This window comes from Populus alba, chromosome 16, assembly GCF_005239225.2.
Source record: "Populus alba chromosome 16, ASM523922v2, whole genome shotgun sequence".
NCBI classification, from domain to species: Eukaryota; Viridiplantae; Streptophyta; class Magnoliopsida; order Malpighiales; family Salicaceae; genus Populus; species Populus alba.
This window is the reverse complement of record NC_133299.1, coordinates 9,807,379-9,876,641: the sequence shown is the minus strand read 5'-3', so window position 1 is coordinate 9,876,641 and position 69,263 is coordinate 9,807,379. Positions and strand designations below refer to the sequence as shown.

General features: G+C 32.2%; 2 protein-coding genes across 2 annotated transcripts; one reads left to right on the top strand and one right to left on the bottom strand.

Moving 5' to 3' along the window:
* The first annotated feature begins 46,762 nt into the window (after positions 1-46,762).
* Positions 46,763-53,786, top strand: LOC118035949 (ABC transporter B family member 1). Its single transcript, XM_035041623.2, has 10 exons — positions 46,763-47,443; positions 47,559-47,613; positions 47,721-47,896; positions 48,004-48,204; positions 48,335-48,594; positions 48,692-49,008; positions 49,206-49,429; positions 50,661-51,034; positions 51,169-51,883; positions 52,260-53,786. The coding sequence occupies exons 1-10, from the start codon at positions 46,964-46,966 to the stop codon at positions 53,544-53,546; spliced, it is 4,089 nt and encodes a 1,362-aa protein (XP_034897514.1). The 5' UTR covers positions 46,763-46,963; the 3' UTR covers positions 53,547-53,786.
* A 9,081-nt stretch (positions 53,787-62,867) lies between these two features.
* LOC118035956 (uncharacterized) lies at positions 62,868-63,950 on the bottom strand. Its single transcript, XM_073405223.1, has 3 exons — positions 63,615-63,950; positions 63,465-63,527; positions 62,868-63,333 (listed from the first exon to the last, which is right to left on the bottom strand). Exons 1-3 carry the CDS (start codon positions 63,683-63,685, stop codon positions 63,231-63,233), a joined length of 237 nt encoding a protein of 78 aa, XP_073261324.1. The 5' UTR covers positions 63,686-63,950; the 3' UTR covers positions 62,868-63,230.
* Positions 63,951-69,263: the final 5,313 nt, after the last annotated feature.

Below are 69,263 nucleotides of genomic sequence, written 5' to 3'. Positions count from 1 at the left end.
ATCAATCCTTTTATTTATGTGATAGTTCCCCTGCATTTAAAATGACGCATTTACCATAAATTAAGGTATCTTATAATATCACCTTGTTTTATAAAACATGCTTGGAATATAAGATACCTTAGTTAAGGAGTATATTGAACTTAGTTCAAGTGCAAAATGATGAGATAACCGTTGATAACATGGCAGCACTTTTCCAAGTACTAATCAATAAGGTCAATGCCCAGGAATTGGGCGGATAAATAAGAGATCTGGTGATGGGATCGTGCACGGTAATTAGACGGATGATTTAATGATTCGGGGTTAATGTTAGATGTTGGATGGTTGGATTTTTGGATAGTCAAAAGTAATGGACTGGACATGGGGTCAGTGTCGAGTTTGGGTAAATGTGATGAGATGTCTAGTAAATGATATGTAATGGGAGAACTAGTCCAGATGTTTGGGACCCTAGTGTCCTGGTTCAGAAAGGTTGCTAATTGAAGCAATTATCGATAATTGAATAATTGGTATACCGGTATATGACGGGTAACGTGAAATCTAAACAAAATTTGGAAAAGATTTTATCATACAAAAGAAAATGTGTGTATTGTGATTGAATACATGAAAATGATTGGGATGTCATGATAAGTTTTTTATTTTCTAGAGTCAGGATTCTATAGATCAAACCTGATTTTTAATTTTTTAAAGCTTATGAACTTTGTTAGGAGTTTATTGACTACATAATTAAATGTCTTCATCGCTGTTTAAGATACCTTTTTAAGTTCTAAAATACGATTTATAAGCGTTACAACTATCATTGTTAATTTATCAGTTAACAGAGAATGAGCTACATCCAATAACTGTGAATAGCAGTGGAATTAGTCATTCGATGAGGAAATACAACCAAAAAATACTATAGCAAGGATGCTGTTTTTTTCTGTCTCAATACGTAATAAATAATGACTGATTGCATATTGCTCTAAAGATCATCAGTAAAGCAAGGTACATTGGTAACTGGAAATTCTCATTTTAAAAGAGAGATAAGCATAAATCTGAGGAGCAATTGGTAATGCTGTATTTATGCTTTCAAGCACTTCATAAAATATACAACATTCTAATAAGAGGCCCATAAACTTTTACCCAACAGAGAGGGCATTTTCCCACAGTACATGCAGAAGTACAGATACAAGTTTAAAGACAAGGAAACTTGAAATTTTTACATTTGTTGTAAATATCTATCAAATTTAAGACGAACTTTAAAGTGGAGGGAGTTTATTCCTCTATTGAAAAAATGCTCATAGTGCTCAATTCCTCTACTCTTTTCAGTAGATAAATACAGAAGTAAAAAATAACAGTTGCAGAAGGAGGTTATACCAGGAAGAGATAAGTTTGCCGGTCCGGTGGTCCCCAACTAGTGCTTATATTCAAATTTCAGTTTAGTCTCTTAGTTGTCTTTGTGGTTATAGTATAAGCTCTAAGAGCTTTATGATTGTTGTATTACACACTGATGGTATATCAACTTAAATCATCCATCCATAAAGAAAGAAACAGGAGCTCATATCAAGAAGTTGTAGTAAGTTGCATACTGACAAATAATTGTCCTTCTTCATCCAAACATCCAAGATCGAGTGTCCACCCACCCTTATTCATCTATAGTTAGTTTTGTAGCTTGTGGGTTGTTATGATAGCCTGGAAAGTTGAATAGTATCAGAAGATTCTAACTGAAGCAACAAGATGAAGTCGCACACTCTGATTTAACAAACAACTCTGAATGGATTCCACACCATCGTTCCTGCCTTTTCTCCAGCTTATAGTAGTTAGGTAAAAAGTGGTTACCTAAGCAGTAACAAGTGTTTAGTATTTTAAACACGGTGCAAAGTGTTAGGACAAAAATTGAACCTCTGTTTTTTCATATCACTTTGAGTAGAACTTAAACACTAGAACCTATTTCACTTAGCTGAATAAACAGCAAAAATATTTTGAAAGTCAGAGTTACATCCAAAGGTGATTTACAATCTCTCCCAGCTTTCGTTCATATTCTAGCAATATCTTTCTTTCTCTAATGTCTGCAATATAAAAATTTTTATGGATACCTTTCTCCAACAATAACTGATTAAATTTCATAATGCATATAGATCTCCAGCCTAAGACCATTGGCAAAATACACCATAACCAAACACTACAATAAACAGATTATAGTGAGAGTTTTTTCAATATATATATATATATTAAAATAGTTTTTTTATTTTTAATATTAGCATATTAAAATTATCATAAATCATAAAGATATCAAATATTTAATATCTTTTTAAGTTGAAAAATACTTAAAAATAAAAATAAAAGTTGTCTCAAACTATCTTTAAATTTATTAAAAGAAAGTTGAATAAGTTTTGAAATTGTTTTTACCTTAGCTCTTTGATTGTTATTTTATTTTTTATTAACTTTTTTATGTTTGAATTCAGAATATTCTCATATTCCTATTCTTATTGTTTCACACTAGTTAAGGCCAATATCGATATTTAGTTTTTGGGTATTTTCTTTTTTATAAAATTCATTCCTTTTAAAAAAAAAAAAAAGCAATCATATAAAGTTTATGTTTTCCAATAAAAATAATAAATAAACTGTTAATTTTATCAAAAGTTCGTAAACTATTGGAAAAATAAGGATATGTTCATATATTTGAGAGGAAATTATGATGAATAAATTTTATGATTTTTGTTAGACCAATAAGTCAAGTTTTCAAATGTTTCACTGTATTTGTTTAGAAAATCCTAACAATGACGTTTTCAAGATTTTCTATTATTTTTTATCTAGGAAAACAAATTCACATCAATTTATCTTATATAATTACTTTTTTTAATTTATATTCATTATCATACAATTTTGTTTTTATTACTTGCTATTATTCTTAATGATAATTATGCTAATGATCAATAAAAAAAATATATTTTTAAAAAAAAGATTTACAAGTATAAGAAATTAAATTTTTAATTTATCAAAATATAATTTAATTTGAATATGATCAATGATAACGTAAAAAAAAATAAGATTATAAACTATTAACTATTAACATATTAAAATTTGACATTCAAAAAATCATTATGAAATTTTTTTTCTCAGAAAAAGTAAAAGTTTTTAGCAACCCATTTGTCTTGTAATTGTTAGAGAAGAAGTACAGAAAATGCTTAGCAAACTTTCGTTTTTTTAATGAAAAAGTGACGGCTGGCAGGTTGTATATTACAATGAGCATTGACGAGTTGTGAATGTACCAATTTATCAATGGAAATTTCATCTACTGAATTGATTCCTTGAGAAATAGAAAGATGCCATATTTGATTAACTAAGAATATGCTTAATTAAAGCATGTGGAAGGTTGTACGTATTTTTATTTTCTCTTAGTTAAGATGTTGAAACGAAGTGGAAATCCACTAAAAAAGGATGAAGGGGAATAATTAATATTGATTTCTTTTCTCTTAATTAATTAAAGAAATTAATATTGATTTCTTTTCTCTTAATTAATTAAAGAATTAGTTCGATATGGTGTTTGTTACCGTTAAGGAGACCTGTTTCGGAAAACAAAGACTTTTCTCTTGATTCTCCATTTGGATTTCCACTAAACCAACTAATTAGGAATTGATAAAGGCTAAATGTGCTTAGAATAATATATATTATATATATATATAGACACAGACACCCACTACTGTTTAGATCAAAAGCCTAACAAGAAGAAAGTGGGCATTTTTGCAACAAAACAAATTAATTATAACATTATAAAAGTTTAGATCGACTTTAGTAGCGTGTTCTTGCAATATATACGCATCAACTCAGGTGATGAGCTAGCTCAAAAAGATTCAAACTTTAACTCCAGAAGAATCGATCTGCAAATCCTGACTAATCGGATCCGAAATGAGCTGGCAATAATTATGTGGAGCTTTTTTGCTGGGGCTTTTTTTTTTGTTTTTTTTTGCATTATTGAATGTGTGGGTGATGGAAGCATACTTAAGAATATCCGACTAGAAACAAAGATCTTCCTGTATCAATGGTGGGGCTTTTGCTGCAACCTGGACTTGGGCTTATTCCCTTTCCTTGATTGCTTTCTTGCACACCAAAGAATCGGATCTATTGGAAGCAACTGTCAATGTTGCCCAATTTTTTATCCCATATTTTTTTATAAATTTTTTTTAAAAAAGCAAAAAAATAATGAAAACCCAAAAAAAATGCATTTTTAATATTATATTTGCATTGTTTTTAGCATTTTCAATGTTATCTCAAAAAAATTTAAATTTTTCAAAAGTATTTTGAACACGTTTAACTTTTTAACAGCGTTAATTTTAACAATCAATGATTTTCCTTGGTGAGTCGATATTGATATTGCTTGGTTTTTAAAACACAAAAAAAAATAAGAAAAAATCAAAAATTGACAAAAAATAAAGAAGTTAAGGGACCGATGTGTTTTTTGGGGACCAAACCACTTTGGCCTATAAATAGAGGTCACAACCCACGCAAAAAGAGAGGAGAAAAATTTACTAAGGGGGACAAAATTTACAAGGGGAGGCAATTTTTCAAAAAAAGGGAGGAAACAAAGAAAAAAACCTAAACCTCACCCTCTCACACAAGCCGCCGCCCCCTCTCTTAGAAAAAACAAACACTTTCTGCATTGGATCTCTTCTTCATCTCCTTCACTCGGCCACAACTTCCGAGAGGGGCACAAAAAAAAAAAAGAGCCCTTGCACTCTCTTTCCCCCTCAACCAATTATTCCTCATCTTCATTTTCCCTTTGCCATTTTAACGTCTGGAAACCAAGCCACACAAACCTCTACAGCCCTCTCATCCCTCTCTCGGTTGCAGCCCCTCACCAAACTCTCCCTCTCAGAACCACAAAGAGCCACCACATACTCTCTTCCCTTTCTTCAGCTTCCGTGCACACCGGCCTCCCAAAGACCCGACAGACTCGGCAACCTTCCCTTCTGAACCAACCGGCCAACTCGCAAAAACCCAAGTCAGGCCCTCCAACTCCTCCCCTTAGACATCATCCCTTCCTCATCAATCGACTCTCCTTCTCTGGTGCAACCTCATGTAGAAGATTTGGACTGAGACACAACTGCCAGATCTAACATCTGAGGAAGAGAGAAAGGCAGAAAAATCAAAACCTAGAAGAAAGAATAGGAGGGAGAAGCAAATCTAAAAATAAGAAGAACCGAAAACTTTGCTTGTGTTTTTCTTGTTTTGCAGGTCACCGCCGACGAGGAAGGGAAGAAAGGAGGAAGTCGTGCCAGATCCCCTAGCGTTCTTCGATCGATTTCTTGCGGCGGTGCGTGAACCACGCCCGCTAATGGTGGATGTGCGTGGAGGAGACGCGCCACCACTGTTCCGCAATCACAGACGTTGCCTAGAATTCTCCAGCATTATTCCTGAAGCTTTTTTGTAATTTTCAAATGTTACTATGTATATTTAGATTATTGTTGTTTGATTTATTTTTAACTTTTAATATTTTATAACATGTAAATGTGGGTACATGAAAGGGATGTGTGTGTTTGTATATTTTTTTTTTATGTATGTTATTGAAAATATAAAAATCAAAAAGGCAAAGAAAGAAGTTAATGTTTTAATTTGCATATGGTTAAGTATCTTAAGTACAAATAAAAATCATGTTGTATTTCCTGTGAAAATGTAAGAAACATGTTTCTGCAATATATTTTGGGATTTAATAACTGATTTTATTAAAGCCTTAAGAATTTGGCTAATATGTTAAATTTTTAAATCACATCAAAACCATGAAGCAGCTGACCTCAGGTAGGGGTGCGCTAGGGGTGTTAATACTTTCCCTAACCACAACCAATCCCTTACCTTTAAATCTCTAATAAAGACCAGTACACTCGGATTTCCTAGTAGTCCTGAATCAAATACTAGGTGACAACTCCAAGAACTCCCAATCATGAGAAACGAAAGAAATCACAACAGACACCGCGCGGGATACGTGCGATAGAATGACAACTCCATTAGGAAGCTATTGTTTCTGACAATATTGGACTAAGCTTTGTGTATTTTATGTTGTTTTAAGTTTTGTGTTTTGTTCTGTTTTGTTTTTTTTTTATTCATGATGCATTGTATAGAATTGTCTCATGTATCACATGTTTTTATTTTTTGAAAGCACACATAAGCTTCTAGTTAGGTGGAGGACTAGTAGCTTACCTTACGACTTTTTAGTCAAGGTTTTAAGTTTGTGTAAAACCTCAACTCTTCGTTAAGTGCTTAACTGGTCATGGTTGGTTACATGTGCCATCTCATTAGCTATTAAGCCCCCCATATTGCTTCAAGAGGGTGATCATTGGGACAATGAGAGATCCCTTTTTAGAGACCAAGTAGTAAACGCTACCCTCTGTCTCATATAAAAAGATTAGGACCTGCTTTTAGGATGTATGTTCCATACACATTGTTTTTACATCTGAGTGAAAGCCCTTCTTAAAACATATTGAATTTCAGGACTTATGAGGGATATAATGGTCATCACTCATGAAATTTCTATTGTAGAGTTTGAGGCAAGAATAAAAATTTCTTTTTTTTCATCATACAAGAGTTCACGACCATATGTCACCCCCTCACACAGGCGAGTTCATCATATAGATTACGGAAATGTTCATACTTATCATGCTTGCACCGGGTTGAAAAGTTAGGTTTCCCCATATATGCTTGCTACACCTGATTGAAAAAAGATAATAGAAATGAAGAAAAATGTCAGATAGAGGCTCATTGTCAAAGCAAATTAGAGCATCAAAGGTGAAGTAACTAGACCTACATGTGCTTAAACAAGTACTGAGCTTCAAGGAAAAAGAAAGGGAATGCATGCATAGCCTTAATGTGGGAACACCGTCAGTCTGTGACACACCACAAGAAAAAATGATTGGGTTTTCTTGCTAGCCATTCCACCTATAATAATAGCCACAGCATCGATTGCTCAGCCTTTTCTTTCATTTCAGTCCTAAATAGCAGTAACAACATCTTCCAGCTCATCAATTAAGATGATCTTCTTTTTGGTTCAGTTGCACTGTTAATTGTTTATTGCCTCCACATCTTCCAATAGCACCAAATATCGCTAGCTTTCTGTTGCATAGTGCATTAGTCTTCTTTGAAGTTTAGCCCCCACTATGAACTCAATTCCAGTTCAACAACATAGAAATTTAAGAGTGGATGTAGTAGTTTCATATGCTATAAAAACTTTCTCTCTCATCAATTTCAGCACAAAACACTGTAGTAGGCAGAAAAGTCAAACCTGGTTTGAAAACATTAGCAGTCGGACACTTCTAATTGGCAGAGCTTTACGCCCCATGTAGAATCTGTTTGCGGCTCTGCTAATGGGGAATCCAAAAGGGGATGCAGTAGTTTTAGGATCATTTATAATTTTCGCCTACCCATGTCAGAATTAAAAGGAAAAGGTAAGGAGAACAGACAAACCTAGACTAAAAAACACCAAGAAGACTGAAACTTTAACATAGTAGAACTCCCTTTATAAGTGTCTGTTTGCTGCACTGTTAGTGAGGAATCGAAAAGGAGACAAAGGAGTTTTAGATTCATCAGGTTCTGTTTCATTTGAGACAGTGCATGATTCCACACAGCGGTAATGGTGTTACTGCATGTCTCTAGGAGCTGCCAAGATTACCTAGCTGTTAGAAAGTTTGCAACAATCCTCAAACAACCACAACATTGGAAAACTGACATGATGTTGATAAGATTGCCGAAAGCATTGAACAAGTAATGGATAGGGGAAAGATCGATGGTTCTGCCATGAATTCCAAATCAAAGAAGACTGATGAATTAGGAGATGACTCTGAAGGTAGGAAACCTTTGTTATATGGTCTAGCTAGGTCTTGCTATGCTTATGCTACTCAAATGTCTTTGCCAAGATGACATCCCTTGGCTACTCGAGTTTGTCTACTGACACGACCAAAAGCTTGATGTCTTTTCCCAAGTGCAGGAGTGTCGAAGTAATAAATAACCCGGCAAGACCGGGGTCGAACCACAGAGAGGTTAATTGTATAAATTATAAATAACAAAACAACAACAACAACAATAATAATAACAATAATAATTACAATACTCAGTACGTGCCGTTGTTACACCTGAGAATGATCCAAAAGACCGGGTCACAGGTTTCCAGCCTATATACTGAGTTTATGAAGAGATCAAAGGGATATATTACAGAATGTAAATAACAACAATAACAATAATAATAATAACAATAGTAGTAGTAGTAGTAATAGAAGAAGATGAAGAAATTAATGAGAACTTTGAGTTGGAAGATTAATGTAAGGATTAACCAATGATAAAAACGAATGTCAAGGTTAGAGGATCCACTAACGGTACTTCAAACAAGTATAATATAAACTCTTATTACTCAATTGGAAACCACACATAAAGGAGGTTCCAATCAGATTATAAATTGTTAACATGATTACATTAGTTATCTTATTCGAATAAAGCTAATACTTGTAAATGTTGGCAGGCATTCATGATTATAACTTATGTTAACAACAAATCAAGTCCCTTTCATAGCTCAGGTGTCGGTTATACCATACAGTATGGGCTATGAAAGTACCAAGTATTTGTTGTACCAAGTGTTATACAACATAAATCTAGATTAACCATTTAACAAGCAAAGTATTAAAAGTGAACAAGATAACAAATATTAAAACATGTTAGTATCCAACGTTAAGGTCCATGTTAAGTTTATATTATACTTATTCTTACACCATTAGTGTACCCTTTTCACCTTGACATAATTAACTTAGCTAAACATAATGAAAGAAAGAAACATAAATGAACAAGGTAAGAACATAAATGAGAAAGAAGTTAACTAAGTAAGGAAAGGAAATTAAGTGCATAAACTTGATATTAATGAAAGCAAGACATAAGCAATACAAAGAGAGAAAGCAAGAGCATGATCTTGATCTGAACACCAAGATGCCTCAATACATGGTAAGTGCCTCCTTTTATAGGCCAAAATTTGAAACTATTGATTTGTTGACTAATTGATGAGTGGGTGGCCACATCTTGACTAGATAACAATCCTTATCTTTTTGTCTGATCAAGACGTCATTGCTAACATCATAATTTGCCCAGAATCCTCAGAATATTCTAGGAAATTGTCTCAGCTTTCCAACAAAAAAAGATGAGGTCATTTGGACTTCTAGAACTCAAATATGGGCTGAACACTAAATAGTGTTTGGGCTGCAGGACAGCTTCGGACTTCTTCGTTGTTCCTTCAATTTGGACTTCAAAACGACCTTTTCAAATCTTGGGCTCCTCATGAAAGTTGTAGGCTTTTGTCTTACCTTTCCATCCATATAAAGTGGACCTAAATCCGAAATCTATAGCTCCAGATTGATCCAATTACCGAGCAATGTTCCGGTTTGGACTGCACCGACATCTCTTTTCTAAGTTTGGCCATCTCTTTGTCCTTTAACTTTCAATGCTAAACTCATCAAATCAATCCTTTTATTTATGTGATAGTCCTGCATTTAAAATGAGCATTTACCATAAAATTAAGGTATCTTATAATATCAAACATTGTTATTATAAAACATGCTTTAGTTAAGGAGTTATTGATACTTCAAGTGCAAAATGATGATATAAAACTTGATAAACATGCACTTTTAAGTACTAATCACACCCCCCAACCAGCTTATTACTAGTCTAGTAATCTAAAGCATTAAATAGAGAAACAATTTGCAAGTTCCACAAAGCAAGGCATTCATCATTCAACTTCCATTAATCTATCCAGATAACAAACTCTCATTAAATTTATATTCCTGCTTCATACTTCGTAAACAAGATATTAATAAACCTTCTTTTTGTGTGCTCAATGAAAACAATAGATGATGGGGCTTTTGTTGGAAGAAAACAATATTATGTTCAATGTTTAAGGTGAACTTCCTTGGGTTGGGGATTTTTTTCTTCTTTTTTTTTTATTTTTTTATTTTCTTTTTATTTATATACACATACAGACTTAAAACACAATGTATCTTTAACCCATGTAACGAGTTTTAGGCTAATGACTCCCAGACCAGTTGGTCTTAGGGCATTAGGTGTTGAGAACACCCTACGAGCTTAACAACTCGGGTTGCAGATACTAATACGTAGATAGTGCAATGTTTTGATTCCTTAAGCTTTTCTCCTTAACCCATGTAACAAGCTTTGGGCCAATAGCTCCCAAGTCAGTTGACTTTAGGGTATTAGGTGTTAAAACACCCTTCGGGCTTAATTGCTTAGGTTAGGGAGGCTACGAAACCAAACTTATCCACGTTTTATTATCATCAATACTATCTTTTTTTTTTTTTTTTTTTTTTTGCAAATTATATACTATCCTTTTCCCTTAGTTGTTAACTTCAACAAAGAACATAATTAATGTAATAATCCAATGTGCAATCCACAATCATATGTTAAAGTGTGTGTGTGTGAAAATGAAGGTTTAATAATACTTGTTTAAATGAGTATAGGAGCAGAATCAAGTGATAACAATGTGAGAGTTTTGTAAACCTGAATATTTCAAGAAGTATTATGATAGACCTTGCTAATTGAAACTTACTAAGATGTGTCTCTAGAGTCAATAAAATTGATTCCATACTCTGTCATCCTAATAACAATTTTGTCAAATGGTTTTAATAATAGCAAGAACAGTTAGCAAGTTAGTATTTTTTTTTTTTTTTTTAAAAACTACTACCCTCTCCCCCCAACCAAAACGAGACATTGTCCTCAATGTTCGAGGTAGAAAGATAGATTATAGAAGACATCACCTGAAACAGCGAACAATGAAAACCTGAAACACACTTAAACAAACAAACAAAATAATATGCTATTAATAAAACCAAAGACACAAGGTTTCACAGATGAAGGCTCAAATCTAATCTAAGCTTTTTTACGGCTTTCCTTAGTTGACCAATCTAGACGACTCATGCAGGGATCAATGACAGGGATGAAAGATTGTAGGTTGGTCAATCAATTGTTCAGCAGTAGCAGCAGAGATTATGATTCGTCGTGCCGAAGATGTTAGAAATTCCTGTTCCATCAGCTTGATCAAGGAAAAGACAGCAACTTATCATAAAAACCATTAACATTTAACAAACCTATAGGTTTTATGGTGAATGTGCAGTTGGGCCCAAGATGAAATATGAAAGATCTCTTCCAATGTGCCCAGACCACCTGGTAAGGCAATGAAGGCATCAGCATGGTTAAACATGGTATTTCAGTCGGTCAGACATTGTTGGGAACTGTAGTTCCTCTCCAATTGTTTTTCCAATGATGTCCCCAGTTGCTAAAGCTTTGGGGACAACCCCCAAAACTTGACTGCCTCCTAAAAATGCAAGCCATTGACACACCTCCCATTAACCCAAGGCTGCCTCCCCCATACACTAAATGAATCTTTCTCTCAGCTAGTACCCGACCAAGATGATTTGCTGATTCTAAAAACTCTTTTTCTTTCCCAGAACTGGATCCACGAAAACACAAATATTTCTTATAATGATGACTTGAGGAACCTGCCATTTCTACACACTTCTATATTTGTTTGAATATATGGGATGAGTAGAAATGAAGGGAAGGAAGAGAAGAATTTATAGATGAAAAAGTGAAAATGCAATCATACCACCTATATGTAGGCCAGCTGTAGTCTCACAAACTCTCTCTCTCTCTTTATTAATTATTTATTTTGAAAAAGCATGTATGTACAGGTAGTTGTGATTGTGGCTCACATCTTCCCTTGGTTTTACGTCCAAGAACGGCTTAAACGCCCTCTATGGTCGGGGATAGGCTTCCCATCCAGTTTTCTTAAAAACTGGCAAACAGGGTCTTTTTTAGTCAGATTCCAGACTAAGTCGATCATGTTCTTTATGGAATTGTGGCCATAAATCATGAATTACACGATGCACATCTCCACTAGGATGTGTCTCAAGGGTCAACAAAAGATTATCTAAAGACCCCTTACTCAGGCCATCCTTAATGAATTGTATCTTATCTTCACGGTTTACAGATACCATTCCTAAAGAACGACATGTCATATTACAAGTCCATCTGGCACATCGATGACAGACTTTCAGTCGTTTTGCACGACGTTTCTTTGCAAAGTGCTTTTACCTGTTCCAGGCATGTGTGAAATGAAAGAATTGGAGGACTCACCTGATAATCGGACCTTTGCTTCAATTAGCCAGCGAATATCTTCAGGATTCCATGATTCATTAACAACCTCAATCATGCACACTTAGCACGGTAAATTTTTGTAATCGCATTCTGAGGCAGAGCGGGAAAATACCTTTTCAACTTTTCAAGAGTGGTGTCCATTTTAAAATTAGAATTGGGGAAAATATTCAAAGAAGGGAGAAAGAGCAGAGAATTGTACAAATATATACAAATATCAGTTATTTGGGAAACTGAAAGAACCGACTTAAGAGTCACGGAGTACCGTTATCCGCCATTTGACCGGGGTGAGAGACTAGCAAACAAAAGTCACACTAAAAGAGCAACAAAAACAAATGTGAGAAAACAAAATAATCACCATTATCAATAAGATTATTCAACCAATGGATTTCATTTTCACTAGGAAACTCATCAAAGTAAGCTTTTAAACGATGTTCATTTTACCTTCAAAACATTTTGTCATTCTTTGGATTCTCAATATCAAAGGCCCTATAAGGATACACATGTTTCAAAATAAATGAACCGCTCCATCTTGATCTTAGTTTTTCAGGAAATAAATGGAGTTGAGAATTATAAAGCAAAACTTTTTGACCAGTAATCAACTTTTTGACAATTTTCACAAGTTTTGCAGAATGCATGTGTGTCCTTGAACATGGTGGGCCAATAAAATCCATTTTGTAAGATTTTTGCAGTCGTCTCTCTTGATGAGAATTGACTCCCACATGCTTCAGAATGACAAAGTTTAATGACATTACTTACCTCATTGTCGGGAATGCATTTTTGAAATATTTGATCAGGACAATTTTTTTGAATAAGTAAGGGTCATCTAAGTAAAAGTTCTTCACTTTCGTTCAAAAACTTTCCTTTGTCTTCGGTACTCCAGTGAGCTGGCAAATCTCCTGTTGCAAAGAAAATTGATATTTTTTAGCAAACCAAGGCATTGAACTGAGAGAAAGTAAGGATTCTTCAGGAAAGTAATCATCGATTGGTGTGATGTCAGATATCAAATCTGTTGTCACTCTTGACAAAAGATCGACATCAATATTTTCGGTGCCCTTTTTCATCCGTGATTTCTTCCTGAGAATAAATCATTTGCAAATCTTCATATTCAGTCCAACTCAATTTTACTCAAAGTAGATTCAGGTTGATCATGAACTAATTCTTCAATATGATCTACTTCTTGTAAATCATTATCATCTCCAGGCTGCTTGCAAACGTTGAAAATATTCATCTCTAATGTCATGTTTCCAAAAGATAACTTCATGAGTCCATTCCTACAATTAATCAATGCATTAGAAGTTGCAAGAAACGGACGTCCTAAAAATAATAGGAAATGAATTACATGCTTCAACAGGTTGCGTGTCCAAGACAATAAAATCCACAGGATAAATGAATTTATCGACTTGTACTAACACATCTTCAATTATTCCTCTAGGCACTTTTACAGATCTATCGGCGAGTAAAAGAATTACAGAAGTTGGTTTTAACTCACCTAGATTTGAGACTTTGAAAAACTGAATATGGAAGTAAATTCACACTAGCTCCAAGATCAAGTAAGGCTCTTTCAATTTTATGTTCTCCAATAAAGCAAGAAATTGTAGGACAACCAGGGTCTTTATATTTCAAAGCATTATTGTTTTGAAGAATGGCACTTACTTGTTCGGCTAAAAAGGCTTTCTTTTTCACATTCAGTTTTTCTCTTCACAGTGCACAAATCTTTCAAAAATTTAGCATAGGAAGGAAACCTGTTTAATAGCATCCAACAAAGGTATATTGATCCTTACCTGTTTGAAAATTTCAAAGATTTCAGAGTTGTGATTGACTTTCCTTTGTTTTGTCATGGATGAGGAATGGAAGTGCTGGCGGGGAATCAGCCTTTTCTTTGCAATGTTCAGGTTCAACCCCTTCCTTACCCTCAGAGATAGACTCATCATCTTTCTCACAAGGTTCGAGAATGGGTTTTTCAATAACCTTACCACTACGAAGAGTGATGACTGATTTGACTTGATCCATGTGTTGGCTTCCAGAACCACTTGCATTTGCATTGTATTGCCCCTTTGGATTTTGCTGTGGTTGAGAAGGAAACTTACCTTTCTCTTGGAAACTGAGAGCAGATGTTAATTTTGCAAGAGCATCTTTAAAATCGGTCATGCTTTGAGCAAGTTGAGTGTTGATTGTCTCCTGCTTTTCAATAAATGCATGCAATGTTTCCTCAAAAATTTTTCTAGGAGGTGGAGCATAAGGAGGTGCATATCCATGAGAATTTTGAAAATTATGAGGTGCTTGAAACGGTGGCTGTGAAGTTTGTGCATTGTTGTTATCACTCTTCCAACTAAAATTTGGGTGATTTCTCCAACCAGGGTTATATGTTTGTGAGTATGGGTTATGGTTGGGTCTTTGGAAACTGTTTAAAGCATGGGCTTGTTCATGGAGGCATTCCTTGAAAGAAGGCAAAGTTGGACAATCATTGGTTGCATGCTCATTTGTTTCACAGATTTGACACACAATGTCTTGAACAGATTTTAATTGACCACTCTTTTTCAATACTAGTGCCTCGACTTTTCTAGCTAAAGATGCAAACTTGGCTTGGAGGTCATGATCTTCCCTAAGGTTGTGCATACCTCCACTAGATGTATGAGGTTGAGTTTTACTTGGTGCCTCATAAGTGCCTGTGGTGTCCCAATTTTGAGCATTTTCAGCTAGCAAGTCTAGGTACTCCATTGCTTCATTAGGGTCTTTATCTTCGAAAGTTCCATTGCACATCAATTCAACCATTTGCCTATCTCTAGGTGTTAAACCTTCATAAAAATGTGAAACCAATCTCCATGTTTCAAAACCATGATGTGGGCAAGTATTAAGCAAATCTCGATACCTATCCCAACATTGGTAAAATGTTTCTCCTGGTTTTTGAGTGAAAGTGATGATTTGTCTTTTGAAAGAGTTTGTTCTGTGAGATGGAAAAAACTTCTTTAAAAATTGTTGTTGCATTTCATCCCAAGCACGAATGGATCCCGGTCTCAAATTTTGTAGCCATGTTTTAGCTTTATCTTTTAATGAAAAAAGGAAAAAGCTTTAATCGAATGGTGTTCATGCTACAATTTGAGTTATTATAGGTATTACAGACCTCCTCAAATTCCCTTAAATGCAAGTATGGATTTTTCTAAGTCTAAGCCATGAAAAGATGGTAAAAAGTTGAATAATGCCTGGCTTTAAATTAAAATGAGATGCATCAGGAGGGAAAACTATGCATGAGGGTGCACTTGTTCTTGTAGGATTCATGTGATCTCTAAGTGTTCTCATACGGTTATTCTCATTATGAAGCGATTGATTATCTTCTTCGGCCATATTTTCTGAAAATGATGAGGATAGCCTACAAAGTCTACCACTTAATGTACGTGACCAAACTCTCATGCACGTGTAAGAAGAGAATAAAAGCGAGAAAAGAAAATAGAAGAAAAGAAACAAAACAAAACAAAGGAAACAAAAATAGATAAAATGAAAAGTGAAAAGAGAAAATAAATTAAATATTATAATTTATACAAGAATTTACCTCCCCGGCAACGGCGCCAAAAACTTGACACGACCAAAAGCTTGATGTCTTTTCCCAAGTGCAGGAGTGTCGAAGTAATAAATAACCCGGCAAGACCGGGGTCGAACCACAGAGAGGTTAATTGTATAAATTATAAATAACAAAACAACAACAACAACAATAATAATAACAATAATAATTACAATACTCAGTACGTGCCGTTGTTACACCTGAGAATGATCCAAAAGACCGGGTCACAGGTTTCCAGCCTATATATACTGAGTTTATGAAAGAGATCAAAGGGATATATTACAGAATGTAAATAACAACAATAACAATAATAATAATAACAATAGTAGTAGTAGTAGTAATAGAAGAAGATGAAGAAATTAATGAGAACTTTGAGTTGGAAGATTAATGTAAGGATTAACCAATGATAAAAACGAATGTCAAGGTTAGAGGATCCACTAACGGTACTTCAAACAAGTATAATATAAACTCTTATTACTCAATTGGAAACCACACATAAAGGAGGTTCCAATCAGATTATAAATTGTTAACATGATTACATTAGTTATCTTATTTGAATAAAGCTAATACTTGTAAATGTTGGCAGGCATTCATGATTATAACTTATGTTAACAACAAATCAAGTCCCTTTCATAGCTCAGGTGTCGGTTATACCATACAGTATGGGCTATGAAAGTACCAAGTATTTGTTGTACCAAGTGTTATACAACATAAATCTAGATTAACCATTTAACAAGCAAAGTATTAAAAGTGAACAAGATAACAAATATAAAACATGTTAGTATCCAACGTTAAGGTCCATGTTAAGTTTATATTATACTTATTCTTACACCATTAGTGTACCCTTTTCACCTTGACATAATTAACTTAGCTAAATATAATGAAAGAAAGAAACATAAATGAACAAGGTAAGAACATAAATGAGAAAGAAGTTAACTAAGTAAAGGAAAGGAAATTAAGTGCATAAACTTGATATTAATGAAAGCAAGACATAAGCAATACAAAGAGAGAAAGCAAGAGCATGATCTTGATCTGAACACCAAGATGCCTCAATACATGGTAAGTGCCTCCTTTTATAGGCCAAAATTTGAAACTATTGATTTGTTGACTAATTGATGAGTGGGTGGCCACATCTTGACTAGATAACAATCCTTATCTTTTTGTCTGATCAAGACGTCATTGCTAACATCATAATTTGCCCAGAATCCTCAAGAATATTCTAGGAAATTGTCTCAGCTTTCCAACAAAAAAAAGATGAGGTCATTTGGACTTCTAGAACTCAAGATATGGGCTGAACACTAAATAGTGTTTGGGCTGCAGGACAGCTTCGGACTTCTTCGTTGTTCCTTCAATTTGGACTTCAAAACGACCTTTTCAAATCTTGGGCTCCTCATGAAAGTTGTAGGCTTTTGTCTTACCTTTCCATCCATATAAAGTGGACCTAAATCCGAAATCTATAGCTCCAGATATGATCCAATTACCGAGCAATGTTCCGGTTTGGACTGCACCGACATCTCTTTTCTAAGTTTGGCCATCTCTTTGTCCTTTAACTTTCAATGCTTAAACTCATCAATCAATCCTTTTATTTATGTGATAGTCCTGCATTTAAAATGATCATTTACCATAAATTAAGGTATCTTATAATATCAAACTTGTTATTATAAAACATGCTTTAGTTAAGGAGTTATTGATACTTCAAGTGCAAAATGATGATATAAAACCTTGATAAACATGCACTTTTAAGTATTAATCATCTACCAATATCTGTCAAGCCCAGACATAGTGCCTTGACTCCGTCAAATACCATGCAACCACTATTTCCTTGGTGATATAATCCAGAAAAGAGATATGAAAATCATGGTGGGATTTTATGCCATTCAATTAAACAGTTACAAGAATTTCAAGAATCGAGTTGAGTTTGTGAATGATGATGTCATCGGCCATATTTTCACCAGAACATCCTCACAATGACAAGTGATTGAAATTGCCTGGCAAAACACAGATATTGCCAGAAAAGCTAATCCAAGAAAGGTGCTAAATTGTCAATCATTTTGTTATAGAATTTTTCATTCTACATTTTGTTTTGGGACCACTTTTTATCCTTTAACAAAACATGTCTCTTCTTTGTTTTTTTGTTGTTCTGAAAACAAGAGATGTTTTTTTCAAAGGGTATTTTGACAAAATATTTTTTTTATCAAACTCTAACATGCAAAATTAAGGTTGATCAATCCTCAAATATTTAAAAGTGTTTTGATTACAGAAATGACTCGATGTTTGTTAAAATGGCATGAGGTGACTAAACAATTTTAAGCTCACATATGAAATTAAACCACACGTCATATAGCTAAGTTTTAGCAGTATGCATAATGACATCTAGTGGATTCAGTAGTTATGGACTCACAGATCAGGATTCTTATAAGTCCAAATCATTACACTAGACGAGGTCAAAATTTATCGGTTCTAACTAACCTTGATTAAAATGAGAAAATGCCATTTGTGTTCATCCCTTCACTTTCTAAAGATATATATCCCTTGCAATCCCATTTTGAACCTGATAGAATATTCTTTTCCAAAGAAACCCTAACCAAGATCACACCCCATACTAGGGGAAAATGAGAGATTTTTGTTAAAAAAAGATGAAGACAATGATAAAATCAATGGTAATGGAAATGTTAAGCATGAAAGTCCAACGATTAAGAAAGGGCTAAAAGAAAAAAAGACAGACCGAGGGGCATCCAAGAAATCTTTGAGAAAGGCTATAAAAAAAAAGAGAAAAAAAAATGGAAAGGAAGGAGAATGCCTATCAAGTCTAAGAGAGGCAAAAGAGGTTTCAATTGAAGAAAGACACAACAAATGCCAAAGTCAAGCACCAAGAAAAAATCGAGCCACATGTCTTTTGATGTCTATGATAAAGCCTTTATTGTCCTCAAAAAGATTAGATTGGTTATTCATCAAAGAAAAGTTGGATTTGCTTTATGACCTATGTTAAGAGAATTCTGATATTTGAGATCAATAAGGTTATATGTCACTTTCTCTATAAAGACAAAGAGAAAAAAAGATTAATGAATAATTGATGTTGATCCTAGGTTTTTGAAACCCTAAACATCTTTTGAGCTTGTGAAATTCCTTTCTTTCATAGCCATGAATCATAACCTGCATTACGTGCTTTAAAAAGCCCTTTTTAATCAAGTAAGCAATCTGAACCGATAAATGACGATCTCAAAACTTGAACAGTTGTTCCATCAGGGTCATGACTTCATGAATCAAGCTACTAATTATTATACATGCTAATAAAATTGGTGCTAAGAAAAAGAAAGAATCTTTCTTGATAAGGCCTCAAGTTTGACTTGAACATCTTGTTTTTTTTTTTTTTTAAATCCACAAACGTCACCTCATCACAGATCATCAAATGATATACCAAAGATCAAAGATTAAAACCGATACAAAGAACCATGGAAAAAACCATTTTAATCTTACAACGAGTCAATTTCTATTTTCAAAATACAAGATAATCAAAGGACTATATTAAATAGCATGTGTTGGATCTTTGACCGAACAAGCTTGATTTTCAAAAATGCTTTTCAAAATTAACATCTTTCATTTCATTTCAATAATTAGACTTGAATAGACATGACCTTTGAAATATGAGATTTGATTCCAAAACAAGAAAGATTGTCAAACAAAAAGAACATTGATCGAGTTTCAAAATCCTGGACAGAAATGACATCAACACTTCTCGACACTCCTTGAAAAGTTGACTGCCTGGGGCAATACAATGGACCCTGAGAAGAAAAAAAGGCAGAATTCAGATCAGCTGGAGGCAAAGATGATCAAATGATAAATCAATAAATTAAGGACAATAGTGTTTAAAGAAAGATAATTAGCAGAGCAAGCACACTCAGATCAATCAAGGGCAATATTGTTCAAAGACAATCATGATCTAAATGAACTCCAACAACAATTGAGAGTAAAGATGTGCTTGAAGGACATCTTCATACTTTCACCTGAGTTTATCATCTCCAACATGGCTATGACTTTTGATTTATGTTATCACATAGTTGCATTTGAATGAATGTTGGAAGGATGCACCCACCAAGATCGATTGGGGATCATCTGTTTTGAAGCCTAAATATGCACCTACCATGAATATGGGTGCTAAAAAAAACACCATTGATAAGGCCAAGGTCGATGCATTTCTTTTCACAATCTGATTAGACAAGCTGAAAAGGATCTATTGAGAAAAACATGGAGCCTACAACTAAGAGCCTTTTATTGCAAGCTATAATATGTATGTCTGGATGACTTGGCAGTTCCATTTAGGCTGATGATAAAATACTTGAAGAGTATTTGGTTGGTCAATTCCAGCCCTTGTTCTCTATTTGTGTCCATCTCCTGTATTTAGCTCTGCCTCTTCGTCCCTTTCTCTCTAATGGTTTTAGCTTCGGTTTTCTCTTTTTTCCATCTCCTCTGTTCTTCTTTCCTCGTCTCACAGTAATGTAGGGATGAAGGAAAGAAAATCCTTATATTCCCTGCGCGTTTCCTCTCCTCTCCCTTTCTCTTCTTTCGTTTTTCTACTCTCTCCCTTTCCTCTATTTTATTTTCCTTTTTCTTTTCTTTCACAATGACAAAATTATGAAAGAAAGAAACCCCTCTGATCCCCTGTTATTTGCCTTGTTCTTTCCTCTTGTTGTCTCTTCTTTTTTCTTTCTACCTAGAGTTGCTTGCCTCTCTCTTGCTTCTCTTCTGTCTTTTCTCCGTTTCATTTTTTCTCCCCCCCTTTAGGTCAATAGAGGAGGCTTATATATAGCTTATATGCAGCTCCATTTAGGAAACAAACTACACTAATCTAGGATACCATTTCGGGTTACAATTAGCTCAAACAAATTAGGAAAATAGATTATTCTTATTGATATTATGATGATTCTAGTGGTTATTTTCCATGATTAAAGGGTGGTGCAACTCCTTTTTGCCCTCCCACAACTGACAATGTGAGGCCAACTGTTTCCTTCGGTATGAGGCAAAAAAAAAAAAAAACATGGTCTGCAGCTCTAAAAATCAGGCATGATGATAAAGGAAACTAGCAGGAATTTACAGAGAAAAAGGAAAGAAATCAGCCAGGAAGGTTTATGCAGAGAAAAAGGAAAGAAATCAGATAGGGGAAGGGTTGTTCTCATAATGATAATGAACAATACCCTGTTAGTTAATCTTGTGGGGTTGTTCCATACGTAGTATGGTTTTAAAAATGAAAGATTGCAACGGAATCGTTTGAAGTAGCAAAAATATTCCCCTAGCGTGGCAGCAAAACAATTGAAATTATTACAAAGTTTTCTGATCCAGTCCTTGTTTTTTTTTTTTTTCAAATCCTTCAACGAAACTAAATAACATCCCAAAATTGGTCTTTAATTAACCCAATAGATCCTTGAACATTAAATCGGGTTCCTCGAATCAGACCTGCAAACTCGGGTTGAAATCCTTCTCACGGCAGGATTCTCTGCTTTCACTCTAGATATTCAAATAAGAATATCTTGAGCTTATGATATCAAAATCAAGATATTCAAAAGCCCAAATTCATCTACATGTACATAACTACAACTTTAATAAAGGATCCAAAGTGAAATAAAATTGTTTTGAATAACAGAATTGCAAAAACTCAGGTTGGAATCCTTCTCGCGACAGGATTTTCTACTCTCACACTAGATATTCAAAGGAATATCTTGAGCTTCTGATATCAAAATCAGGGGATTCAATTAATCAATAAATCCCTTATTATTTTTCTTTTCGGATAGATGTTAAGCGTATTTCCTAAGTCATTATTGTCACTAGTTTTTCTCAACTGTCAACACACCAATCATGAAATTAGGGTTAACATCTTCCCATACGTTCTTTGAGAGAGCCCGCTACACATGGCAACAAGAGCAAGTTTGATAGTTTCTACATTATTAATCAAAGGTTCCTTTATTCAAAATAGCTAAAGATAAACGAAAATGTGCTAACGGATCCTTTATTCAAAACGAACTATTACAATTATACTCCTAATGGAGGATATAAATGCTAGCAATTAAAATTAGGATAAATTTCAATTTTCCACTTCTAGCCTTATAGCTTAAAATTTCCTAGTTGATTTTCTAAAAATTTCAATGTTTCTCCAAACCGTTAAATAGTTTGCTGATTTTCGTTTCATGTCTAGCAAGCAAGAGACCTACCTTATCTCACATCATCCATCTCTTGCTTATGCTCGTTGCTCAAGAGATATGGAAACTTTATGAAAAAGATTGCTTTGTGATTATTACTTCATTTTATTGTTTTATTATAGTTTCGTTGATTTACAAGGAACGTGCATCATTTAAGATGATAATATACATAAACTAATATTATTGGTTCCTAAAACGATGCATATATCATCATATTGATACCAAATTCCTTTTTAATCCTTTTTAATCGACCATCCACACTCACATTATTATATTCAAGAAAACAATTCACAATTCTTTTCTTAAAAGAATTGAAATCAAGATGATGGCATGAAATCACAAATTATAAATATTTAAATGAGAGTTTACATGAAAAAGATTTAGGTAAACTTATAAAATAATATAATAAAGAAAAACTCGTAGAATCAATATACAATCTTTGGGTTGCAAAACGTGTGTTCTTATGAAGTAAGTTTTTAAGTTGAAGGGTATACATAATAGATTGGAAACTATAGGACTAAAATACAAAGGTTCTAAATTCTGAGCATGTCATGTCTCCCATGTGCTGGAGCCTATTTCCACAATGACCAAAAGGCAATCTCACTTGCCACAGTACCATTTAAGCGAAGGCTTTAAGAGTGTAACTGATCTTTCTGTTTTATCTATATCTCAAGATATAAAATATTTATGAAAAGGTATTTTTAAATGTAATTGTTGAACATGACAAACTCAATCAATCAACTATTTTTTTTTTCTATATAAGATGGTAAAAGAAGTCTTTTTTGGATAGTATATTTAATTAAGGTTTTTTTTTCTAATTAAATAGATCAACAACACTCAAAAAATCCAAACTTTCAAATTATATATATGAAATCCCTCTAAAATATGCTGCATGATTAAGTATATCTAATAATTATGAATGTCATAAATGTGAATGCATAATATTTGTATAGAATTTCTGACATTAATTTGAATATTTGTTAGGAATTGCTGATTTTTTTTAGAATTGAACGACTGGTATTTATGCATAAGAAATTTAATAATCTTTCTCCGGAAGGATTGTATTGAAAAAAACTTATCTTTTTATTTATTTCAGAAATAAACTAAAATGCAGCAAGTTCAAGCGTCCTTTTTTTTTTCCACTTGTATAGTTGTTAAGATGCCAGGTTGCCAACTTATCTGAGAATCATGTGGATGCACTAGTTTTGGGTCCACGGACCACAGAATCATTATTCAAATTTCAAAGGATCATAGCTTATAAATTAAGACTACAAAACCCTTGTTAACAATTAAGATTAAAAGAAAATTAATGCACACTTAACCACAAGAAAGACAATGGAATGGCATAATGAGTGACACATGCACCCCTTTTAATGAGTGTTTGTCATTTGATTACTATTTTTTAGACCCTCCTACTACTTCCCTTTGTCTAATTTATTTATTTTTTACTCTCCCCTCAATGGAACAAGATTGACGGTGGGGTGAAATGGACCTCCCCTTTATAATAATAATAATTACAACCTCTCCCTAGGAAAGAGAGAGTGGGAGGGGATTATTAGTTCTTTCTTTCTTTCTTTTGACTTCTTCAAAGTCACCAAATTACACTTTTATTCAATTTTTGTTTGATGGAAGATGAACCACCTCCCCCTAACTGTACACCTAATCCCCAACGACCTTGTTATTACATGTTCATAATTGGTTTGTTTTTATTGTCAATATTCCTAGCAATTTGATTGGATGCAGCAAATTGTTTTTTCTTCTTTTTGTTCTTGCTAGTTTAAGACCAAGATTGTGGAAGAGAGTGACCATAACTATATATCTTTGCCTTGCTTCTCTTGTACGTGTCCTATTCTGGTCTTAGTTCTATGGAATCTTCACTTTATAATATACTAATGGTCAAACAGTACTGTATAATCTTCACGGATAAGCACTCGGCCTCCCTTTCTTTCTTTCTTTCTTTTTTTGGAATATGATTTTCGCATTGGGTGGTTAAGCCTACTTTGGATATTGAGACTTCTAGTCTTCTGCCCTTATTTTGGGAGATGGAATTATATAAAACCCCCAACCCTAAATTATTAGAGGATTGAAATTCATGAGGGAAAATCAAAACTAAAGATCCAATCTATCTTGGGTAGGATTCAATTGGAAGTATTGGATTTGAATTTGGGTTTGGATATCAAAGAATAGTGATGAACTAGCAAGATGAGGATGTGTTTTTTTATTAGAAAAAACCTAATTTATTTTTTTTTATTTGAGGTTGTTTATTTAGTATTTCTTAATTATATATCTTTTTTTCTTTTTTCATATTTGTTAATGATTTTTCTATAAATTACATGCTGTTTTATTTAATAAAATAGCGTTGTTTTGAGAAAAATAACATGCAAATAACTAAATAATAGTGGCTATTGACAAAAGGGCTAATTAAAAATTATTCCTAACATTAGAGACTAATTGTTAGAATTTTAATTGGGAAAAATTAGAGTTAAATTCAAGGTTTCCCTAAAATTATTAGAAATTTTATGGTGCTTAATGAATAATTACATACTTACTCACAAAAGATAAAAAATTTCAAAAATAAGTTTCGTATATATACTTACTCACAAAAGATATAAACATAAGAAAAAGAGAGAAACAAATGGAAGAAGACAAGAGAATATTTTTCAGACTTACGCTCCTGGTAACATAAAAAGTTTCAAGAATAAGTTTTGTATACATACTTACTCACAAAAGATATATATATATATATATATATATATATATATATATAATATATATATATATATATAAAAGGAATGGGAGAAGATAAGAAAATATTTTTTAGTCTAAAAATATTCTTATTACTTTTAGTGGAGCCTAAATTTGATTTTATCTTTTATCATTTAAATATATCTTCAAAGAAAACCTAGAAAGTAACTACTGATACTTGCGCTCTGGGCAACATAAAAAGTTTTAAAAATAAGTTTCGTATACATGCATCGAATCAATCAAATTAGTGTTTATATTAAAAAAAAATCAAATATACCTGAGCTAATTTATAATTTGATAAATCTATTGATTTGAGTGGTGACACATAAAAAAATCAAATAAAACTAAGTTAATTTAAAATATGATAAATTTGATTGATTTGATTGGTGATAACTCACTAAAAGTTCAATAAATATGAATTCTTCATAGATATAATTCAAAAATATGATGATAATAAAAATAAAAAAAATCTTCTAACATTATTGAGAGATTGATGAAGGTACATTATATACAATACCAATCAAGGTAACAAAAAATTAGAAATTAATAATTAGAAAATTAGCTTTAAATTCAGAAATTATGAAGTCTATCCTACAGGTACAGTCTGTGTAAAACTAAATAATAAGAAATCCCAACACCTCTTTTGTTAATGCATGGATGTCACACATGTCCAACTTTAAAAAAAAAAACGTTACACTTGATTTGAAACTATTTTGGTGAGAATGTCGATAAATTAATCCTCATATATAATCTTAAACAACTTTGTTATTTTATTATCCAACTTTTCCATAATGAAGAATTTATCTATCTTTACATATTTCATACATAAATATTAAAATGGATTATGGATAATATCATATATCACTTTAGTTTCAAAATATAGTCAAATTGGTTGCCTCGGTGGATAACCTAAATCATGCAATAAGAGTCTTAATCACAATATTTCATAAAGTTCAATAATCATGTCACATGTTGGCGTGGAGGGTTAAAGAATTGTCACCTAGTTATTTGGTTCAGGGTCACTAGGAGACCTGAGTATATTGGTCTTATCATAAATTTTAGAGTAAGGAACTGATTATGGCTATGGAAAGTATTAGCACCCACAACGCACTTTACATGAGGTAAGCTACATTGTGTGGTATTTAAGTGGTTTAAAGCTTTTGATGGCTTCCTAACTAATGATCAGTCTATGGCTAAAAAATAATTACTCTTATAAATAAATCTAACATTTTGAATTTATTATGGACTCTTACACCCAAATAAAATCTTATAGGAAAGGTCCATGTAGGGGCACTAACAGGATTCAACTATTATAAAAGACAAAAGAGTTTTCCACAACTTATATAATGTGATAAAAAAAAAACTACTCTCAATTGAAATTGGTAAATATTCAGATTAATTTGGGGAATTTTCAAACTAATTTTTGACATGTAAATACTAGCCTACTTGTAGGTCTAATATTTACACCAAAATGTTGATCATTAAAATTTTCATGAATTAAAATTTTTGAGGGGGTTATTGAAATATTGATTAAATTCTCATGGAATTAATAAATTGGTTATTAAATCTAAAAATACATGCAAAAACATTTTTGCATATATAAATAAATGCTAAGACTCACTATATAAAAAAAAAAAAAAAAAAAAACACACACACACACACATATATATATATATATACACACACTTTTTTAGAGACTTGGCCATATACACACCAAATAAAACACATTTTTATATTTTTGAAATGAGAAGATTTTTTTGAATGTTTTTTATTTTTTCCAAAATTTTGGTGGAAAACAGGTATTTTTAATACCAGATCCACATCTTACAGTGTAAGTATACGGTCATAATATTAAATGAAAATGTTGGAAAAAGGTGTGAGGGACCCTCAAATAATTTTATATTGGTCTTAAAAAAATTTAAAATTTATTTAGGGTCTATTTGGCAAAACCCATCTTTATTCAAAAACCAAGAAGTCAAAACAAGTCTAAGGATGTGGTTGCCAAACAACAACCCCTTGGGCTAAAAACCCTTTCACAAAAATATTAGCAAACCAAACAGGCCTTTACCGAATGACTTAATTTTGACCTGACCATGTCGACTCAAAAACACCAATTAAATCATAGGTCGAACCAAAAACCAAGGTTCAACCCAAAACTAAACTAAAACAGAGTTTTAAACCAAACTAAAACTAAAACTAAAAAAATATAAAAATCATAAAAATATTCTCCCAAAAACATATCAAAGATCAAGAAAATAAACACGAATAACAATGAAAAACATTGAAATTCAAACCTAACAACATGACCATTAAACCAAACCGATTTCAAGCAATAAAAAGCAATGTTTTGTTCACAATTAAGCATAGATCAAGAATCAAGGGTCCATTTACTTCCATTATCATTAAATCAACATGATTTTGTTGAAAAAAGATTTCAGAACGAAACCAAACCCTAAGATTAAAATACTTAAAAATGTGTTATTGATGGATGAAGACCCTAAATTATTGTCTAATGATATCATATGATTGTGAAGATGCAAAGAAATGAAATAAATCAGGTCAAAAACTCGTAACTAAGACACTGTTCTTGGGGAGAACATGAAGAACACCAACTCAAATTTTGCCTAGAAATGCATTAGTCCACTGCCAAACCCAAAAATGCTTACCAAGCCTCAAAACTAAATCTTTTTTATTCACACAAACAACATTGTCATAATCATTTACATTTGAATCAAAACAAACAACAAATCATGGAAAATATCCATAAAATTCTATTTTTCAAAACTGACAAATAAAAACAGCCAGTTTATCCATACAATTTGGATTCAAAACATATTCTGGTCATGACCAAAGCCTTATAAACTCAATATTAATAACATGGCTTATCAATGCATTAACAAAACTAGAAAAACAAAAACACTATTTTATCAAAAACTAACTTAATTAGAAAGCTTTTATTACATAAAAAAAGAATCAAACACATCATAAAATGCTTTAGAGAACAACATCAAACCATATAATAAAACACTACAAAAAAAAAAATAAAACAAACACCTTCCTACTTTTCCAAACATTCCAAACATATTTCCATATATTTAGGTTAAGAAATGTACCTTCAAACCCTAAGAACAGTTATTGCCCTTCTTTGCATTACATTGTAAGGTTTTTGTTTCCACAAACTTGCTGCCCTTTCAAAGATGAAGTAAACTTTATGCTAGGCTCATAAACCTTCACAACTAGTGTATTTTCTCAGTATTTCTCTCTCTTTATTATCTTCTTCCTCCTGTTTTTTTTCTCAAATTTCCAAGGGTATTTATAGGTTTTTTCTATGGTTTTTTTTATGAATTTCATCAAAGATTGATGAAACGTTGTTACTATATGGATCGTGATTAACAATTCTACCGTTCTCATCCATTAAAACGTTGAGCCCTTTAATTAAAATGAGAGAGTTCTAGATAAAATTTTATAGATGGAACTTATATCCTTCAAATGTTTTTACAATAGTGGTTTTGGCCTAGGTGGTTTTCCTTTGCTTAAAGATAAAGATGTGCATTATTCACATTTTGATCTTAAGGGAACAATTTATAACCCTTAATAAGAACCCTCTCAAAGTTATGAAGTGTGAACACATGAAAGTGTTAGGTGGTTTTGCACCAATAGGTATCTTAGTCAAGGTTGATTGAGTTGGCCACTTGCGAGGCTTTGTTAAAGCAATTCTAACATCATTGTAGTTAAAGACCATATGAAGTTGGTAAAGGGTATACATCTTTTTTTTTTATCCAACCTTATTCAATTTAAAGGTTTGAGGCTCCATATTCACTCACTTGAAAGTGTCAACTCGATCAACCCAGAATCTAAAAATTGAGTAAAGGTTCATTAGGGATAAAATGTTAGGGACTTCTATGAAAGAATTGGGATATAAACATCCAATATCCTGGAAATAAGGTTGTAGAAGGAATGTTCATCTTCCATTTGCAAGAAACCATATGTCATTTGGTAGTCTAGAACTCCACAACGAGCTCTTGGAATATGTCATCCTGATCATCACGAAGTATTAAGGAAGAATTAGGTTGCTAATTTTACCAATCTTGTACATTCTGGTCCTTCAATTGTTCCAATTATCATTTTGGTCCTTTATAACCAACTTTAGCAATCTTTTAGGCTTTCTTCATATGTATGCTCTTGTATTTTTTGATTTTTTTTCTTTCATTTTTTTTCTTTTTTCTTTTTCTAATTTCTTTTATGGGGTCAAACATAGGTAACAAGTCATACCTATGGATTCATCTTCTATACTTAAACAAGTTATAACACCTTATTTCTTGCTTTTTCACATAACAAAATAGCCATCTATGAAGGTAAAAGTTATTAGAAGTGGATCGCTTATTATCTATTGCTCCAATCTAATACACATCAATACTTGTATATATACTTTAACAACCCATGTTTTAATAAACAAGATTTCCTTTACAAGTCTAAAACTTTGATATCTTAAAATACATATAATTGAATTCATATGTTTCTCTCCTGGACATGCATAAACTAGCTAACAATACTTACTGCACAGTTCAAGTCATTGTCTCGTGTGTGCTACGTACATCAATCTCCAATAGAACCTTGGCATCTTTCTTTATCATATGATATCTGATTTGACTCAACATATAACTTTAGACTTTCTTTAATGAATATATCAATTAGTCAATATGTTGGAATACATGTCTCTTGTAAAATATATAAGACATTTTATTTTAGGTAAAAAGATTCTTTTATGAGATTGAGACACTTCAATTCCAAAAAAAATATTTCAAAAAACCTCAATCTTTCATTTTAAATCCTTTAGACAAATAATTTTATAGGGCCATCCTTCCTTTCTTCATGATCATATCATGTGACCACCACTATATCATCTATCTATACAATAAAGGTTATAACATTACCTAACTATTTTTTCAGGGATAATATATCATATGAATTGCTCTGATGGCAGACAAAAGTTATCATAGATTTTACAAACCTTCCAAACCACGCTCTGGGAGATTGTTTTAATCTATATGATGATTTTTCAACTTACACACCTTTTATTATATCTTTCAGGTATCATTCAGTGAAATATCCATAGACATTTCTTCAAATAATTCACCATGGACAAAAGTGTTTTTCACATAAATTATTATAATGTTCAATCTAAGTTCGCAACAAAAGATAGCAAGGCTCAAACTATTTTATTTTGGCCATAGGTTCAAATGTCTTTATGTAAACAATCTTATAGGTTTAGGTGTAACCTTTCACCACTAGTCTTGCTTTAAAGTGTTTAATTATGCCATCATTCTTGTACTTTACGATGTAAATTCCTGATAGAGGATCAACAAGTTCTTGTGTTTTATTTCTTCTAAAGGAATTTCATCATTTTATTCATAGTTGTTTTCCATATTAGGTTAGCTAAGGTTTTTTACACACTATCAGGAATAGATACAGTATATAATTGATTTATAGATTACATATTTGATTCTAACAAATAATGATTATACATATAATGACTCATGTGATATTTAATTGTACTAGAAAGTTTAGAAATACTTTTAGCATGATGATGTCATAATATTCTGACTGACTTTAACACTAAGTTAGGAGTATCCTCGATAATTGATTGGTTTGATATATAAATTGTAATGGACCCTAACTCGAACAAAGAATTTTTTGGATTCATATTTTTAGATTCTAGGCATCCATCATCACTTGATCTAAAAGTATACCAATAAAATCCAATTCACCCTTTTATAGATTGTGAATGGTCACTACTAGAATCCAAACTTATGCCATTTATATCCAAGTTTCTCACATTTTAGTTACTAGATTTAGGAGATTTATCATTCTCAGACGTTTGATGGTCATTTACTAGAAAAATCATAATCTAGAGCTTAAGTTTCTTTTTTATACCCCCTGTGAGGTTTAGGCTCAAAGGAAAAATACATAGCATCTTCATGGAAAAAAATACCCATTATGATAAACATTTGTAGAGTGTAAGGATAAAAATACCCATGTATCCAATTGATTCATTACACGTGGCATTATTATATTCATGAAAATATATATTTATTATTAATAAAGACTTAATTTATCTTTAATATTCATATAATTTTTTATTTATGAATCTAGAATAAAGATAAAGTTCATGAGACAAAAATGTTTTACAAAGAAAATTAAAAAAGTTTTTATAATTATGAGATTCTTATTGCATCAAAGTATTGTTCATAAAATGTTCCTAGTCGATGTTTTTTTAAATACTGGATATTTATTAGAGTCGTTGAGATTGGTATATTTTTTGTTCTTTCCCTTATGAAAAGAAGCAGTTGTTCTCATAAGCTGAAGTATATGGAATATCTATAACTATTATGTAGGTACTTGTCATAAGACATATACACTAAACTGACCCACGTGAGAATTTCATATAAAGATATCACTTATATCTATGAAAAGGCTTATGTGATGGTTGTGTAAGTGATCCTTAAACTTGAGATCACTGAGTTATCTTATGCAAAAAATGTTATGCTTTGATCATGTTACATGTTATCTTAATCGAGGTAATGAAGGGGCAGACATTGGGTATAATATGAACTATATAAAGGTATGCAAGTGATCAAAAGAAGATTCATCATCTTAGATGAATTAGGAAAAATATTCCGTTTGTTCTCAAATAGTATTGATTGAGAAATCCTTGGTCAATATGGAATGAGATTTGAAAAGAGTTTCAAATCTTATTCAAATTATCAATGACTATTATGTAAAGAACAAACATGATTTAATATGAACAGACATACTTCATGCTTTACTGTTAAATCGAAACATTATTGATGAATGATATTAAGTATACTGAGAAACCAATCACTAAAAAGGTTAAGTCAAATCACTAATTACTTTTCTAATATTTAGAGAATCATGACACATTGCTAAATAGTGCACCTTATCTTCAAAATATAAAGTAATTAATTATTGAATTAATAATAAATTAAAATTTTGAATTTATTTAATTCTATTTAATTAGAATTAGAATTTATATTTATGCCAACAATCACACATATTAAAAATCATTAGTCAGAAATTAATTTGGGGATGATTTAATTAAATATGACTTGATTAAAATATATTTTAGAAATTAAAAACTAAAATATAATCAATACAAGGAATATATTTACTAAACTAGAAAAATCAAGGACTTGATTGAGTGAATTTATAAAATTATCTTACATTAATAAATGGATACTATTTAAGTAGCAAATTGATATTTTACCAATTTATAAGGGTTTTAAGATTTCCCTATAAATAGAAAGTTATGTCTCTTATTTTTTTGGTGATTGTCTGTTAGACAAAAAAAAATTATGTAAGTCACATAATAGAGAGCTAACACTCTATGCATATCATCCCTCTTTTCTAAATAGGGATTTAGAATATTTTTTACTGGTGGTTCGTGTGGATTATCGTTAGAGGTTTGATAATTGGACAGCTTATAGTTTGCAATAACTCAACTTTTAAAAATTATTCAAATCCAAAGAAAATCAAATCTTCAGGTAATAAATTCTTAAACAACTTTAGATTCGTTTAATGGCATCCTAGAGACTCTCAAATAATTTTGTTTATTTTTTATGTTGCATGTACAACATTCAAGAACCTAACAATAACATGGGTTTCTCTTTTAATGATCAGCATACCTAAGAAAAATATATTGCAATGCTAAGGAGTCAACAATATTACGCTAATGTTTATGGAGGTGTATAAATATGACATAGCCAAAAATATAGGATGGTAAATTTGAGATTAATCGAGAAAAAATTATGTGTAATTTACTTACTATCATTTTAGGGATTGTAAATAATTTTATAAGATAATTATTTGTGAATTAATAATATACTTGACATGTTAATATAATTAATAAAATAATTCTTCATTAGCTATTGAACCATGACATATGGAAGGTATGGTTCCTTACAATAGACTTTGTTGTAATATCTTGGAAGGTAAGATCAAGTAGAGGAAGAAGAGTTTATTTGAGAGTGTAGTTGCGATTGTGTTTTTTAAAGTGTTTTTCACTCAAAATATATCAAAATATTATTATTATTATTATTATTTAAAAATTATTGTTGATATCAACGTATCAAAATGATCTAAAAACACAAAAAATATATTAATTTAAAGTAAATAAAAAATAAAAAACATTAATTTTTTTAAAAATATTTTTAAAATACAAAAATAAAAACGAAAGTTAAATTCCATTAATTAATTCGGCAGAGTATTCTTACAAGTACACTTCTTATACACCATCAACACTGTTGAAGTCCATTCATTAATTTGGCAGAGTAGCCTTCCAAGTACACTTCTTATACATCATCAACACTCCTATTATACAGTCAGACAACTTGGCCGCTCATGAAACAACTTTAAACCTAAAAGGAATCACATCCCTCGTTATGAATTGGTCAATGAAATCTCAGTCATTAATAAAAAGGTGCATGCCTAGGGACTTTCACTTCATAACACACGTGGTTAAGAGCTTTGAAGAGAATTATAAAGAGAGACTCCTCGATATCTTCTTACTTCCCTACACCAATATATATGCTTGATAACTAAATCACAAAGGGAGGTAGCCAAGATATGTTTCAACTTTACTTGAGCTAAATTAGAGTCCCCAGAGACTTCAATATTTCTACTCCTAGCACTCTAAAAGTGGATGACACCCTTAAAACATTTTAAGGTAGAGGTGAAAGAATCCCTTGAACATATTAGATTATTGATATCATAGACTAGGATAAAATATTAGATTGCTTTGAAAGTAAAAGGCAATAAATAAATTAAAAACATGTAAAGATAAACATATAAATAAAAATAAATAAATGTAGTAATTTGGTGGGGGAAATGAAATAATATGCATTGATTACAATAATTTCAAATTTATCTTAAATCAATCTCGGCAAAATAGTAAATAGCTTTTTAAAAAATAAAATAAAAGATAAGTGATAGTCAACAATCTCACAATTTAGTGTAGGCTATTCAAGATTTACATCATTATTTTCATATGATTCTATGAGTTTTTCATTATTTAGTGGTTAACGTGGTTTTTTATTTTGGTTCCATTCTGGTTTAATTTTTTTAGATTAAGAGAGTGTTTGGAAATGCGGGCCAACCAGTACTTTTTTAAAATTCAAAAAAAAAATTTGCTAAAAATTAATTTATTTTTTTATGTTTTGGATCATTTTGATACGTTGATCTCAAAAATAATTTTTAAAAAATAAAAAAATAGCATTTTAATGCATTTTGGAATGAAAATCACTTTAAAAAGCAACCGCAACCATACTCCTAAACAGACTTTACTATTCTAGTTCAGTTAAAAGCAAGTTGATCCATACAGTAAAAATAAAATCAATACAAATTGTTTTATTGTACTTGAATGGTGTTTCTAGATAGTGATTAAACAACACAAATTAATTTTCGGATCCTATTGAAGATAGGTTAAAACTTTAGATGATTTTTTATTCTTGTTACTATGGGTGTTCAGGCCAGTTTGAGCGCACCTCGACTGGTATTATAGGCCCTGAAGTTAACAATCATGTGAGTTTTCAGTGATTCTGAAATTTATAGAACTCAAACTGGTAATTTTTAAAAATAAATTTAAAATCTGATTAGTAGAAATATATCCTTTAAAATTTATGTAATTAGATGAGTTGAATCTTGATCATTAAGGAGTGAGGTTCTTGGCTCTTGCTTGACGAGCACTCTCTCAAATATATGACATATTTATACAAAAAAGAGGGGGAAATAAACGTTTTAAAGAAGCAAGTACTTCGCATGCTGCAGCAGAAGTAGACAATTGCCCGTGGGCTGAGCGCAAAGGAGAGAGACCCTTTGGTCACCAAAGATGTCTTTGCCAAAGTACAGTATGCGTGAAAAGAGAGAAAGATATCAAACCACTTTCTCTTTTCTCTTGTCATTTCCCTCTCATAACTCATAATAGACTCTAATTTCACATTTTTTACACAATCCCCACTAAAAAGGAATACGAAAACGTAAGAATATGTCTTGCCACTTAAAGGAACTCATAGCGTTAGATATGTCAGTTTCCTTTTTTATACTTCCAAAACTGAAAGAAAAAAGAAGAAGAAGAGCTCAGTCACTGAGTTATAAAACTAGATGGGCATGATTAGAGCAACATCTCTCCCTGTTCTCTGAAAAACAGTCTTATTTTAGTTGGCCTTTGACAGTGTGAAACAGTACGGAGAAAATTCGAAGCATCTCAGTTTTTAGAGAAGAAAATGGTTGCATATGGGTTAATTTGCTGTCATCTTCATGATAAAAATAAATAAATAAATCTATAGAATCCCAAGATTTGAAGATTTGTCCACGAATTCCTGACAAGCTCTTATCTTTTGAAGTGTTCTCCGTTCTACATGTATTTAATACTAAATATAAGATGTACTGTGTTAAGTTGGTAGCTCTCCAGGACAAGGGTGGTTGAAAATTGTTGAATATGACTGACACGATTGGTGATTTTATTTTAAGCACAGTTTATTTTTATATTTTGAAAAAAATTAAAAATTTTATATATTTTTTTTAAATTAATATTTTATTGATGTTTTTAGATTATTTTGATGTATTGATGTCAAAAATAATTTTTAAAAAAAAAAAAAATATATTATTTTAAAACATTTCTGAATAAAAAACACTTTAAAAAGCAATCATAACTACACTCTCAAACACTCTATAATATTTTACTAGAATGCTGGAGGATTTATTACTGCTCACGGACAAAAAACAAAATCATAAACATAACATCTTATATTTACTCTTACACAATTAATTTAATTTAATTTAAAATAAATTTAAAAAAAAAAAACTAGATTCAACAAATGTCAAAAAAAAAAATCTAAATTAACACTTGTTTCTTTCAAAACTACATAAAAATCTCATAGAAAATGAATTAAAAAATAACAAAATTTTAGTGGATAAAACTATAAAAAAAAAAAAAAAACCAAGCAATTTCAAGTAAAGCTTGTAAATCCGGGTTAATCTCTCAAACTTGTAACACGTGAAATTATAGACTTGAAATAAACTAATATGCTCAACACCCATCAAATTGAATATTTAAGGATGAAATTAAGTTTAATTTAATTTAAAAAACAAAATTCCTTTTAAAAAAACTAAATTTAATAGAGACCGGAAAAAAAAAAAACTTGAGACAACCCTTGTTATTTTAAAAATAAAGATAAATCTCATAACAAGAATAAAAAAAAAATGTTAGAGGATGAAATTGCAAAAAAAATCTTAAAAAAGGAAAAAAAAAAGAGTAAATATTATTAACCTAGGTTAAACTTTTAAATCTGCAATCCGTTAAATTTTTGACACAAGATCAACCTAGAAACTCAACACATGAAGAATTAAATATTAAAGGATGAAATCAATTAAGTTAATTTAATATAAAAATAAAAATCCATTTAAAAAAACTAAATTTAATAAGCAACCCGTGTTATTTTCAAAACAACTAAAAAATATCATAGAAAGTTAATAACAAAATGCTGGAGGATAAAAAACAAGCTTTTAGAAAAGGAAAAAACCAATAAAGTTCATGTCAACTTTGTAAACTAGGGTTAATCTCTTAAACCATAACCTTTTAAATTCTAAACTCGGACTCAACTAAGAAGCTAAACACCCAAACAATTAAATGTTAAAGGATAAAATAATAAAAAATAATAATCTAAAAAAATCTTGCAAATAAAAAAAATTACAAAAAAAAATGATATTTGATAAGAAAAAACTCGAGAATGATGAAATTGTAAAAAAAATAATTTCAAAAACCATCTATAATAAAATAAATAAATAATAATTAAAAGAATAGGAACCAAATTTGATAAATGAAAAAAAATCTAGAGCGGATGAAATTGAAAAAAAAAATCATTAATTTCTTAAATTATTCTAAATAAAAAATTGTAATAAAGAGAATAAGGACAAAATCTTAAGTACAACAAACTTAAGGGGCTGATTTGAAAAGAAAAGAGGAAAAAAAAACAAAAAAAAAAACAAAAGATTACACACGCCAAACCAACAACAATTAAGTTACACACGTCATTTGTACATAAAGAGTAAGCCAAGACATTTTGGGCGCTCCTTTGAAAACAAGGTTTGGGTCGTTGAACGATGTAACATGTGTTGTCTAAACCAACAAACACTATTCATGTGCTTCTAGTCTTATAAAATTACTCTGTTACCCTTAATAACATTCAATAACTATCAAATAACCAAATAAAAGGACAATAGAAGCTTTAAATCAAAGGCAAAACTTTTTTAAATCCTAAGGGCAGTAACATAATTTAACCGTTTTAAAATTAAGTCAAAAGACTAAAAGGCATATTGACCAAAGTTTAATATTTTATGTTGTTCTAAAATAATTATACTATGCAAAAAATGCAAAAAAATTATTTAACTTTATTCATTCTTGTAATAACTAATGGTCCTATAAAAAAAACTTTCTTGCCTTTAAAATAAAGCTAAATGAATTTGCAAACTAAAAACAAAATAGTAGTTTGCAAAGTAAAAACTTGAGCTCTTTTAACTTTTTCTATAATATTCAAGAAAAAGACTTGTTACCTAAAATAAAAATGATCTGAAAACAGATGTTTTATTACAAAATGGAATGTATTATAAAGTGTTAGCTAAACGTGCCAAACTAAGATATTATTAGTTTTAAATAAAAAAAATAACAAAAAAATATTGGTTTAAGAATTTTATATAAAATATTATAAAATACTATATTCTCGATTTTTTTCTTATAAGTGCTCATGTAGGCTGGTTTAAATCCCACTATCAATATTATTTACTAGCCATGTAACTTGTGTTTAGTTCGTTGGTTGGATATTTTTTCAATAAAAAATGAAAATATAGGTTTTTTCATTGGGTCATTGGATAAAAAAAATTGAATTATAAATCAAGATGCTTATTTATGAATCTAATTAAATAAATTGATATTTGATAAAAAAAAATAACTAAAATTAAAATATTTGATATAAAAGAATAAATGTAAAAGGAAAGCGAAAAAAAAACATGAAGATCAATTTTAAAAAAAAAATAAATGTTGAAAAATAAAATTTAAAAGAAATTAATTTAAAAAAAGATATAAAAAATATTAAAGTCATCTCATGCAAACCACTAAAACTCGTGATCATAATCATAAGGCTGGAATTGATTGTTTAGAGGTAAAACAATAAAAACAATGAAGCAAAAAACTCAATGTTGAGTAATGAATTTGAAAAATGAATTAAAAAAAACGAGTCAACATGGACTAACATGTTAAACTCATGATCATAGGTATAAGATTGAGATAATCTCATATAAAAGAATACAGAAAAAAAAAACACGAAGACCAATTAAAAAATATTAAATATTTAAGGATGAAATTGAAAATAAATTAATTATATAGAAGGACCTAAGAAAAATACCAAAGTCAACTCGTTTTAATTTTTGAAACTAGTGACTTTGATCACGAGAACGAGAGTAACACCATAGAAGACCCATTTAAAAAAAACACAATCAATGTTGAAAGTCGAAATAGAAAAATAAAATAAGCAAAAAAATAATAGATGTTGACTTATGTTAAATTTTTAAACTTATGACTTAGAAAAAAATAGTGAAGCTCAATCCCTAACAAATCAAGCGTTGAATGATGAAACCGGGAAAAAAAAAATTAATTACACAAAATGATCTAAAATAAATAAAAAAAAAGTGTATTTAAAAGAATAAAGGTAAAAATAAAATAAAAAGTAAATAAGAGGGAAACCAAAAATTTCTAATTGGAGGGTTAATTGAAAAAAAAAAACTGTAACACGAAAAGAATTTAAAAAAATACGGATCAGATTGGAAAAAAATATATATAAACATCGATTAAAGGATGAAATTGACATCAAATAAACCTTTATAAAATGATCAAGGAAAAGAATAAAAAAATATCAAAAAAATAAGGTTCAAATTAAAAAAAATAAAAAATAATATATGACAAATTAAAATTTAAGGATTAAACTAAGAATATAATTTTTTTATAAAAAAATCAAGAAATAAACTAAAATAAAAAAATAAAGATTAAAGTTGAAATATAAAAACAAAGAGGATCAACCCATAATTTTTGAAGGAAGAGAGAGAAAACAAGTAAAAACAGAAAAAAGAATCACTAACGACAAACCATTATAGTGATGTCAACATGCGTCACACCAAGAGAAAAAAAACATAATGAAACTTCCAACAACACAGTGGAATGACAAGTTCGATCATTAGAGGTGCCGCACATGCCACCCAAAAAGTGTGAGCACCTCTTGTGCGCTAATAGATTGTTATCATGTGCCAATAATATTTTCAATTTAATATTAACTAAGCAACCTGAAAGGGCCAGTTTGCCTTTAATGGTTTTGGAAAAAGAAAATATTTTAAGGTATTAAAAATCCCCTAGATCTACTGTTTATATTTTTGAAGTTTGAAAGTAAAAAATGTTTTTTATGTACAAAAAAAAAAAAACCTAAAATACTCTAAATGAACATCTTTAAAAATCTTGAATAGGAGGAAAAATAAAATTTACTGCTTCAAAAAAAAAAATTACAAATGTTCTAACTAGACATGCAAAAAAACCAAAATATCTCTGGATAACATAACATGCCCTACATTTTTTATTATAAGGACAAAAAATTATTTTTACTATAGAAGTGAATAGTTTTTTCAGTTCGTCTCTATAGTATTTTCCATGGTATTTTTCCTAACTCTAAATAAATTTTTAGTTAATATTTCAGTTGTTTCATTTGTGAGATATCTTTTAAATCAATTAAATTTTAATTGTTTTGATTTGAGCAATTTTTTAATAAAAAAATATATTTTTAATAATTCTAATAGCTATAAAAGGTTAGAAATATGACATGTGTCAGGAAAACATGTGATTTAAAATAAATAAATAAAAAAACAATGAAGGGACTTAAACCTACATGGAGGGGGCCATATTTTACTATAAACTAGTTCATAATGCTCAAATAAAAGAAATTAAAGTTAAGATGCTAGGTTCAGTTTGATTCAAAATTCAAGATAATTTTGGTTCATTTACCTGAGGTGGAATCTAATTGAGTCCATTTAATCTTTAAATATGTGTTAAGTTTCTGATCTATCTTTCAAAAGAGATTTTCAAACCAACCGACTAGAATTAGTAGCATGCTCTAGATGTTTTCCATGTTCTTAAAGTCAAGCGTCTTCTCACATGCAGATCACATGACTGTGCTAGTTTGAAATAGTCCTAGTAAGTTGATCATGTGAAACCGTATGAAAATGTTAAAATTGTTAGACAAAAGTTAAAGGATCGAACAAGCTTTGTATTTTCAATTTTTATCAACTATAATATATATCGTGCAAGAAACGCTCCTATTATACTTAGGTTAATAGTCGAAGCTAACGTCTAGTGGATTCTGCAGTTTCCAGGAAAAGACGCCGGATTTAAAGGCGTTCCTCTTATAATTTAATTCATTATATTATTACAAAAATTCTTTTTAATTAAAAATAAATTAAAATAAAAAAATCATATTAAAATTATTAATTTAATATTTTTTTAATTTAAAAAATGTTTTGAAATATTATACTATTGAAAAATTAGTTTTTTTTATTAGATACTAACAAACAAATATAATACTAATAATTATTTTTTTAAAAAAGTGGACAGAGTATTGGTTTTCCACTACGAATATGAATTTGTGGCGTAGTCAAAAACCGACCTCCAACTTCCACACACGGTGTTGATTGTCGGGTGGGGAATCCACCTCCCCTCCCTCTCTAGTAAGATGATGACGTGATTTCTTTTTAGTTATATGGACTCAGACCATGCTAACATCTTCATGAATTTTATTCTTACCATACATGACATGTGTTTTAAACAAGAAAAGGAGTCTTTTTTTAATATATAGTTTCAAGTAAATTAGTTTTTAGTTATGCATTTTATAATTGTAATAAAATATTTGGTAGTATGTGATTAAAGTATTTTTATATTATAATACTTTGGAAACCCAAAAATTTGTTTTAGCGTTTTTAATTTTTGACTATATGCCTATAGCTTGTTGAATAAGAAAAAAAAAAAAAAAAGTTTTGGCGTTTTTTACTAAGACGCATTAAAGCACCTCAGCACAAGTATTCTTTTTTATTGATTAAGAAGATTACTAAAACATTCATAGAAGGAGAAGAACTAAATCAACACCGTTAAAAAATGGATGGTCCATGCTATCATTAAAGTAAAGAAAAAATCAGATTCTCTTAGAAATAGAATAAGGTTATATTAGTAATTTAAATTTAAATTAGATGTTTTAAATAGATTGTAATTATCCTTTTGTGCTCCTCATGGCTATAGATAATAATTAGTAGCTTCGTTAAATGACTTTACCACGTGTTGTTTGGGCATCCGAAAGCTTATTAAAAAAAAAAAAAACAAATACAAAAACATTGTTTGAAATAAAAAATAATTTGAAGTAAAAAAAAAAAATCTTATTTTTTTTAAAATTTTAAAATATAAAAATAAATTAGCTCTTAGCATCTGTTAACTGGAAGAAGATTGGCATTGGCCAACTATTACTACGTAAATTCAAAGAGCCATAGAGTTTGAAGGGGGTGATGATGGGTTGTGTTTGGAAAGCTATGATAGTCTCGACGTCTCTTAGGTCCCAAGGACCAACAACCTTTTTGCTTCTTTGTCACTGCTTCTGTGATCTTTCACTTGGTTTTCCCACCCTTTTTGAAGTCGTAGTTTCGTTTTTTTACATTAACAGAAAAAAAAACTACTTGCTCTTGTACTGGCCTGGCCCTCACACACAATTTTATAAAATAATATGTTTTTAATTTATTTTGCAGAATAAAAATTTATCTTATAAATTTTTAATAAAATATATATTTTTTAAAAAATTATTTTTTAAAACCTTGATTAAATTTTTTTTTTTTTAAATTGCAACATCAAAAATTACTATGATATCAAACGTGTGATATTGCCATTTTTTAAAAAAATTTATTTTTTATTTAATTATATAATAAAAACAAATTACAAGCACGATAATAAAGAAAATTATAAAGAAGAAATATATTGCTTTTATCAACATTGTTTTTCTAATTCTTGTATTTTTTTGTTTTGACAATAATTTTTTTTTATTAGATATATAGTTCATTGAATAAAATATAATAGCAATCATAACAATATATCCGTAAAACTATAATGATTTGAACTATAAAATAAAAAAAATATTTTTAATGAAAACCTATTTTCTAATTCATGCATTGTTTTTGACAAAAACAATTTATGATATATATATATATATATAGTTTTTTAATTAAAAACTTATTATGATTGTGAAAGTAAGTTTCAATAAAAAAAAACATAATTTATTATTTTTACACACCTATATAAAAACAATTCAAAAACAAAAAATTTGAGAATCTTATATTAGAGATTGTTAATAAATTATTTTTATAGAGCAGATAATATGTTATTTATTTGAATAGATAATACATTGTTTGTTTGAGCAAATAATGCATCATTTTCTAATTTACTTTCGCCCACCTTTAGTAATAAAAAAAAATAGGTTTGAGTTTTGGATCATATAAGTGTAATTTTTAACTTATTTTCATTTAAAAACATCCTAATAACCTTAACAAACACATTTCAAACCCAAAACAATATTCTAAAATGACCTTAAAAAATCCAAGTCCAATAGAATAAAAAAAGACTTTACATGTAACTTATCTACTTTTTATTATATTTCTAAAGAGAGAAACTAACTCCATTAAACTCCCCATTCCAATTATAAAGAGAAACACAACCTATTTAAGACGAGCTTATTAATACAACCTTTTATGGATTGAAGTAAAACAAATAAAATTTAGGAATAAAACGTGAACTCCTTACAACACAAGGGTCAAAATGAGAAAAAAAAAACTTTAGGGATCAAATTGCACTTTCCCAAGTCATATGATTGTAAAAATGAAAAATTGATAGATTTTTATTTTATTTTCGTGTAAAATTTGGTTCCTATTTTTAATTTTATTAATTGATTAAATTAAATTTTATTTTGTAAAATCAAATATTAATTTAATACTATAATTTTTATTGATATTGTAAATATGATGTAGCATGTAAAACAAAATAAATTATCAAGGTTATAGATATATGAATATAATGGAGATGATGAATAAAAAGAAAAGTTTAATAATAAAAAAGAATAATTATTCAAGTACTAAAAAAAACCAAATTCATTAGCAGCACTATATCCTACAGCCGATAGTCTAGCACTACGCTAACTGAAACAATAAATCATACTTCCCTTTAGTTATTTTTTTAATATAATTTATAACATATATAATTAATTAAAAAAAAACTAAAACACGTGAGGGATGCATTGTTGATCTTCTCACATGGCACTATGAACAAATGGATCACAGTGCTATTTTTTTTCATTTGGCCCTTACTGAACCAATTTATTATGAGAGAGTGAGATTAAAAGACGGAACCAAAGTAAAATCCACGAATGGAATGAGTGACTTTAAAAGTTCAGAAAAATATTTATTGTAATCCCTATATTTTACAGATTATAGATATTAAATCCATTTAGTTTCCAAAATTTAAGAGAAAATCAATTTTGATCTCAAATCATTTTTTTATTATTTTTTGTCCTTTAGTGTGAGAGAGGTGAGAGAAAGTCATTGGAATCCAATACTAGAAAGATAATTTTTGTAGGCCTCAACTTCGGTCATCAAAATAGTTGAAATTGATGTCCAGATGTTTCTTTTAAAGAGGGGGCTCACATTAAGGAGTTTTTTTTTTACCTTGAAATTACCAAGAAAAACAAATGTGATCTTGGTAAGATTTTTAGTTTTGGGTTGATTTCGAGTTTTAGGACGGTTTTTTTTAAGATTACGAACGAGTTTATCAAGTTGTTTATAATGTTTTCTTAGGTGTTTAGATAAAAAAAAAATATATAGATTGAAAATTTAGTTTTTGGGCTGAAAAACCAGCAACCTTTTTTTTTAGCCATTATAGTGGCAAGAAACTGAGCAACATAGACGACATGTCGTCTAACTTTAATTTTGAAGAAAAATTGGGGCAGACTCATATACCAAAAAAACGGGTTTTGCTGTGCTGGCCCTAACAAAATGGATTAAGTAGGTTGACTTGACTTTTTATTTTTTTAAAAAAATTATGTTATTTTAAATTAATGATTTTTTCTATATTTTTTTAAATTATTATTTTTATTTATATTGAGATTAATACCTCTTATGTCTTTTATTTTGTTTAGAAAACCTTTTTTTAAATGACAGTTATTTTGTGTTCATTTAATTTTAAAGAGATTTTTTCTGATTTATCTATAATTGTTTTAATCTTTTGCATATAAGAACTTTATTTTTAAAATAAAAAATATTTGTTTTCAAATAATATTTCTTCTATGATATCCTTGCATATTATTATTTTTATTTTATTTTATTCAATCAATTTAATATGTGTGTATCTATTTTTATTATCATTTAATTCAACAAAACAATTATTTTAATAAAAAAATTTAACAAACACAACTGTGTAAATGTCTTGTCTTGAAAATTTAATATCTTGATCTAAACCTATTTTTTAATTTTTCTAGTTTTATTTTTAGTTATTATTTATGATTATTTATTTATTTATTAATACACAAATTTCTTAATTTATTTGTTTATATATATATATATATATAAATATATATTTTTTATTTTTTTTAACCCTCCGTGAACACCGGGCGAAACATCTAGTTAAAGAACTCTAAAATGCGTGGTGTTTTCACTGAAGTAGCCACTCTAGCTTCTTCTTTTTTTTTTTTTTTTGCAGCAGGTTTTTTTTTCCTTTTTTTTTTCAGCAGGTTTTGTTTTTTGTTTTTGTTTTTTTTTACATGTTTTTTTTTCCCCATGTTTTTTTTTTTTTTTTTTTTTTACCCAAAATTGATTTTTTTTTTCAAAATTATATTTACTAATTTTTTTTTTAATATTGAGTTGGTTGAAAATTTAACTATGTAGTTTTTTTTTCTTTAAAACATTGTGGATTGCTATAATATTCTCATACATTGTTTTCTTTTTTCTTTTTATGATTTCTTTATTTCTTTATTTCTTTTCAAAATGGTCTTTGTAGATTTTTTTTTTATATTAAGTTGCTTGAAAATTTAACTTTGTAGTGTTTTTTTTTTAAATAAAAATATAGATTGCTATAGTATTTCCCCACATGTTTTTTTTTTTAAATTATCTTTATCAAATTTATTTTTTCAATATTGAGCTAGCTGATAATCTAGCTTTAGTTTTCCCTACATGTTTTTTTTTATTATTTTTTTTTTTTTTTTCAAAATTGTCATTTTTTACATATTTCCTTTTTTTTCGAATTATTTTTGTTGATTTTATTTTTTTACTATTGAGCTGGTTGAAAATTTAATTTTTTTATTTTTTTCTTTAAAACACTATAGCTTTCCCACGTGTTTTTTTTTTTATTAAATTATCTTTATCAAATTTATTTTTTCAATATTGAGCTAGCTGATAATCTAGCTTTAGCTTTCCCTACATGTTTTTTATTATTATTATTATTATTATTATTATTATTTTCAAAATTATCATTTTTTACATATTTCCTTTTTTTTCCGAATTATTTTTGTTGATTTTATTTTTTTATTATTGAGCTGGTTGAAAATTTTAAATTTTTTTCTTTAAAACACTATAGCTTTCCCACGTGTTTTTTTTTTTCGCTTTTGTTTCCTTTTTTTTACATGTTTTTTTTTTCATTTCTTTTACCCAAAATTGACTTTTTTTTTTAAAAATAGTATTTTTTTCTTTAAAACACTTTAGCTTTCCCCACGTGCTATTTTTTTCGCTTTTGTTTCTTTTTTCTTACATGTTGTTTTTTTTCATTTCTTTTACCCAAAATTGACTTTTTTTTTTTTTTAAATAACCTTTGTCGGTTTTTTTTTATATATTGAGCTGGTTGAGAACTTAGCTTTGTATCTTTTTTCAAAAAAAAAAAAAAACTATGGATTACTACAGTGTTTTTCTTACATGGTTTTTGTTTGGCTGTAGTGTTTCCCCCACATGTTGTTTTTTTAAATTATCTTTGTCGAATTTATTTTTTCAATATTGAGTTGGTTGAGAATTTAGCTTTAGCTTTAGCTTTCCCCACGTTTTTTTTTTTGTTTTTCTAAATTTTCCCCATGTTTTTTCATTATAATTATAATTATAATTATATTGTATTATATTATATTATATAACTGATTTGTTTCTTTTTTTTTTCTTTTTAATTTTTTTTAATGAATTTTTTTTATTTAATTTAGTTTGTTAATGTTTGATGGGTTAACCTGATTTGACGTGTTATTTTTTTTCATTTAGTTTAGTTTGTTAAAATTAATTTTCTTTCTATTTAATTATCAGATTTCCATACTTTTATGACACGTATCTTGGGCTTGACGGGTTAACTTGGTTTAATTAGTTAACCCGGTTAATTCTGGGTAAACCCGTCATTTTTTTTTTCTATTTAGTTATCAAACTTTTATGACGCGAATCTCAGGTTTTACGGGATAACCTGGTTTAAAGGGTTAACCCAAGTAATTTAATTTTTTTTCTTTTTCTTCATTGGTTTTTTCCTTCCTGTTGATTTTTTTTCTTTGTTTTTTTAATTAATCTATTTAATTATCACACTTTTATGACATGATCTTATAGCCAGACCCACATCCAATATTCTTGGGTCCGGTGTTGCAGTCAGACTCACTTAGACTTGGGTATACAAGTTTAATTTTATTATTAATATTATAAATATTACTCTTAGGTCAGTCGTTATAGCCAAACCTAAAATTCTTGGGTACAACTTTACAAAAAAATCCAAAATTTTTAAAATTATTATTTTTTATGTAAAAAAATGACCCGCGGCATCGCGCGGGTCAAGTGTCTAGTATAATAATGTATAATGCGTGAAAGATGGCTTGTGAATAACAAATACAGGAGTAAAAGGCAAAATAAAGAAAAAGCCCTTTACCAGTATCTGGTTTGGATACAAGGTAGGAGAAAAAGAAGAGAGACAAAGAAATAGTAACAATCAAGTAAGAAACATGACTTAAGAGAGGGTAAAAGAAAAGAAAAAAGAAAAGACTTAAGAGAGAGGGAAAATAAAAGAACATAAGCACAAAAGCCAGATAGCGCGAGATAATAAAGAGGAGAGAAGGAGGTGGGTTTGTCTGTTCAATAAAGCTAGGTAGCTAGCAAGTGATAATTTTTGCAAATGTCACAAGAGTCTCTAGAGATAAAGACGATTGAACAATGGAAATGGTCAGAAATGCAAGGCCTTGAGCTCGTGTCTGAGCCTCCGCCTGATCCCTCTTCTCACTCCCACCCCTTTAAAATCACACCAACAACACTAAGTCTAACATTAAACACAAACTCAACGGACCAACTACAAGAACAACAAAGTGTGGTTGAGAGAAGAGAAATGGAAAGTACAGAGCCAAAGAAAGGTGGGACTTCTAGTAGTAGTGGTGGTGGTGGCAATCGAGAGAAGCCGGGTGATGTGGCTCTAGTTGGATTTGGAGAGCTGTTTAGATTTGCTGATGGTTTAGATTATATGTTGATGGGAATTGGGTCAATGGGTGCATTTGTACACGGATGTTCTTTGCCTCTCTTTCTTCGGTTCTTTGCCGATCTTGTTAACTCGTTTGGCTCTAACGCCAATAACATGGATAAGATGATGCAAGAGGTTTTGAAGGTACTTAATTCAAACAAATAATTCATGAAAAGTACTAATAAGCAGCATCCTTTTTCATGTTAACATATTGACAAATGTGAACAATAATGTAACTTTGTGGTTTTGAATTTTGTAGTACGCATTTTACTTTCTCATCGTTGGTGCTGCCATTTGGGCATCGTCATGGGCAGGTAGGTTCTGTTGCAGTTGCCTGGTTTGTTTTGATATTGGTTTCTATTGTTTGGATAAGCTAATGAACAATAATGGAATTGAAAGAAAGCTTGAGTTGTGGATGCAGAAATATCATGTTGGATGTGGACTGGAGAGAGGCAATCAACAAAGATGAGGATCAAGTACCTAGAAGCAGCGTTAAACCAGGACATTCAATACTTTGACACCGAGGTTCGGACCTCAGACGTTGTTTTTGCCATTAACACTGATGCAGTGATGGTCCAAGATGCCATTAGTGAGAAGGTAAAAACTGAACAAGAACAACTCTGTTTCATCATTCCTAATTACCCCCCCTTTTGTCTAAAATTGTCTTACGTCGTTTTTTTTTTTTTTTTTTGGTTTTTGTGCAGCTGGGTAATTTTATTCACTATATGGCAACATTTGTTTCTGGATTTGTGGTGGGTTTCACCGCTGTGTGGCAATTGGCACTGGTTACTCTGGCAGTGGTTCCACTCATAGCTGTGATTGGAGCCATCCACACCACCACATTAGCCAAACTCTCTGGCAAGAGCCAAGAAGCTTTATCACAGGCTGGAAACATTGTAGAGCAGGTATAAAAAAATTGCAACTTTACTGTGTGATTTAGTTTCAAATTGTAGAAGATTGGAGCTCAAGTTACTCCGTGAGAATCTTTCCCGGTTGTATTATATAGGTATTTGCTAATTTGAAGCCAAATTGCAGACAATAGTCCAAATTCGGGTTGTTTTGGCATTTGTTGGGGAATCAAGAGCATTACAAGCCTACTCGTCGGCTTTGAAGGTCGCTCAAAGGATCGGTTACAAGAGTGGATTTTCTAAGGGAATGGGATTAGGTGCAACTTACTTTGTAGTTTTCTGTTGCTATGCTCTTCTTCTCTGGTATGGAGGTTATCTTGTTAGACATCGTTACACCAATGGAGGTCTAGCCATAGCTACCATGTTTGCAGTCATGATTGGAGGATTGTAAGCCCTTTATTTCACTCATGTAATGAAGTATAATATTTTGATACATTTTATCAAATCAAATCTTGATTTGGCTAAATTTTTATTTGATTGGCAGAGGTATAGGACAAGCTATCCCTAGCATGGGTGCATTTGCCAAAGCAAAGGTTGCAGCTGCAAAAATTTTCCGAATAATTGATCATAAGCCTGCTATTGATCGAAACATTGAATCTGGGATAGAATTAGAGGCAGTTACTGGGCTTGTGGAGCTCAAAAATGTAGATTTTGCATACCCATCAAGGCCAGACATTCGAATTCTGAACAATTTTTCACTTAATGTCCCAGCTGGAAAGACCATAGCTTTGGTTGGCAGCAGTGGCTCTGGTAAAAGCACTGTAGTCTCACTCATTGAGAGATTCTATGATCCCAACTCAGGTAAATTGAGATATATTTTCATTCTTAGTAAATAAACTAGAGTAGACAATTACATCTTGTAAAAAATGTCAATGTTTAAATTGACAGAATTAATGTATAACTGCCAACTGAAGTAAATTTGCTTCTTTCGTACAACCAGTACATGTGGATCTGAAAGTCTTAGCACAGTGTTCTATTAATACACAAAGTTTTTGCAGGACAAGTACTGCTAGATGGGCATGGCATTAAGACTTTAAAGCTGCGATGGTTGAGACAACAGATAGGGCTTGTTAGCCAAGAGCCTGCCTTGTTTGCAACAACCATCAAGGAAAATATACTACTGGGAAGGCCTGATGCAGATCAAGTTGAGATCGAAGAAGCGGCCAGAGTTGCAAATGCCCATTCATTCATTATCAAGCTACCTGATGGCTTTGACACTCAGGTAAGTTGGTTTTAAATATGCTGTGGCCTGTGAATATTGGGTAAGAAATTGACAATGGGTACTTAACCAACTAGGTTGTCTAACCTTGTTAAGTACCTATTTAACTTGCTGTCATAATTATCTATTTTCTTTACACATTTGGAATAACTGAACTTAAATCTCTTGAGTAAATTTGAATGAAATCCTTTAAGAAAGAAATAACAACTGAACTAACCCTCTGCAAGGTAAAATACTCGACTTTGTGGCAGGTGGGGTAAAACTAGTTCTTTCAAGAATGTGAAATGAAATGATAGATCCTGACCGGTGGCCAGTGGAGATCACAGTAGTTGGATTTATTTTTTATGCCATATAATTTGCCACTTCTATACAGTACAGATTTAAAAGATTGAATGATTTATTTGGTCAACAAACTCAGTCTAACATTGTCGGATTTCTTATTAGAAGTCAATGTGGGAATGCGTTTTGGTCAGGCATACATTTGATAGAAGTAACATGCTATAGTCAACATTGCATGTGCAAATGTAAGGTTTTATATGCTTATGCAGAAATAAGGAGGAAATAAACTTGGAGAGAGGATATATCAAGAAGAAGGCAATATTAAAATAAAAATAAAAATAAATGAAAGGCATGATGTCATAATTAAATTAGTCAGTCTAATCCCCAGGGAAATAAAGAATTCTCGAGTCCTTACAAAACCCCACTACATTAGAAGGCCAATAAGAATCTCTATGATGTTGACGTTGGAGGTAGATAATTACTTGAAGACCACAAGTGGGAAGACATAGCTGAGAGAAGAATGAATTAATATTCATGAAGAAATTACTCGTTTGAATACTAGTTAATCAGCAAAACTATAAGCTACAAAATATCTTTCAAGGGAAAAAAAAAAGAATTAACATTAGCATATCACTGGCAAGAAAGTCTTAATTTACAACGGACCTAGGGAAAAATTCGAAGAAATAAACTAAAGGAAAATTCTGTCAATGTCCCCATGCTGATACAATTATGCCTGAAAAGGTAATCACATTATGCTTTGACCAGTTGGTGAGTAATTGCATGAAAATGGAATTATCAAATATTTTTCTCCAATCCAGTCTTATTTTGGAATATGATTTCTCAATTATTTGATTCTTTTTTCTATTTTTATTGGAATCATTGGCAATTGATAAAAAGTCATGTAGAAATTCAACAGAGCATACAGCACTTGTTTTAAATGATTTGAAAATAGCAGGTAGGTGAGAGAGGACTGCAGCTTTCTGGAGGGCAGAAGCAGAGAATAGCTATAGCCAGGGCTATGTTGAAAAACCCAGCAATTTTGCTTTTAGATGAGGCAACAAGTGCTTTGGATTCCGAGTCAGAAAAGCTTGTGCAAGAGGCCCTTGACAGGTTCATGATTGGTAGGACTACTCTTGTCATTGCCCATCGGCTCTCCACCATACGCAAGGCTGACCTTGTCGCTGTACTCCAGCAGGGTAGTGTTAGTGAAATAGGAACACATGATGAGCTCATTGCTAAAGGAGAAAATGGTGTGTATGCTAAGCTCATCAGAATGCAGGAGATGGCACATGAAACAGCTCTAAACAATGCCAGAAAGAGCAGTGCAAGGTAGGTTCAATCAATTTATTCCTCATTTGAATATTTGATCATTCTAATTTGGTATGTCTTTTGTTCCTAAAACATACAAATGTTGTTATGGACTAAGCCTTTAGTTTGCTACTTAATGCTGTTCTTTATTGCAGGCCTTCTAGTGCCAGGAACTCTGTAAGCTCACCAATAATCGCCCGAAATTCCTCATATGGCCGATCACCATACTCACGAAGGCTTTCAGACTTTTCTACCTCTGATTTTAGTCTCTCCCTCGATGCCTCATTCCCCAATTATCGACTTGAAAAGCTTGCTTTCAAGGAGCAAGCTAGTTCCTTCTGGCGCCTTGCAAAGATGAATTCTCCTGAATGGGTCTATGCCTTAGTTGGTTCTATTGGGTCTGTTATTTGTGGTTCCCTTAGCGCCTTCTTTGCATATGTTCTCAGTGCTGTACTCAGCATCTATTATAATCCGAACCATGCTTATATGAGCAGAGAAATTGCAAAATACTGCTATTTGCTAATTGGGCTCTCATCAGCTGCACTGATATTCAATACACTACAGCATTCCTTTTGGGATATTGTGGGAGAAAACCTTACAAAACGAGTAAGGGAGAAAATGCTGACAGCGGTGCTAAAAAATGAAATGGCATGGTTTGATCAGGAAGAAAATGAGAGTGCTAGGATTGCAGCAAGATTGGCTCTCGATGCAAACAATGTCAGATCAGCCATTGGAGACAGAATTTCAGTGATTGTACAGAATACAGCACTCATGCTAGTTGCTTGCACTGCAGGGTTTGTTTTGCAGTGGCGCCTTGCTCTTGTCCTCATCGCTGTCTTCCCTTTGGTTGTTGCAGCCACTGTTTTACAGGTTTGTTTCCCTGACCAGTTCTTCAGTAATGTCACTTGTAATCAGATTATTGAGAAGCTACTGTCATCAGTAAATTGTTCACTCGATCTTGGCTTTTGGTAACAATACTAAAAGAATTATGTAGGAGGGAAATGATATGTTTCAGAGATGGAAATATTGATTCCTTTTTTAATCATCTTATGATTCATCATAAGAGTTCTATACATTCATAGACAAATCCAAATGGGTTTGTGATGTTTCATACGCTAAATGTGGTTTTCATTTTCTGTAAAAGCCAGATGTGATCTAAAATTTTCATCTCTTATGTTAGGTGTGTGAAATAATTCACTTTAATTAACTTTTTCTGAATTTTTTTTCTGGCTCTGATTGTTAACAGAAAATGTTCATGAATGGTTTCTCGGGAGACCTAGAGGCTGCCCATTCAAAGGCTACACAGCTGGCTGGAGAGGCCATAGCCAATGTGAGGACTGTTGCTGCCTTCAATTCAGAGGCAAAAATAGTGGGTCTTTTCTCTTCCAATCTTGAAACACCTTTACGGCGTTGCTTTTGGAAGGGACAGATTGCAGGAAGTGGATTTGGGATAGCACAGTTTTCTCTTTATGCTTCCTATGCTCTCGGTCTTTGGTATGCATCCTGGCTTGTGAAGCATGGAATCTCTGATTTCTCTAATACAATTCGAGTTTTTATGGTCCTCATGGTCTCTGCCAATGGTGCAGCTGAAACTTTAACCTTGGCACCTGACTTCATTAAGGGTGGTCGAGCCATGCGCTCGGTCTTCGACCTACTTGACCGCAAAACTGAAATTGAACCTGATGATCCAGATGCCACCCCAGTTCCTGACTGTCTTCGTGGAGAAGTTGAACTAAAGCATGTAGACTTTTCTTATCCCACTCGCCCTGATGTTTCAATTTTCCGTGACCTTAATCTTCGTGCCCGTGCTGGGAAAATTCTTGCCCTTGTGGGTCCTAGTGGATGTGGCAAGAGCTCTGTCATTGCTCTCATACAGAGATTCTATGAGCCATCATCCGGGCGTGTGATGATTGATGGAAAGGACATTAGGAAATATAATCTCAAGTCCCTGAGGAAGCACATTGCAGTAGTCCCTCAAGAACCGTGCCTCTTTGCGACTACCATTTATGAAAATATTGCTTACGGGAATGAGTCAGCAACTGAGGCTGAAATCATTGAAGCCGCTACTTTGGCCAATGCTGATAAGTTCATATCTTCATTGCCAGATGGGTACAAAACATTCGTAGGGGAGAGGGGAGTTCAGTTATCCGGTGGACAGAAGCAAAGAGTTGCCATTGCCCGGGCTTTAATAAGGAAGGCTGAGCTTATGCTACTTGATGAAGCAACAAGTGCACTAGATGCAGAATCTGAGAGGTCTGTCCAGGAAGCTCTGGACCGTGCTTGCTCGGGAAAGACCACAATTGTTGTTGCTCATCGGCTATCAACTATAAGGAATGCCCATGTCATTGCTGTAATCGATGATGGTAAAGTAGCAGAGCAAGGATCCCACTCGCATCTATTGAAAAATTATCCTGATGGGTCTTATGCCCGCATGATACAGTTACAAAGGTTCACACATAGCCAAGTCGTTGGAATGACATCAGGATCAAGTTCCTCAACTAGACCTAAAGATGATGGAGAGAAGGAAGGCTAGTATGGTTAAAGAGAAAACACCAGTAACAGGAGTATATCCCATACAACCCCGTGTGATTTTTTTGGGTTTTTGTTTCGATTTTAATGTTATGGTATAGTAGTATAGTATGTGTATCATCTCTTTTTTTCTTTTTTTTTTTACCACAGATTTGCTAATCTTATGAATCTTTCTAAGGAAATGACAACGATGAATACTCCAGCAAGAGTAAAATTCATGGAAGCATGCTTTGAGCATTTGGTTTGTCGCCCATGCTTTAACAAAAGACGCATAATGGACAGAAACATACCCAGTGTTGGAAAATAATTGAGAGAGAGGTGTCAAGGCATTCCCTGCATGTTGATGTACGATGAGGACATGTAATATCGAATACAAATGTGTCCGAAACTGTAATGTTAATCAAATCATGCATGGAATTCTGATTATATTTGCTACAATGATCAATGAGCTCTGTCTTTGTAATTAGGCCACAAGGGGTATCCTGAATGTTAGGATTCCATCACTTTCCGACACTGATGAAAAGGAAAAGGAGGACTCCAATGGCAATGAATCATGTAGATCTCAATACTAATAACGTGTTGTAAAATTATACATCACATCCCAAACTTTAAGGTGATGAGCTCTTGGCGATTCGAAACCATCCAATCTTGAGCTCAATAGGATGCGTATCTATTTATGATTTGGCTTGTGGGGAACGAAATTATTGAGAGTCGAAGTTCACATGGAGGTGGGTTGCGTATGTGTCATTTGAGTTTCAAAGGACAAGATAGAAGCAAGAGTGAAAGAAGAAACAGGACAAATACTCCAAAAAATGGGCCTGATTGAAATCAATAAATCATGCACCTTCAACCATTAGTAGAAGCTGGTGGTGGTGGACAAGCGTTGGAGAAAAGTTTAGGACATGGCATTTGGAAAATGACAGCAAGGGAGATGAAAGTTTTAGATCACGGCTTCATAGGATGCTACGTCTCTGTGTTCTTTGTGTGGGTCATACCTAATCTTTTTGCATTAAAGAAACATATGGATGTTAAGTGGCGACAGACGGGCTTTAATGGTGCACTTGTTTTCAAGTGCTCAAGATCCGTATTTTGCTTGTGGAGTGGCATTGGGTGATGACACCCTGTTAAGTGCTGACAACAAGTGTACAACTGCTGCTTCTTGTCCGAATTGGAAGTTGCAAATACTTGAAACAATGGAAGGGACAAGAATACCTGAAAGATATAGTGAACTGCTCATAAAGAGGTCAAAATGATTTTGCATTCAGGATTCTGATAGGCCACGACGTTCAGCTCGTGGCCTCAAACCAAACCTCAAATATCTGTAAGTGTGCATGTTCCATGCACTACACTCAAACGTGCAAAGAGACAATACATGCAGGAGGGCAGTTAGAAGACGTGGCAGTATGGATGGTCTCTGTCCATTATCATTTATTTTGTAATCGTGTATTCTTTTTATTAGTTGACGTGTAAACGTGGGTAGTTAATTGGCTTTGCTATTTAAGCAGCCAAGTCATGTTTAATTGGGAAGATATTATATATGCAAATTGCGGTTTCTTTCTCACCCAAAGAGAAGGCTTTATTCACAGTAAATATTGGGACCTAACATTGGTATCAGAGCCAGGTTATGGGAACCAACAAAGAACGTATTGAGCAACTAGAAATTGCACTCGGGGAAGTCCAAGATGGATTACACAGAATGGAGATCCATATGGCTGATAGACATCGCCAAATGGAGGAAACCCTCAATCGTCTCTCTGACGTATTACTTGCTAACCAGGCACCTGCAGTTCATGGTAATCAACATCGGGAGGGCCATGAAGGAGGGCGACAAATTGTATCTTCAAAATCTGCAAAGCTTGAGTTTCCTAGATTTTCAGGAGACGACCCAACTGAATGGTTTAATCGAGTAAACCAATTTTTTGAGTTTCAGAATACTGCTGAAACACAAAAAGTATCATTGGCTTCCTACCATCTAGAAGGGGAAGCAAATCAGTGGTGGCAGTGGATTCGCAGGAATTTCCAAGATGAGGGACGAGCTATTGCTTGGGTGGATTTCGAAGATGAGCTTTGGGCTCGCTTTGGACCGTCAGAGTGTGAGAATTTTGATGAAACTCTTTCAAGAATCAGACAAACTGGATCCTTGCGTGAATACCAGCGAGAATTTGAACGGTTAGGCAATCGGGTCAGAGGTTGGACACAAAGGGCATTGGTGGGAACTTTTATGGGTGGTTTGAGGACGGATATATCAGATGGCATTCGTATGTTTAAGCCACAAACATTGAAAGATGCTATCAGCTTTGCACGAATGAAGGATGATCAGCTCATGAGACAGAGGAAGTTCATACGTCCAACACCATCGGTACGAACCCCTCTAGCACTTCCACCATCAACGTCAACATCACAGGTGACACCGATACGACGATTGAGTTGGGATGAAATGCAACGAAGAAGACTGCAGGGGTTGTGTTTCAATTGTAATGAACGTTTCACAGCAGGGCATAAATGTCAAGGCGCAAAACTACTGATGTTAGAAAGTCATGCTGAGGACGAGGAAGCTGTCGATGATGACATCCACAACAAATATTATGCTGCAGAGCACCTTGAAGAATCTGTTGAACCTGCGATTACGTTACATGCGTTAACTGGTTGGACTGCACCCAAAACCATGCGAGTAACTGCAAGAATTGGGACTCATGCCATATTCACACTAATTGACAGTGGGTCTACACATAATTTCATCAGTGAACGAATGGCAAATTTGTTGCGTCTACCAGTGGTATCTACTAAAGCATTCACAGTAAGGGTAGCAAATGGGGAGAATCTCAAATGTCAAGAAAAGTTCAACGCAGTTCAGGTAGACCTACAAGGCTCTATTTTTTCCTTAACACTTTATTCTCTACCACTCACAGGGCTAGATTTAGTGCTGGGAATTCAATGGCTGGAGTTACTCGGGTCTGTGGTTTGCAACTGGAAACAGTTAACCATGGAATTCTTTTGGGCAAATAAAGCCAGACGGTTGGAAGGGATAGATGGTCAGGAGATCAAAGCTGCTACATTTAAAGAAATCTCAAAAGACGTTTGTTCCAGCGGTGCTATATATGCATTTTGTTTACAGATCACTATGCAGGATATGCATGATGGTATTTCACCTAGCATGCAAGGAGTATTGCAAGAATTTTCTGATGTCTTTAAGGAGCCTTGCAGTTTACCACCTTCCAGACAGATTGATCACAGTATTCCTTTGAAAGAAGGCACTGAGCCAGTGAATGTCCGCCCATATCGATATGCTCACTATTAGAAGGAGGAGATTGAAAAGCAAGTCCAAGAAATGCTAAACTCCGGACTGGTTCAACCTAGCACTAGTCCCTTTTCTTCGCCAGTCATCCTGGTCAAGAAGAAAGATGGCAATTGGCGTTTCTGCACAGACTATCGTGCACTGAATGCTGCAACAATTAAGGACAGATTTCCAATTCCCACGGTTGAAGACATGTTGGATGAACTCTTTGGTGCAGCCTACTTTACAAAGCTTGATCTAAGGGCTGGGTACCATCAAGTTCGAGTAAGTCCTACTGATATACCTAAAACTGCATTCAGAACACATAATGGACATTATGAGTATTTGGTTATGCCTTTCGGCTTATGCAATGCGCCATCTACATTCCAAGCTATAATGAATTCCATCTTTCGTCCACATCTTAGAAAATTCATCTTGGTTTTCTTTGATGATATATTGGTTTATAGTAATACATGGGAAGAACATTTAGAGCATGTCCAGCAAACCTTGTCCATACTACGACACCATCAATTCTTTGTCAAGAGGAGCAAATGTGCCTTTGGGCAACAGGAGCTGGAATATTTGGGGCACATAATCACCAATCAGGGGGTGAAAGTCGATGCCCGAAAGGTAGAAGCAATGGTGGCATGGCCACGCCCTACTAATATTACTGCTCTGCGTGGATTTTTGGGTTTAACAGGTTATTATCGCAAGTTTGTCAGCAAATATGGAGTTCTTGCTCGGCCTCTCACCAACCTCCTCAAAAAAGGGCAATATGTGTGGGATGATAAGGCAGAGTCTGCATTCATGGCACTCAAGCATGCCATGACCACAACTCCTACACTCGCCATGCCAAATTTCAACGACTCATTTACTATAGAGACTGATGCTTCTGGTGAAGGCATTGGTGCTGTGTTGTCGCAACAAGGTAAACCAGTGGCATTCATGAGCAAGGCCCTTGGTGTCACAAAACTGTCTTGGTCTACATACGCTAAAGAAATGTTAGCTATCATTGAAGCTATTCGTTTATGGCGTCCATACATTCTGGGCAAGAAATTTTTTATTCTAACTGACCACCGCAGTCTTAAATACCTTTTGGAGCATCGCATTGTCACACCGGACCAACAGAAATGGGTGGCCAAACTGCTAGGCTACGACTACGAAATTATATATCGCCCAGGACGTGAGAATTCTGCAGCAGATGCACTGTCCAGGATACATGGCAGCCCCGTTCTTAACCATTTGTTTATTCCTCAGGTCAGTCTATGGGAAGATATCAAACAAGCTGCTACAACGGATCACTATATCCAGACTAAAAGTCGTTTGGCCAGTGATCAACCTGAAGGACATTATCAGTGGCGTCATGGGTTGCTCTTCCATAAAGGCAAAGTCGTTGTTCCTGCTGATGATTCCTTACGCACTCGTTTAATCCATGAAATGCATGATACCAAAACTGGTGGGCATTCTGGCGTCTTACGCACCTTCAAGAAATTGGGCCAACAATTCTACTGGCCGGGGATGCATCGTGCGGTGGAGGAATATGTTCAACGCTGTGACATTTGTCAAAAGATCAAGACTGAAACCATGGCTCCAGCAGGTCTTCTACAACCCTTACCGGTTCCTTGCCAGGTGTGGGATGATATCTCATTAGATTTTGTTGAAGGCCTACCGATGTCCCAAGGGAAAGATGCAATTATGGTGGTTGTTGACAGGTTCAGTAAATCCGCTCATTTTCTGCCATTAACTCATCCATTTACTGCTAAAACTGTGGCTGACAAGTTTGTAGAAGGGGTTGTTAAGCTTCACGGCATGCCCACTTCCATTATCAGTGACCGCGACCCTATTTTTGTTAGTAAATTCTGGCAAGAATTCTTCAAGTTGTCGGGCACCAAATTGAAACTTAGCTCTGCATACCATCCACAAACTGACGGCCAGACGGAGGTCGTTAACCGATGTATGGAGCAGTATTTGCGTTGTTTCGTTCATCAATGGCCTACCAAGTGGAACAGTTATATTCCGTGGGCTGAATACTGGTATAATACTACGTACCATATATCTGCTGGCATGACACCGTTTCAGGCATTGTATGGTCGACTCCCACCATCCATTCCATTATACACTGAAGGCACCTCACCAGTACATACAGTTGATCAGCAATTGTTCCATCGTGATGCCTTGCTTAAACAACTCAAGACCAACTTAGAGGTTTCGGTTAATCGCATGAAGCAGATGGCCGATCGGAAACGAAGGGATGTCTCATTTGAGGTGGGCAGTCTGGTTTTACTCAAATTACATCCCTATCGCCAGCAAACAGTTTTCAAACGTGTCCATCAAAAACTAGCCAGTCGTTATTATGGTCCTTACTTGGTTTTGGAAAAATGTGGGCCGGTTGCTTACAAGTTGCAATTACCAGCACATTCCCGTATCCATCCAATTTTTCATGTGTCCTTGTTGAAACCTTATCACACGTCTGCAGAGACAGCTGCTCCAATCCACACCGAGTTACCACCAGTTGCTGATGACGGTGTGGTCATTTTAGAACCGCACTCAATCTTAGATACACGTTGGATCAAACATGGGGGCCAGCTTGTTGAGGAGAGCCTAGTTCACTGGCAACATCTTTCACAGGATGATGCTACCTGGGAACCAACTGAACAATTGTTCGCTCAGTTCTCGCCATCCATCCTTGAGGACAAGGATAATTTTCGTGGGGGGAGTAATGATAGGCCACGACGTTCAGCTCGTGGCCTCAAACCAAACCTCAAATATCTGTAAGTGTGCATGTTCCATGCACTACACTCAAACGTGCAAAGAGACAATACATGCAGGAGGGCAGTTAGAAGACGTGGCAGTATGGATGGTCTCTGTCCATTATCATTTATTTTGTAATCGTGTATTCTTTTTATTAGTTGACGTGTAAACGTGGGTAGTTAATTGGCTTTGCTATTTAAGCAGCCAAGTCATGTTTAATTGGGAAGATATTATATATGCAAATTGCGGTTTCTTTCTCACCCAAAGAGAAGGCTTTATTCACAGTAAATATTGGGACCTAACAGATTCAGGTGATTACATCCATCTGGTTGCAGCATGCGCTGTTCTCTGAAGAGATTTCTTTTTTCCTCTTCTACCGTTCAAGTGTACATTGGTCTTACAATTATTACTTCACTGCAAAGGTCTTCTTAGTGTGACAGTGTGGATGCAGCTGACACACCCACCCCACCTTGCATTTGAATACAAAAGCAATCCACCGAAAGGCACTACCAGAAAGTATATATGAGACAGAAACATTAAGAAACAAAAGAAAAGAAAACCTAATGTAATCAATATTTCCAAGTTCTACCTAACCTAATAAAAATGATAGGACTTTGGTAGCTCGTATCTTCAGGGGCAAAGCTGCTGTTTCTACTAACAGAAACCAATACTGTGACCTTCCCACCTTTCCCTTATTGATTGAAAGAAAACGCAATAAACCCAAATAAAATAAGAAATTCATGCAATTGAAAGAGGTTTACTGTCAACCTATAAACTCAAGGGATGATACCTAATTGGCTATATAGCATATGTATGCCATTTAGATTTCTAGCTTTCACCTTACAGAAAAGGGCAATGCTAGCTAGCAACTGTTGCTCTGATACTCTCCTGGACATTTGCTTATTCAGAAAAAAAAAAAAAAAAAAAAACCTTGAGCACAGCTTTAACTTGTTTTTCCGGTTTAAAAGGAAGGGATAACTTCTAAACACAAATTTCTTGTTATTTTTTATAATTATGGAAGCTATTCCCTGTTCATATCCATTGCCGAATTCTTGAATCTCCTTTAGGATCTCTATGTCACGTCCTCTCAAGGAAATATTTTGTTCGAGAAAATCCTTCACTTGCAGATCATTTGACAATCACCAAAGACGGGAGAATCACTCTTTTTTATTTTATTTTATTTTTTTTATAAACGAAATTTAGCTCTGAAACATTTGCAGATGCATTTCACATATCCTGTTTGCAGGCTCTTGGGCTATTTTTCTGCTCCGTATGCTTTTCAATACCTTTCCAAATGCAATATTTGCCAAATGTTGATTATCTGTTGCTGCAAACACATTATAAATTCTAATGACCCCATCATTCAACACATTCTCTCTTTCGAATGCTTCTGTTATGGTTTCAAATCTATTATAAAACAAACCAAATTTTAAAAATCGTTGTTTATTGGTGGTGGCTCCCTTGCACCTATCCATTTCTTCACAAAATTGTTGACACTTTCAATTAGGAAAGTAGAGGTGGAATTCTTGCAATTGTCGTAAAGTATTAGCAGAGGAGGTAAAGCTATGCGGGAATTCAAATGGGAATCAAAATTTGCATCTAGCGTCCATGTCATACTACTTGAGGAGGACGAAAGAGAGCGATGAAGGTTAGGGACAGGAATCTTTATGGGTGGATTACTGGTTTGGCTAAACAAAATATAACATAAATAAAGTGCTTGACATGAGAGAGAAGGAGCGTCAAAATTGAGTTTTTTTATCAGGCTAACACAGTTTAGTAAAAGTTTTGAAAATATAGAATATGATGTAAAAGTTTTGCAAAAATAATATCTTTTTACATAACTCCAGGCATTTATTCTTGTTGCCCCTCATTGAATTTTCTTATTTTTTTGTGTGCTTTTGGTCCAAGCAGTTCAGTCGCAAAAAGTTTCTTCATGAATTTCCAGTAATCACCATAAAGTGCAGTGATAAATCCCGAGGTTCCACAAGGGAACTCATCAACAAATTTAAAGCAAATGTTGGGCGAGACGAAAAGGCAATATCATTGATCTGGAAGATCTCTGTTGCCATGGATGCTGATGATACGAGAAGACAATGCGAAGGGCCCAGTCGGAGATAGAGGAGAGGGCCATATTAATTTGGAGGAGAGATTGTAGAAACATTTGTACAAGGCAAGAGTGAAGAGGTGGAGGTGACCAATCACTGGAAGAGATGGTGGGCTTGGAGGAATGTGGAGTTTGGTGTTGGTTGTTGCTTTGGTGAGTTTCTTGAAGATAAACTGGGGGTGAATGGTTAAGATCATGCAGAAGAGCAAGAAGATGTAATTATTAATGTGGATGTAAGTATTCATGGCCATCGTTATAGCATATAAATGCCTGGTTATAACCCACTATTTCTATTAGCGATTCATTACTATTATATATATATATATATATATATATGTTATTTCCTCAAAAAATTATTTTTTTTTGTCACATGCTATATCCTCAAACTGTGATATTTTTGATAAAATACCCCCAAAATTCTCTTAAGATTAGAAGATCTGTAACCGGCAAAACAAGTTATGGGTTGTGTTCAAGTGTCACAAGCAGACGAGATATTCACTTTGCCTACTTAAGCCGACAACTACTGCCAGGGAAGAATTCACATTCATGTGCAGATTGCTTTTGAAAATGTTATACTTACCTTTCCTGTTTCTCACGTTCCAACAAATTAACAAAATCCTTTCCTTTCCTTTTTTTTCTTTTTAATGATACACCAAGGCGAATTAAAGCACCATCTCAAAGTGCAGGCTTGAGGTATTGGGGACTATAAAGGAAGTTGAGGTATGATCCCAATTCGTAAATACATAAACCACTTATATTAGCTTCCTAGAAAAGGTACCCGGCACAGTCACAAAATGTCGCACAAAGGGTGCTTTCAGACCTGTTGGTGTATGAAAACAGTTTCTGCAGACGCAGTTTAATACATTCTGTTTAGAATTCCCTGTCAAGTCATTATCACATGATCTAATCCTGGAGCATAACCATTATAAAATGAAAGAACTTACTTGAATAGTAGTCAACCAATAACCTGTGCCATCCATCTGAAACAATAACAGCCAACTTATCATCCATAGCAATTTTTGCTTCCCTTTGTTTTTGCCAGATATACTGAACCTGGCTAATTAATGACCGGCCAGAAACATACAATAAGCTAGGCCAGAAAAACAGAAAACACTTGCAAAACAGTTAAGGGCAACATGCTGGTAAAAACCCCAATTAGTTCCAAGGACCTTAGGAAGTGGATTATGACTCGGTAGTAGATGAAAAAGGCAAATTCAATATCGCTAACACTTTACATTGTCTTTCAACAGTTCTGTTATATATTCAAAACAATCAATATACCCAGATGTAAATCCACATAACATGAATTGGCAAACGTATTTGATCTTCCCTTCAAATGTAAGGATGAAAACCCTATTTCCCACAACTATCAAACTATCAGATGTATATAATAAGCAGAGTAGACCGCGAAGAAAGCTAGCTACCATTACTTTGGCAGCAATACATGAAACTACCACTAGAAAACCATTGTTACAAAACAAATATCCTCCATCCAATGGAGGCCTGCTTAAACTCATCTGCCATCTAAACATATGCATCAGCAAACAACCAAAAGATGGTCACATAGACATAAGCTTAAGACCATTATCTGGGGCACCCATCCCGGCAGCCAAGTCAGCATCAAGTTGAGTATGCGGTGCAGGTCCCATCATTTGCTTTACACTGCATTCAGCAAAAGTAACATCAGACTATGTATCCTATCCGCTATTTTAAAGACAATTAAAGTAGACAAATCTGTGGAGGTTCTTCTTGGTTATCTCCAGGAATAAACAAGACATCAGAGGAAAACTGACCGCTTCTTGTGACGTTTGGTCTTGAAGTGCTCGTCCCTCACACTCACATTAGCAAAGTAACGGCTGCCCAAATTAGTTTTAAAAGAAAAGCTGAGCAACCAAAGCAGAGCAGCAAAGTTGTAAAAAAGCAAAAAAAAATCTTTTACATACTCGCAGTGCAGACAGTAATATTGGCCCATGCCAGGTAAATCCTCGTCAAGAGGCAACGTTGCCTCCTTCATCTCCCCGTCAGGCTTTTGCTGCAGCTCCTCATATACCGCATCGTCGCGTGAATCAAAATTATCGAGTCAAGGAATTCCAAGAGAACAAATATACATACATACATACATAGATACATATATATATATATATAAAGACAAATTAATATTAAGGATATCTTTGAGTAGAAATTTTGAGCGCCGAGCCGTCTTGTGAGAGTATCTTCTCTTCTTCACCTTCCTGCTTGGACACTTGCCTCCCATTTTCTTTTAGGGTTTTGATTTCTGGGGAAAGAGAAATTGAACTGCTCTTTATAGCAAACACTGTAACCGACGTCGTTTTAGCCTCCGCTCATCCTTTTTTGATTTAGAAAAAATTACCCTACTATCTTATAGTGTAGTCCGAGTTTTAAAATAGGGCTCCCTTATAATTCAAACAAACCTGAAAGTCAATAGATACTTGAGCCCTCAAATGCCATTTGATTCATGGAATAAAATGAAGCTTTCTATAAATCATAGGAATTTGTACCCATAAGCATATATGTTTACCAATACCAAGTTTATTCTTGAAAATCCAACTTCAAAGGTCAGAATTATTTTCCCAAGTGTAAACTACCAAAAACAACATCGATAAAGATATTAGATATTCTTCACAAGAAGGATATTCAAGAATTACCTAGAAGAGTTTGTGCAAGGCTATTGTTCTCCAGGTAGTTGTAAACTAAAATTCTATGATTTCCTTCTACACAACAATCATATAACTTGACTAAATTTTCAGGGACTATCTCTAACATTGTTTTAATCTCTGCTAAGTATCCTGACACCCCTTGTCTCAGTAGAAGGTTGACGAGACAGAGAGAGAGAGAGCAAAACAATCACGTTGAAACATAAATCAATTTTAATAGTAATTTTATTGTTTGATTTGGGAAAAATTAGAAGTTCTTTACTGTCCGTCGAAGAACGAGATAGAATTAAAGAGACAAAGTAGTTTGACATATATGCCTTGTTTGTTTGGTATAAAATTAATTTTTAAATTTTTTTATATTTGTTTATCAATAAAAAAAATTGATCAATAAAAAACATTTTTCAATAAAAATAAATTAGCTTAATTTCTACAAAAGTGTTTTCTTTTTATTTTGAACAGAAAACACTTTCTAGAAGTTATGAAAAATTTAGAAATATTATATTATTTACTGATTATATCAAATTTAGTCCTTAAATTTTTTATTACTATATATATTTTGTTTTAAATATTGGTTTTCTTTAATTTCATCTTTTAAAATTTGATTTTTATATTAACTTTGTTCCTTATTTTTATAATTGTTACTTGTTTTTTTCTTATTATTTTTTAATTGAAATTTTTAATCTATCAAATTTGATCCTCATTCTTTTGATTGTTACTTATTTTATTTGAAATAATTTATGAAATGGTAATTATTATTATTTTAATTTCTTCATTTTTCAATTTTTTTATTTGTTAGATTTGATCTCTATTATTTTGATAATTATTTATTTTATTTGAGATAATTTATGAAATTATATATATAATATATATATATTTTTTTATTTCATTCTCATTTAACTTTTTAATTTGTAAGATTTTTTTTTATTATTTTAATAAACTTGAAAAAATAAAAAATTAATAAGTTATTTTCCATCTCATTTTCCATGACATAACTAAATACTAAAAAGTGTTTTCCAACTTATTTCCATTACATTACCAAACATCGAAAAATAATTCATTTTCCGGAATTCACTTAAAAAAATATTGCTTTCCAGTTAACAAACGAAGCCTTAATGTTTCTAATTATTAAAATATATACAAGGATATTGTGGTTATTTTATTATATTAAAAATTTGTTTTTGTTCTAGATTGTAAATTATAATTTTTTTAAAATTTTATAAGTGTAATTTGAATTAAATTATAGGATATTAAAGGTAATTTCCCCTTTAATTTATTATCCTCGTATACCTTGTTTAAATGAGATTTAACCAAAACATTATACATAAATCCTCATGTTGCTTCATATCATTGATTTTCATGCCATTTTTTAATAGCTTATAGACTTTATTTTCTTGTTCATTAACAACAAACTTATAGAGTTGTTCCATGTACACCTCTTCTTCTGCGTCATCATTTAAGAAAGGTGTTTTTCATTCATTTAATGAATTTCAAGCTTTTTAATAGTTATGATAGATATTAATATTCATATGAATATTATTCTTGATATAAGTGAATATGTATCAAAATAATCTACACCTTCTTGTTATCTAACTCTTTTCCCAGCAAGGCTAACTTTATATTTGTCAATATTACCATAAGCTTTCATATTCCTTTTAAAGATCCATTTATGGCTAATAGTTTATTGCTAGTTCTCATGTATGTTTATTCATAATGATTTCTATTTCACTATCAAATGCCATCTTGTAATAAGAAGCTTCAAGACAAGACGTTGCCTTGGAATTTGTCTAAGGTTCATGTTCTAACAAGTACGTTAGAAAATCAGGACCAAATATTTTGGTTTTTTCCCCCTTTCACTCCTTATCAACTCAACTTTATCACCTTCTAATAGATGATGGCTACTTAAGGTAGCCCCAATTGTTCTTTTAAATGAACAATTTTCTTGTGTTTCCTTTCATGGAAACACCTCTTCGAATAATGCAACATTTCTTAATTCCATGATAGTATTATGATGAATATCTTTAATATTTGAATTGATTACAAGAAATTGATATGCACGTTATTGTAAGCTTATTTGATAAATACATAATTCACATTTTTAGGTCTTCTCTTGGCTTTTTTAGGATAATGTACCACTATCTTTGTAAGACACCCTTACATTTTAAGGTATTTATAAGAAGATTTTCTACCTTTTCAAATTCATATGGTATAATTAAAATGGCCTCCCCCAACAAATTATGAGGTGCTCTTGAACTTATTAACACGACATTTATCATTTCTTTTAAAGTGTGGTTCTTACATTCTGCAATGTCATTTTGTTGAGGTGAATAAGAAGCAGTAATTTGGTGAATAATATCATTTTAAAAACAGAATTTTCCACCTCTATAACTTTTTATTACCTTTATTTTCTTATCAAGTTGGTTTTTAACTTCATTCTTGTAATGTTTAAATATTTTAAGAGCCTCATCTTTGCTTCTAAGCAAATAGGTATAACAATACCTCGTGGAATCATCTATAAAAGTAATGTAATGCTATTTCTCATCTCTAGTTTGCATAAAATTTAAATCACTATTATCCGAGTGAATTAAACCTAGAGGTTCACTACCTCTTTCAATTGAGTGAAAAGAAGTTTTTGTGAATTTTGATTTTACACAAACCTCACAGTTATGTTTTTCTATAAAGTCATACAAGGTAATAAATCAAGATTTATTAACATTTATATAGGTTATAATTCATATGGCCTTGCTTGTCATGCCATATATCACAAGACTCAAGCAAACAAAAAGAATATGTATTATTATTATTATTATTATTATTATTATCCATGGTTACAATAGTCATTACATTCATTTTGAAGAGGTTATCACTAGGATACCCCTCTTTTATGAACACTTTATCTTTAGAGAATATAAAATTTTCACTCTTAAAGACCAATATAGAACTATTTTTGCTTAACAACAATCCAGGTATTAAGTTCATTAAAAGTTAGTAACATTAAACATATTGTTGAGGCTTATTGGCTTTTTAGAAGTCATGTTCAAAATAACTTTTGTATTACCTAATAACTTGGAGGTTGATGAATTCTTCATGTACAATTAATTATTCATCATTCACTTCTTTATAAGTGAAGAACATCCTTTTTCTTAATGCATACATGTCTAATTGCATTAGTTTCAACCCACCACTAATTAAGATATGTAATCAAATTTACTTCAAAAACAATAATAAACATGTTTATTTTCAAAACTTTATCAACAAGGTAATCAACCTCATTGATATTAACTTTAGTAATCATTATCTTTTTTAGGTTACTTTGCTGAGCCTTATCTCTATAACCCTTGACTAGGTGTCTTGTCTTGTTATAGAAAAAAGATCCATTAAAAGGTTTGACAATACTTTTTCCCTTATTAACAAGCTTTGTCTTTTGGTTTTTATTGTGGAACTTCACCACTAGCTCCACAAAGTTTGCTTTAGGGGCTATACCAAAATAGTTGGCCTTTTTATTTTCTTTCTAGACAACTTATTATCCTTATTTAGTCTTAAGACAAGGTCTTAAAATCTTACTTCTTTGCTCTTATGCTTAAGCTAATTTTTGAATTCTTTCTAAGATGGTGAAAATTTCTCAATAATTGCAGTCACTTGGAAGGATTCACTTATAAGCATTTCTTTAGCATAAATATCATGCAAAGTTGGTTGAAACTCTTGAACTTGACTCATAATGATTCTTGAGTCAACCATCTTAAAATTTAAAAATTTATCGATTTTAAACTTTTTCATACTGATAATTTCAACCTTGAAGTTTTTGTCCAAAGTTTTCAAAAGTGCCTTTACACTCTTTATTGAACTATACATATTATATTGTGTATTGTCCAATGTATTCAAGATGTGGTTCTTACACATGAAATCACTAAGATTCCACCATCCAAAGTTACCATAATAATATAATCAATCATATTCATTATTTGACAACTTTGATGCATTTTTTAAAAAGAACTTTTTCAAGTTCAAGGTGGTCACATAAAGCAGCATTTTATGCAGCCATCTCTTAAAGTCTCTCTAGTTAGTATATAGTAGGTGGTATGATTTTTAACTTCCTATTGTTTTCCAATTTGTCACAAGCAACTAGATATGTGATCATATAATGTTTAGTTTATAATCATGCAAAGCTATAATTTCATTCTAAGCTTGCAATCATAACAAAAGACTACTATACATACAAAGCAAGTATTAAATCATACATAAGAGATTGAAACTAACTCCTAATTACAAAAAAAAAAAAAAAAAGTGAAAAATTGTAGCCCTTGACACAAAACACTATAACAACAACAATGTTTTTCTTTTGTTTTGGTCCCTAGGCTTGTGTATGCTTTAGTTCATTTATTTATTTTTCTACTTATTTGGTCATTTGACATTTCTTTTGGTTTGCAAATGGTCTTGGTGATTTATTTTCAATGCTTATGTATAGGGATCTTAAGGTGTCGAGAAAATATAGGTTTGAAAATATTTTTGGAAACAAAATTCAATTTACTTTATTTAGAATAATTAGAGTTTCAAAGATCGAATTTAAAAGTAAAAAACATGTTTAACAACTTCTCCCCCTCCAAATTCAAGGATTGATTTGCATAGTCAACGATGAAGTTCATGTTCTTTTTTTTTATATATTAGTTTCTTAAATTTAATTTTATTTTCAATTTTATCCCCTTTCATTAGCTTTATTTAAGATTTAACTTGGTATTTCATTTTGGTTGCCTTGATACTAGGATCTTGCAACATCATGGGAGATTTATAGTGCTCGGTTGATGCTCAATTTTAAAAAATAAAATAGAATTTGACTCATTTAAAACAATTAATGTTGAAATACCAAAATCAAAATTATACAAGTATGGGGATTAGGGTAAATGGGCAAGGAAAATAGGTTGG

What these genes read in the sequence shown, in the direction of transcription:
- LOC118035949 (XM_035041623.2), top strand. Translation starts at nt 46,964, where the DNA reads ATGTCACAAGAGTCTCTAGAGATAAAGACGATTGAACAATGGAAATGG. An exon ending in GCCAGAAAGAGCAGTGCAAG is followed by an intron (nt 51,035 to 51,168) that starts GTAGGTTCAATC and finishes TCTTTATTGCAG; the next exon opens with GCCTTCTAGTGCCAGGAACT. An exon ending in TTGCAGCCACTGTTTTACAG is followed by an intron (nt 51,884 to 52,259) that starts GTTTGTTTCCCT and finishes GATTGTTAACAG; the next exon opens with AAAATGTTCATGAATGGTTT.
- LOC118035956 (XM_073405223.1), bottom strand. Translation starts at nt 63,685, where the DNA reads ATGAAGGAGGCAACGTTGCCTCTTGACGAGGATTTACCTGGCATGGGC. An exon ending in TATTACTGTCTGCACTGCGA is followed by an intron (nt 63,528 to 63,614) that starts GTATGTAAAAGA and finishes TAATTTGGGCAG; the next exon opens with CCGTTACTTTGCTAATGTGA. An exon ending in ACCAAACGTCACAAGAAGCG is followed by an intron (nt 63,334 to 63,464) that starts GTCAGTTTTCCT and finishes TGCTGAATGCAG; the next exon opens with TGTAAAGCAAATGATGGGAC.